At 45.6% G+C, this 59,563-nt stretch overlaps 1 protein-coding gene across 1 annotated transcript; it reads left to right on the top strand.

The window, feature by feature from the left end:
- The first annotated feature begins 10,456 nt into the window (after positions 1-10,456).
- On the top strand, positions 10,457-49,044 carry LOC142196624 (shootin-1-like). Its single transcript, XM_075266605.1, has 16 exons — positions 10,457-10,737; positions 16,878-16,921; positions 23,212-23,251; positions 24,794-24,900; positions 25,363-25,513; positions 27,211-27,308; positions 29,793-29,874; positions 30,162-30,256; positions 30,742-30,888; positions 31,113-31,266; positions 31,437-31,584; positions 31,777-31,841; positions 37,303-37,394; positions 37,804-37,866; positions 38,681-38,848; positions 48,632-49,044. The coding sequence occupies exons 1-15, from the start codon at positions 10,662-10,664 to the stop codon at positions 38,837-38,839; spliced, it is 1,521 nt and encodes a 506-aa protein (XP_075122706.1). The 5' UTR covers positions 10,457-10,661; the 3' UTR covers positions 38,840-38,848; positions 48,632-49,044.
- The last annotated feature ends 10,519 nt before the right edge of the window (positions 49,045-59,563 follow it).

Genomic DNA, 59,563 nt, shown 5'->3' on the forward strand with positions numbered 1-59,563 from the left:
ACACAGTATTATGTCCCATAGTGGCCCCTGCACACAGTATTATGTCCCATAGTGACCCCTGCACACAGTATTATGTCCCATAGTGGCCCCTACACACAGTATTATCCCCCATAGTGGCCCCTACACACAGTATTATGTCCCATAGTGGCCCCTGCACACAGTATTATGTCCCATAGTGGCCCCTGCACACAGTATTATACCCCATAGTGGCCCCTGCACACCGTATTATCCCCCATAGTGGCCCCTGCATACAGTATTATCCCCCATAGTGTCACCTGCACACAGTATTATCCCCCATAGTGGCCCCTGCACACAGTATTATCCCCCATAGTGTCACCTGCACACAGTATTATCCCCCATAGTGGCCCCTGCACACAGTATTATCCCCCATAGTGGCCCCTGCACACAGTATTATCCCCCATAGTGGCCCCTACACACAGTATTATGTCCCATAGTGGCCCCTGCACACAGTATTATGTCCCATAGTGGCCCCTACACACAGTATTATTCCCCATAGTGGCCCCTACACACAGTATTATGTCCCATAGTGGCCCCTGCACACAGTATTATGTCCCATAGTGGCCCCTGCACACAGTATTATACCCAATAGTGGCCCCTGCACACCGTATTATCCCCCATAGTGGCCCCTGCACACAGTATTATCCCCCATAGTGGCCCCTGCATACAGTATTATATCCCATAGTGGCCCCTGCACACAGTATTATCCCCCATAGTGGCCCCTGCACACAGTATTATCCCCCATAGTGGCCCCTGCACACAGTATTATATCCCATAGTGGCCCCTGCACACAGCATTATGTCCTATAGTAGCCCCTCCACACAGTATTATGTCCCACAGTGGCCCCTGCACACAGTATTATACCCCATAGTGGCCCCTGCACACAGTATTATCCCCCATAGTGGCCCCTGCACACAGTATTATCCCCCATAGTGGCCCCTGCACACAGTATTATCCCCCATAGTGGCCCCTGCACACAGTATTATACCCCATAGTGGCCCCTGCACACAGTATTATGTCCCATAGTGGCCCCTGCACACAGTATTATCCCCCATAGTGGCCCCTGCACACAGTATTATGTCCCATAGTGGCCCCTGCACACAGTATTATGTCCCATAGTGGTCCCTGCACACAGTATTATCCCCCATAGTGGCCCCTGCACACAGTATTATACCCCATAGTGGCCCCTGCACACAGTATTATGTCCCATAGTGGCCCCTGCACACAGTATTATCCCCCATAGTGGCCCCTGCACACAGTATTATGTCCCATAGTGGCCCCTGCACACAGTATTATACCCCATAGTGGCCCCTGCACACAGTATTATGTCCCATAGTGGCCCCTGCACACAGTATTATGTCTCTTAGTGGCCCCTGCACACAGTATTATCCCCCATAGTGGCCCCTGCACACAGTATTATGTCCCATAGTGGCCCCTGCACACAGTATTATCCCCCATAGTGGCCCCTGCACACAGTATTATGTCCCATAGTGGCCCCTGCACACAGTATTATACCCCATAGTGGCCCCTGCACACAGTATTATGTCCCATAGTGGCCCCTGCACACAGTATTATATCCCATAGTGGCCCCTGCACACAGTATTATCCCCCATAGTGGCCCCTGCACACAGTATTATCCCCCATAGTGACCCCTGCACACAGTATTATGCCCCATAGAGGCCTCTGCACACAGTATTATCCCCCATAGTGGCCCCTGCACACAGTATTATACCCCATAGTGGCCCCTGCACACAGTATTATGTCCCATAGTGGCCCCTGCACACAGTATTATCCCCCATAGTGGCCCCTGCACACAGTATTATGTCCCATAGTGGCCCCTGCACACAGTATTATGTCCCATAGTGGCCCCTGCACACAGTATTATGTCCCATAGTGGCCCCTGCACACAGTATTATGTCCCATAGTGGCCACTGCACACAGTATTATCCCCCATAGTGGCCCCTGCACACAGTATTATGTCCCATAGTGGCCCCTGCACACAGTATTATACCCCATAGTGGCCCCTGCACACAGTATTATGTCCCATAGTGGCCCCTGCACACAGTATTATGTCTCTTAGTGGCCCCTGCACACAGTATTATGTCCCATAGTGGCCCCTGCACACAGTATTATCCCCCATAGTGGCCCCTGCACACAGTATTATGTCCCATAGTGACCCCTGCACACAGTATTATGTCCCATAGTGGCCCCTGCACACAGTATTATGTCCCATAGTGACCCCTGCACACAGTATTATGTCCCATAGTGACCCCTGCACACAGTATTATCCCCCATAGTGTCCCCTGCACACAGTATTATCCCCCATAGTGGCCCCTGCACACAGTATTATGTCCCATAGTGGCCCCTGCACACAGTATTATGTCCCATAGTGGCCCCTGCACACAGTATTATACCCCATAGTGGCCCCTGCACACCGTATTATCCCCCATAGTGGCCCCTGCATACAGTATTATCCCCCATAGTGTCACCTGCACACAGTATTATCCCCCATAATGGCCCCTGCACACAGTATTATCCCCCATAGTGTCACCTGCACACAGTATTATCCCCCATAGTGGCCCCTGCACACAGTATTATGTCTCATAGTGGCCCCTACACACAGTATTATCCCCCATAGTGTCCCCTGCACACAGTATTATCCCCCATAGTGGCCCCTGCACACAGTATTATCCCCCATAGTGTCCCCTACACACAGTATTATGTCCCATAGTGGCCCCTGCACACAGTATTATGTCCCATAGTGGCCCCTACACACAGTATTATCCCCCATAGTGGCCCCTACACACAGTATTATGTCCCATAGTGGCCCCTGCACACAGTATTATGTCCCATAGTGGCCCCTGCACACAGTATTATACCCAATAGTGGCCCCTGCACACCGTATTATCCCCCATAGTGGCCCCTGCACACAGTATTATCCCCCATAGTGGCCCCTGCATACAGTATTATATCCCATAGTGGCCCCTGCACACAGTATTATCCCCCATAGTGGCCCCTGCACACAGTATTATCCCCCATAGTGGCCCCTGCACACAGTATTATATCCCATAGTGGCCCCTGCACACAGTATTATCCCCCATAGTGGCCCCTGCACACAGTATTATCCCCCATAGTGGCCCCTGCACACAGTATTATCCCCCATAGTGGCCCCTGCACACAGTATTATACCCCATAGTGGCCCCTGCACACAGTATTATGTCCCATAGTGGCCCCTGCACACAGTATTATGTCCCATAGTGGCCCCTGCACACAGTATTATGTCCCATAGTGGTCCCTGCACACAGTATTATCCCCCATAGTGGCCCCTGCACACAGTATTATACCCCATAGTGGCCCCTGCACACAGTATTATGTCCCATAGTGGCCCCTGCACACAGTATTATCCCCCATAGTGGCCCCTGCACACAGTATTATGTCCCATAGTGGCCCCTGCACACAGTATTATACCCCATAGTGGCCCCTGCACACAGTATTATGTCCCATAGTGGCCCCTGCACACAGTATTATACCCCATAGTGGCCCCTGCACACAGTATTATGTCCCATAGTGGCCCCTGCACACAGTATTATGTCCCATAGTGGCCCCTGCACACAGTATTATGTCCCATAGTGGCCCCTGCACACAGTATTATGTCCCATAGTGGCCCCTGCACACAGTATTATCCCCCATAGTGGCCCCTGCACACAGTATTATGTCCCATAGTGGCCCCTGCACACAGTATTATACCCCATAGTGGCCCCTGCACACAGTATTATCCCCCATAGTGGCCCCTGCACACAGTATTATATCCCATAGTGGCCCCTGCACACAGTATTATCCCCCATAGTGGCCCCTGCACACAGTATTATCCCCCATAGTGACCCCTGCACACAGTATTATGCCCCATAGAGGCCTCTGCACACAGTATTATCCCCCATAGTGGCCCCTGCACACAGTATTATACCCCATAGTGGCCCCTGCACACAGTATTATGTCCCATAGTGGCCCCTGCACACAGTATTATCCCCCATAGTGGCCCCTGCACACAGTATTATGTCCCATAGTGGCCCCTGCACACAGTATTATGTCCCATAGTGGTCCCTGCACACAGTATTATTACCCATAGTGCCCCTGCACACAGTATTATGTCCCATAGTGGCCCCTGCACACAGTATTATCCCCCATAGTGGCCCCTGCACACAGTATTATGTCCCATAGTGGCCCCTGCACACAGTATTATGTCCCATAGTGGCCCCTGCACACAGTATTATTCCCCATAGTGGCCCCTGCACACAGTATTATGTCCCATAGTGGCCCCTGCACACAGTATTATGTCCCATAGTGGCCCCTGCACACAGTATTATCCCCCATAGTGGCCCCTGCACACAGTATTATGTCCCATAGTGGCCCCTGCACACAGTATTATTCCCCATAGTGGCCCCTGCACACAGTATTATGTCCCATAGTGTCCCCTGCACACAGTATTATGTCCCATAGTGGCCCCTGCACACAGTATTATGTCCCATAGTGGCCCCTGCACACAGTATTATACCCCATAGTGGCCCCTGCACACAGTATTATGTCCCATAGTGGCCCCTGCACACAGTATTATGTCTCTTAGTGGCCCCTGCACACAGTATTATGTCCCATAGTGGCCCCTGCACACAGTATTATGTCCCATAGTGGCCCCTGCACACAGTATTATGTCCCATAGTGACCCCTGCACACAGTATTATGCCCCATAGTGGCCCCTGCACACAGTATTATGTCCCATAGTGGCCCCTGCACACAGTATTATACCCCATAGTGGCCCCTGCACACAGTATTATGTCCCATAGTGGCCCCTGCACACAGTATTATGCCCCATAGTGGCCCCTGCACACAGTATTATGTCCCATAGTGGCCCCTGCACACAGTATTATGTCCCATAGTGGCCCCTGCACACAGTATTATGCCCCATAGTGGCCCCTGCACACAGTATTATGTCCCATAGTGGCCCCTGCACACAGTATTATGCCCCATAGTGGCCCCTGCACACAGTATTATGTCCCATAGTGGCCCCTGCACACAGATACCAACATGAAAAACCCTGTTACTTACCTAATCCTGGCTCCGCTGCACTCCCTGCTGATGGCGGCCATCTTCAATGACATCCGGGACGTGACCCAGGGGGCCTGCCTCGCACACATAAGGACGCAGACCCTGGTCATGTGACTTAAGGGACGTCACAGAAGTAGGCCCGCAGCCTGCCTCTAGAGGTAAGTAACACAGTTTTTATGTTCCCTTACCTGTCCTAGGCCTCTGATCATTATACTCGGGGGTATGAAAAGACCCCCTGAGTATAATAATAGTGTTTGTGGGGCCTGCGGTGTCACTTGCCCTGCCAGGATCGGTAAGTAAAGTAAGTAAGTAAAGTAATGGCCTATTTAAAAAAAACAAAAACACAGCAGTATCGGCTATCGCCGGGCCCCTAATGTCCCGGGCCCTGTGGCAGCTGTTACCCCTGCTACCCCGGTAGTTACAACCCTGTAAAAGACCTTTTACCACCTCTGTAAGTCTAACTCTTTGCATCATTTAATAGACTCTGCTCCGATTCTAACACAGTTGGATTTTTCTCTCTAGCCCCCACCGATATTGGGCACTAAGTGCTGATAGTTTTGGTGCCTGATATGCTATTTAGTCTCTCTATTGTCAGGTGGGCAGTGTCAGGCAGGAATTGGCAAGGGGTGGGATTCTTAGCTCTGACACTGTCTGTGTCGGGTTAGTGCTCGGGTCACGTCCCTTGCCTGCTCCTGCCTGACTCCACCCACCTGACATTACAGACTCTAAGTTGCAGTTCAGGCACCAAAACTAGCAGCACTTATTGCTCAGGAATGGTGGTGGTGGTGGTGGGTGGCTAGAGAGAATATTTCAACTATGCTGGAGTCACGCCAGAGGAACAGTTGAAGGGACTGGAGTGTGACTATTTAATTTGATGCCGCTCTTAGCTTTAGAAAAAATGTTATTGATCTTTCTATGATTTTTGGGGTATGTATAAGGGTGGCAAATATTCCTAAAGTGTCCGTACACATTATGTTAAAGTCATGAGTAGGGTTGAGCAATCGGGATGGGGAAAGATCGGATCCCCATTGGTGATTGAGCAAATTTCCCGATCGGGATCGGCTGGAAAATGATCGAAAACCAGATTTTAAAAATGATCCTGAAATCTCAAGATTGGCTCAACCCTAGTCATGAGAACCCGACAACTTGGTGAGACCAGCCAGCATTTTCATGTATATGGAGGTCTTATGACCCCACCCCCATGACTACATGTCAAAGAAAAGAGCGATTGAGGAATTTGGATTTTAATGTTCTCTCTCCTTTATTCCTGAAATTTTTTATTTAGCCCCCACCATTCCTGAGCAATCGGTGCTGTTAGTTTCATCACCCAATATACTATTTAGGCGATTTGAGATGATATATTCCAGCCCAGGACCTCCCACATGACAGTAGGGAGCCTAATTTTGCATATTGGGTGATGAAACTAACAGTGATTGCTCAGGGGGGGCTAGAGAAAAAAATTCAGTGGAGGGACAACTATTGAAGGATGCAAAGACCACCATTACAAATACATACATGGTAGCTAGGTGGCACTCTTGCAGATTTTGCACTGGGGCCCTGGAGATCTTGGTATCTTGCACACCTCATGTTGGCCACAAGCTTTCTGTTCTTGATTTTCTCAGGTCTATTTTCTGTATTCCTCTTGGTCGCACTTTCCTCTTAGCTCATCTCTCATTTCTTCTTTTGCTTCTATTACACCTTGAGAAGTTATTTATAGGATCAGATATACGGTATAAACACGACATTAGTATCCACCAAGACAAGAACAGAACCTATTCCATTATTAGAACATGAGTTATTATTGGAGGAGACATCTAGTGCCTTGCTGACTTGCAGTTGGTTGGTTAGATGCTGTTTGCCCAGTAAACATTGTTTCTGAGAGAACTGGAGATTCCAGCTGAGAAGGGATGTAATAAAATTGCAGAACAAGCAACTCCTTATAGGCAATTGCTATTTAACCACTTTCCAAATGTGCAGCCGATAGCCAGTCAATAGGTCTAAGGATACCCCGACTACACTGATTTTGCGGTTCAGGAACCAGGTTTGATCCCCAGAACAAGTTTCCAGATAACAGGTGCACTTGCTGGCCAAGAGCTGGACCAGAAACCTTATTGCAGGCGAGAGAGTAATACACAAGCCGGGGTCAAAGGCTAACAGAATGTGGGAATAGACAAAGTGAAGAGCAGAAGTCCAGACCATGGTTAAGTCCAAGAGGTCACAGATGAAGCCAACAACAGAGGGGGTAGTCAGAAAAGCAAGACAAAATCAGAAGTCCAGGAGTTATCCAGAAAACAGAGAACAAAGAGTCTAGAAAATTAATGTAATCACAGGCACTTCAGCATGGTAAGTGTCAGGTTAATACACCCAACCTCAGCCCTTGACTGGATGCTGAAGTACAACCCTGCTTGGCTTGACATCTCAAACCTCTGAGGGTAAGTTCATACGGGGTTTTTGGGTTCGGAACCTGAGGCGGAGGCCAGCTCAGGTCCCGGACCAAAAACCAGGTAGTGCACACTGCACCGGCATCCAGTCACACACTCGGCTCCGGATTAGGCCCAATGAATGGGCCTAGTCCCGCGGAGGGAATGTCTTCAGGTCGAATAGCGAGGAATGAGCATATCGCTTGAAAAAAAGACTTGAGCAGCTCCCATTGATTTCAATGCATAGGGCCACAGCAGTTTAGTTGCTTTCCCAGTTTGCAGCTTTCCCAGTTTGCCCAGTACTGTACTGTGAGCTTTTATGACCGCCCCATAGTAAATGTTTTCCCATGATACAATGTTCATGTTTTTGTTGATATCATAAAAACCACATGACAACTCTGTTATCTGCTGGCGTTACTACAACAGTGCCTTCATGACCTTCGCCTATTATTATATAGCTGTCATCTTCAATGGATTATCACCTATAACCCTATCCCGCAGACAGCCCGCAATCTACCGCAATATATTATAGCCAAAAAGGAGGAAATGTGTCCAAGGGTAATAAAACAAACAGTAAAATCATTAAAAATACACTCAAAAGTCATAAAAAGCAGCTAACAAAAACGGAAAATAGAGATAACAAATCGTTCAGAGCTTTCTGGAGAACTACATAAATGTATCCATAGTCGGTGCAGAGGTCGGAGCCCATCGTGGTGTTCTCGAGGGCCGGAATGGTCCAATGCTGCATATGAAGGCAACTGCATTAGGAATGGTGGTGGCCAAGTTCTGTGACCCAAGTTCAACATTTACCATAGGTCATCTATATCAGATTGGTGGGAGTCCGGCTACCGGAACCCCCCGATCAGCAGGAAGAAGAGCAAGAAGTGCTTATGGAAGGCTACCAGCCCTTCTATTGACCGATCGCCCGAGTTTCAGAAGTTGGACTCCAACCAATCTAATAGTGGTGCCCTATCCTAAGTCAAACTCCCACTATCTGAAACTGATGACCCATCCTACAGGGCTGCCTGCAATCAGAAAAATATTTTACCCAAATTTGCAGCAAATTCTAAATGAATAACATACATGGGAATTTCCTCCAGATTTCTCTCTTTACACTGATAAGATACACTAAAAACGCAGTGAAAATTTGCAAAATAAATCAATCTATGTGGCTGCAGATTCTAAACTTTGCTCTTCACGTTAAATTCTGCAGCTTGTACGTGAGATTTGTTTATATGTGTATGATGTGGATTGTTCATCGGCCAATCCAAATGGAAAAACTCTAGCTAATATGCAATGTGTGGCAAGGGGAAGCTCAGATGCCTCAGGACCTGCTGAAGGACCTATGGATTCATCAGTGTTGGACAATGTCCACCAGTCTGTGAGTAGAGCCTGAGAAACACAAGAGTAGGTTTTCATCTAAAGAAATAAAAAGAACATTTCAGATTGGCTATGCATCCAATGGTCATGCTCTGAGGGTGACCCTATAAAGAAAATCACCCAATGGGTCAGAATGATCGCACTTCTCCAGATACAACTCGTATGAAGTTGTATGTATGGTGCTGTTCCAGGGACCCTTCAATTGGCTGATCAGTGGGGTTCAAGGACTCAAACTTCCACCAATCTAATATTGGTGACCTATCCCAAAGACGTTGTGGTGAGGTGTGCGGTGTGGACATAAGTAGTAGCTCGGACCTGATGTTTGACCATTGTTGAAGGACCCCTGGATTCATCAGCAGAGGACAAAGTCCACCTGTCCAGAAGTAAAGGCTGAAACACACAAGAGTAGTTCTTCATCTAGAGGAATAAAAGGAAAATCTTACACTAGCAGATACGAACCCAATAGTGAAGTTCCGAGGGTGAACCTGTACACTGGTCATATAAGAAAACCACCCAATGGGTCAGAACTATCACACGTCTCCAGAAAGCAATGATAAGAAGTTGTATGTTTGGTGCTAATCCACGGGCTCTTCAAATGGCTGATTGGTGGTTGAGGTTCTGGCAATTGATCTGATAATAATTTCAAGGACATGATGATGAGGTGAGAGATGTGGACATGAGGAGAAGCTCAGACCTGGTGCCTCACCATTGTTGAAGGACCCATGGATTCATCAGTAGAGGACAAAGTCCACCTGTCCATACTTAACGGCAGAATCACACAGGAGCAGATCTTCAGCTAGAGAAATAAAAGAAAAACACAAGAAGATATGAATCCAATAGTGAAGTTCCAAGGCTGAACCTGTACGTTGGTCATCTAGGAAAACCACCCAATGGGTCAGAATGATTGTTCTTCTCCAGAAACACCCGATAAGTTGTATGTATAGTGCTTTTCTACGGGACCTTCAGTTGCACCGATGGGTGAGCTTCTGGCAATCGATCTCCCACCAATGTGATATGGATGACCTATTCCAAGGACATGATGATGAGGTGAGAGATGTGGACATGAGGAGAAGCTCAGACTTGCTGCCTCACCATTGTTGAAGGACCCATGGACTCATCAGTGGAGAACAAAGTCCACCTGTCCATAGATCTTTACACACGGGAGTAGGTCTTCATCTAGAGAAGTAAAAGGAAAACACTAGAAGATATGAACCCAATAGTGATGTTCTGAAGGTGACCTCAGGAACCTGGTCATACAGGAAAACCACCCAGTGGGTCAAAACCCACTACCCCAGAGATGACTGATATGAAGTTGTAAGAAGCTCCATAACTAGTCGGATACTCACGTGTCCAATATTATATTGTATGACCAGTGAAATATGGACTAATAGGAACATCTGGAGAGGACAATACTTCTCCGTAGCCTTGTAGTCTAAGTGAGATATGTGAAGGAAATGACCTGAAAGTGATATAAATGAGAGGTGTGATCCTGCACAATCTTATCATACATTACATATTACGAGGCCAGCAGACGTGAGCCAGGCCCGGGTCATAAAGAGCTTCTAGAAGGAGTCAGATCTCCTCGTCCTCGCTGTCCTTCCTGCAGCTGTGTCTACATTAGGAGAAGTGACAAGGGTCGCCACATGGAGGATATGGGAGTGAAGTTTCAATTCCCTAATATTGCAATCATAAAGTAAAGCTCAGTTCCTTCCTCTCTGTGGATTATGTTCCTGTAAAGAGAAGATGGCGGAGGCCGAGGTGGAGCAGGACACTGACATTCATGTCTCCTGTATAGAAGAGGAGCTTCTCCAGCTCACAGGTGAGGACACCGTCCTGGGGGAAACCTCTGAGATGTCCTCACTGGGGAGGTAAAGGTTACACAGTCACCAGATGGGGAGCTGTATACCTGTATAGGAATACTATATATGTGTAGGATAAGTAACATATAGTAATATCTGTATAACTAATATTTGCATAACAATATACAACTATATATACTAAGGTGAATAGTAGTATGTGCATAATAGTAACAATGTATACAACATATACTATTAACTGAATGTATACAACATATATAAGAATATACACAGTGGGGAATCCAGCTGTGTATAGTAGCGTGTGTGTAATAACAATGTATATAATAATATATATACAGTAGGGTATGTGTAGTGATATATGCACAGCTATGTACAATAAGATGTATAATAGCAAAGTATATATATATATATATATATATATATATATATATATATATATATATAGTGATATATGTATAATGTATGTACAGCTGTGTATAGTAGCGTGTGTGTAATAACAATGTATATAATAATATAAATATAGTAGGGTATGTGTAGTGATATATGCACAGCTACGTACAATAAGATGTTTAATAACAAAGTATATAGCATATATAATGGGGTATATAGTGATATATGTATAATGTATGTACAGCTGTGTATAGTAACATGTGTATAACATATATACGTATTGTCACGGGATGGTTAGAGTCTATACTATAGGCAATGTGTAATATATATTTGGTGTGGAATGTATTCTCTAACCTGTTATATACATCAATGTGTAGTTGGCTGATTAGGGTCTAGTGTGTTAGCACATTGTATGCAAATACCTCTAACTAGTGAGGACAATGGGTGGAGATAATCTGATCAGTGTCTCCAAGAAGATGTTGGACTGTGCATTGTTCATAGTAGACAGGGAGTCTGCTCTCCTTGGTATAGGTGAGGGGGGAAGGATCTGTGACTCAGCCCTTCCCACCCCCAGGTATAGGAAGTAACAGTTTAGTATATAGATATAGCTAGCAGTTAGTATGTGTTAGCCGGCCTGTGCACAGCTCTGCAGAGAGCCAGAATTTAGTTACAGGACCAAGGAACCAAAGCTATCATTGGATTGTGACTTCTGTGGACTTATTGTTATTACGGTTGATGTGACCGCCACCGGCTACTAACTTTGTGGATTACAATAAATTGCTGTTGTCTCCCGACCTCTTGCGTCCCTGTTGATTCAAAAGACCATCCGGAGGAAGACGTATACCTTTGCTCCGTGACAACTGGTTGGCAGCGGTGGGATCAACAGCGGACAGCGAGATGGACTACAGCAGCCCAGCGATTAATGGAGCCACAACCTCAGAATACAGGAACTGGACTATGGCAAGTCTACAAGTAAGAGCCCGGGAACTAAACCTGAGTTACCAGGGAAGAACGAAAGAGCAACTGATCGAGGCACTGGAGGAGATGACCCTGCAAAGCGACCATGAGGAGGGCTGCCCCCAGGAGACAGTAGAGATACAGGAGTGGCAGGTACAGACCCAAAAGAGCAGATGGGTTGTTTTGTATGAGGAGGAATTGGCAGTGCTGGGGCTAGGAGCAACTGCAGAGCAAAGGAGTAGAGCGTTACAGAGGGCTCAGGAAACGGAGAAGGAGGAACAGAGAATGGCGCATGAAAAGGAAAGAATGGCGCATGAAATGCGAATGGCTGAGATAACTATGAGGAATTATAATCAAACGTCGACCCCCAGCCCAACAGTGAGAGAACCACCATATGTCTCCCATAAACACTTCAAGACCTTTGATGAAGCGGCTGGGGATGTTGATGGATATTTTCAGGACTTCGAACACCAGTGCCGCCTGATGGAAGTCCCAGAGAAGGATTGGGTCCGGTATCTGGTGGGGCACCTACGAGATGGGGCTGCGGAAGCTCTCAGAGCCATGGACCCTAGTGATCAGCGGGACTATGAGGCCATTAAAAGAGCGGTGCAGAAGTATTATACAGTCACTCCAGAGACCTACCGAGTTCAGTTCCGCTCTTTGTCTTACAATGGGGGAAGCTCCTTCCACATGTTCGCCCACAAGTTGAAGCAAGCATGCAAGCGCTGGCTAGAAGGAGAGGAGGCTGTCACAGTCGATAAGATCCTCCAAGTCATACTTAAGGAACAGTTCTTTTCCCAGTGCCCCGCTGAGATCCGTGAGTGGGTGCTGGAACGGAACCCAGCCACAGTGGAGCAAGCTGCTTCCCTTGCAGATGAGGGCCTGACCATCAAGCCGCAGTGGAAGAGGTTGTTTGCAGAGGAGCGGAAAACTACCACAGTCCGCCAGACACCCTTCAGCCAGCCACCCACCTTTCGTGTCCGGCCTCAGGATTACAATTCCCCCTCTACCCCTGCCCCAGCCCATCGGCCTCCAGCTATGAACAACCCTGTCCCTAGACAACGACCCACTGGAAGAATGCTAGAGCGCAGATGTTTTGGTTGCGGGCGGCCTGGACATTTGCAAGCTAGTTGCCCTGCTAACATGGGGGCACGGGCCACCGTGGCATCCCGGCCTATTCACTACCTGGGAACCACCCCTAGGACAGAAAGTTTGGCCCCATTTCCAGATGACTCCATGAATGACCCATCTGTTCCACCTCCAGGGGTCTATGGGATTCAGCCTTCCGCCACACATCCCGCAAACCTTCAGAGGAAGCACTTGCAGGAGGTCCTACTGGATGGCCGAACAGTTGTTGGATTCCGGGACTCGGGAGCTTTCCTAACGGTAGCGGACCCCCGAGTTGTGCGACCCGAGGCCCTAGAGGAGGGCCCTGGCCTTTCTATCGAGTTGGCAGGAGGTACTCGGAAACGTATTCCTAAAGCTACCGTGGAACTCGACTATGGTTATGGACCAAAACGATGCACAATTGGTGTGATGAGCGGGCTGCCGGCCGATGTTCTGTTAGGCAACGATGTTGGAAATCTACAGTGCCACTTTGTGGGAGCAGTGACCCGAAGCCAAGCTCAGGGAGAAGCCAACATGGATCCACCGGATTTTCTGCCAGATGCCAGCCCTTCAACTCTACAACTTTACCATTCAGTACCGCCGAGGGAACCAACACCAGAACGCAGATGGGTTATCCCGGCAGGAGGACATATGAGCTATAGAGACTGATGTGCATTCCCCAATATACCTGTGTAGGCCAATTGTGTCATGCACATGTTTTGAGAGGGGGAGGGGTTGTCACGGGATGGTTAGAGTCTATACTATAGGCAATGTGTAATATATATTTGGTGTGGAATGTATTCTCTAACCTGTTATATACATCAATGTGTAGTTGGCTGATTAGGGTCTAGTGTGTTAGCACATTGTATGCAAATACCTCTAACTAGTGAGGACAATGGGTGGAGATAATCTGATCAGTGTCTCCAAGAAGATGTTGGACTGTGCATTGTTCATAGTAGACAGGGAGTCTGCTCTCCTTGGTATAGGTGAGGGGGGAAGGATCTGTGACTCAGCCCTTCCCACCCCCAGGTATAGGAAGTAACAGTTTAGTATATAGATATAGCTAGCAGTTAGTATGTGTTAGCCGGCCTGTGCACAGCTCTGCAGAGAGCCAGAATTTAGTTACAGGACCAAGGAACCAAAGCTATCATTGGATTGTGACTTCTGTGGACTTATTGTTATTACGGTTGATGTGACCGCCGCCGGCTACTAACTTTGTGGATTACAATAAATTGCTGTTGTCTCCCGACCTCTTGCGTCCCTGTTGATTCAAAAGACCATCCGGAGGAAGACGTATACCTTTGCTCCGTGACACGTATAATGTATGTACACCTCTATATACTGTCTGCAGTACGGGGTATATCAGCACACAGTATGTATAACTATTTAGGTGTACAGAAGTAGCAAAGTCTAACTTGACACTGATAACTTTCTTCTGCTGCACCTTATCGGAGAACATAACAAAAGCCATTGAAAGAGTGAAGATAACGTTCTCTGCCAGTGTACATATTACAAGGAGGGGAGGGGGCTGGAAAAAATCTGGTGGCGGTGTGCGAGGAAGGAAAACAAGGAGGAGGCAATATACAAAGTGCTGGTTCTGCTTGGAGAAGCTGTGTCATTTCCAATTTGACTGATTTGGATAAAAAGTTACATTTGGCTTTGAATCGGAAGAATTGTATGTCACACCTTCCAAAGTCACAGACATAGGGCACAGCAACATGGCTCTAGGAGTATGGGGAGATGGATGGTAGCAAATATCGGGGCAAATACTTACACACAGATTTGTACTGTAGATACAAATACTGTTCCATCATGTAAACTCTATTGAAATGAAATGTGTTTGATACATTGTCACATGGACAAAGGGACTGAAAGGAGTTGGCATATCAGCAGCCACCAGGAGGAGTGAAATTGACTTGAGAAATTGTGACTTGGACAAAGAGGGCGAATTCTCATCTTTTATTTCCGCTACAGCTTACAGCCTTACAGCATTGGCCAAAAGTATTGGCCCCCTGCAATTCTGTCAGATAATCCTCGGTGTCCCCAGATAATGATTACAAGCACAAACTCTTTGGTAATATCTTCATTTATTTTGCTTGCAATGAAAAAACACAAAAGAGAATGAAAAAAAAGTCACATCATTGATCATTTTACACAAACTTCCAAAAATGGGCTGGGCAGAAGTATTGGCGCCCTCAGCCTAATACTTGGTAGCACAACCTTTAGACACAATAACTGCGCACAACCGCTTCCGCTAACCAGCAATGAGTTTCTTACAAGGCTCTGCTGGAATCTTAGACCCTTCTTCTTTGGCAAACTGCGTCCCCCCTGAGATGTGAAGGGGCCTTCTCCAGGTCTTTGGAGATGGACTTGTAGCCTGGAGATTGCTCATGCTTCCTCACAATTTTGCTTCTCAAGTCCTCAGACAGTTCTTTGGTCTTCTTTCTTTTCTCCATGCTCAATGTGGTCACACAAGGACACAGGACAGAGGTGGAGTCAACTTTAATCCATTTCAACTGGCTGCAAGTGTGATTTAGTTATTGCCACCACCTGTTAGGTGCCTCAGGTAAGTAACAGGTGCTGTTAATTACACAAATTTGAGAAGCATCGCATGATTTTTCAAACAGTGCCAATACTTTTGTCCACCCCCTTTTTATGTTTGCTGTGGAATTATATCCAATTTGGCTTTTTCACAATTCTTATTGTGGTTTTCCATTGAAGAGAAATTAAATGAAGATAATACCAAAGAATTTGTGCTTGCAATCATTTTCTGGAAGAACACGAGTATTATCTGACAGAATTGCAGGGGTGCCAATACTTTTGGCCAACACTGTAGATATTACTGGCAGATAAAATGGCACAGGAGTTTCCTTTAAAATTATCATCTGGATAAAGCCTCTGAAAGGAGGTGTACAGCAAGCGCCACTATGTATCCAGGCATCCACAAGGAGAATCTAATTTAAAGTTGGATTTATTTGACAAATTGTCAATTAGACAAAGCGACCGAAAGGAGGTATATAGCCCCCAGGTCTGACAGTGCAGGAAACGACCAAGAGAATTTAAATTAAATTTACATTTATTTGGCAAGTTAATATTTGGACAAAGTGATTGAAAGGAGCCCCCACCATAGCCCCCAACCTTGATAGTGCAGGCAGGGACCAGGAGAATTCAATTACTTTATAAATTATCATTTGGACAAAGGACTATTGTATGGAAACTATAAATTCAGGCAGCTGACCGAAAGATTTCAATAAATTTTAAATTAACATTTACAGGGATGTTACAGTATCAGTAAATTTCAATGAAAATTTGTACGAAAAAATGGCGTCCCTCAGGCAGTGAAAAAGTCATTGGCACACAAGCAGCAGAAATGTCATTTTGAAATTAAAATTTTGGGGAAAAAAAAGTCACTTGGACATAGATTGTAATAAGCAACCACTTTTGTCTAAATTGCTGGAACAAATGTCTTCTTTCCATTAGTTTCTCCAACCAATTTGGAACTTGGGGTTAGGCTGTCGAGTTGACTATAGACAACTTATTATGAGAATGGGTGAGAGAAGTCTACACGGAGAACCTGTCACCCTTGGGATGCCCCATTACATTCAGGCACCTGTAGAAGGAAGGCGTGGGGTAATGGTCTACTCTACCCAACTGGTAATTGTTGGTCTGTTCTTTCTCTATCTTCCAGATCTCCAGTTATCCAGCAGCTCTGAATCAGACATCATCAGCGAGGTAATCGCCTGAAATACAAGGGCTCCACCATTACGAAATTTACAGTCATCCATCTCCTATGGAGAGGCGGGGTTATCTATAGAGAAATAGTGACATCAGTGTGAGGAGGTGGGGTTATCTATAGAGAAATAGTGACATCAGTATGAGGAGGTGGGGTTATCTATAGAGAAATAGTGACATCAGTATGAGGAGGTGGGGTTATCTATAGAGAAGTAGTGACATCAGTATGAGGAAATGGGGTTATCTATAGAGAAGTAGTGACATCAGTGTGAGGAGGTGGGGTTATCTATAGAGAAGTAGTGACATCAGTATGAGGAGGTGGGGTTATCTATAGAGAAGTAGTGACATCAGTATGAGGAGGTGGGGTTATCTATAGAGAAGTAGTGACATCAGTATGAGGAGGTGGGGTTATCTATAGAGAAGTAGTGACATCAGTATGAGGAGGTGGGGTTATCTATAGAGAAGTAGTGACATCAGTATGAGGAGGTGGGGTTATCTATAGAGAAGTAGTGACATCAGTATGAGGAGGTGGGGTTATCTATAGAGAAGTAGTGACATCAGTATGAGGAGGTGGGGTTATCTATAGAGAAGTAGTGACATCAGTATGAGGAGGTGGGGTTATCTATAGAGAAGTAGTGACATCAGTATGAGGAGGTGGGGTTATCTATAGAGAAGTAGTGACATCAGTGTGAGGAGGTGGGGTTATCTATAGAGAAATAGTGACATCAGTGTGAGGAGGTGGGGTTATCTATAGAGAAATAGTGACATCAGTATGAGGAGGTGGGGTTATCTATAGAGAAGTAGTGACATCAGTATGAGGAGGTGGGGTTATCTATAGAGAAATAGTGACATCAGTGTGAGGAGGTGGGGTTATCTATAGAGAAATAGTGACATCAGTGTGAGGAGGTGGGGTTATCTATAGAGAAATAGTGACATCAGTATGAGGAGGTGGGGTTATCTATAGAGAAGTAGTGACATCAGTATGAGGAGGTGGGGTTATCTATAGAGAAGTAGTGACATCAGTATGAGGAGGCGGGGTTATCTATAGAGAAATAGTGACATCAGTATGAGGAGGCGGGGTTATCTATAGAGAAATAGTGACATCAGTATGAGGAGGTGGGGTTATCTATAGAGAAATAGTGACATCAGTATGAGGAGGCGGGGTTATCTATAGAGAAATAGTGACATCAGTATGAGGAGGCGGGGTTATCTATAGAGAAGTAGTGACATCAGTATGAGGAGGCGGGGTTATGTGGGAGAGCTGGTAATATCATTAGGAGGAGGTGAGGTTATGTAGAAAGGTTTGGTGACCTCAATATGAGGAAGTTGAGTTTTCTGGACAGAGCTACTCATTGGTTTGAGGAGATGGAGATAGCAGGGAGAACTAATGATATCCATATCAGGAGGTGGAGTTATTTGGAGGTTTCGTCATCTAGAGGTGGGGTTATCTACAAAGAACTGGTGACATCAGTATGAGGAGGTGGGATTATCTGAAGAGGACTGGTGACATCAGTGGGAGGTATCAGGGCGAATTGATGACTGTGGTATAAAGTAGTGTGGTTACCTGGAGAGGGTGGTGACATTAGGATGAGAAGGTGGGGTTATCTGTAAAAGTAATTTATACCACAGTATAGGGGAGTTTTATATACAGGGGCCGGTGACATCAGGGTGAGGGGCAGGGTTATCAGCGAGGACCGGTGACATCAGTGTGAGGGGGCAGGGTTATCAGAGAGGACCAGTGACATCAGGGTGAGGGGGCAGGGTTATCAGAGAGGGCCGGTGACATCAGGGTGAGGGGGCAGGGTTATCAGCGAGGACCGGTGACATCAGGGTGAGGGGGCAGGGTTATCAGAGGGGACCGGTGACATCAGTGTGAGGGGGCAGGGTTATCAGAGAGGGCCGGTGACATCAGGGTGAGGGGGCAGGGATATCAGGGAGGACCGGTGACATCAGGGTCAGGGGGCAGGGTTATCAGAGAGGACCGGTGACATCAGGGTGAGGGGGCAGGGTTATCAGAGAGGACCGGTGACATCAGGGTGAGGGGGCAGGGTTATCAGAGAGGGCCGGTGACATCAGGGTGAGGGGGCAGGGTTATCAGAGAGGACCGGTGACATCAGGGTGAGGGGGCAGGGTTATCAGAGAGGACCGGTGACATCAGGGTGAGGGGGCAGGGTTATCAGAGAGGACCGGTGACATCAGGGTGAGGGGGCAGGGTTATCAGAGAGGGCCAGTGACATCAGGGTGAGGGGCAGGGTTATCAGAGAGGACCGGTGACATCAGTGTGAGGGGGCAGGGTTATCAGAGAGGACCGGTGACATCAGGGTGAGGGGGCAGGGTTATCAGCGAGGACCGGTGACATCAGTGTGAGGGGGCAGGGTTATCAGAGAGGACCAGTGACATCAGGGTGAGGGGGCAGGGTTATCAGAGAGGACCAGTGACATCAGGGTGAGGGGGCAGGGTTATCAGAGGGGACCGGTGACATCAGGGTCAGGGGGCAGGGTTATCAGAGAGGACCGGTGACATCAGGGTCAGGGGGCAGGGTTATCAGAGAGGACCGGTGACATCAGGGTCAGGGGGCAGGGTTATCAGAGAGGACCGGTGACATCAGGGTCAGGGGGCAGGGTTATCAGAGAGGACCAGTGACATCAGGGTGAGGGGGCAGGGTTATCAGAGAGGACCGGTGACATCAGGGTCAGGGGGCAGGGTTATCAGAGAGGACCGGTGACATCAGTGTGAGGGGGCAGGGTTATCAGAGAGGACCAGTGACATCAGTGTGAGGGGGCAGGGTTATCAGAGAGGACCGGTGACATCAGTGTGAGGGGGCAGGGTTATCAGAGAGGACCGGTGACATCAGGGTGAGGGGGCAGGGTTATCAGAGAGGACCGGTGACATCAGGGTGAGGGGGCAGGGTTATCAGCGAGGACCGGTGACATCAGTGTGAGGGGGCAGGGTTATCAGAGGGGACCGGTGACATCAGGGTCAGGGGGCAGGGTTATCAGAGAGGACCGGTGACATCAGTGTGAGGGGGCAGGGTTATCAGAGAGGACCAGTGACATCAGTGTGAGGGGGCAGGGTTATCAGAGAGGACCGGTGACATCAGTGTGAGGGGGCAGGGTTATCAGAGAGGACCGGTGACATCAGGGTGAGGGGGCAGGGTTATCAGAGGGGACCGGTGACATCAGGGTGAGGGGGCAGGGTTATCAGAGAGGACCAGTGACATCAGGGTGAGGGGGCAGGGTTATCAGAGAGGGCCGGTGACATCAGGGTGAGGGGGCAGGGTTATCAGAGAGGACCAGTGACAACAGGGTGAGGGGGCAGGGTTATCAGAGAGGACCGGTGACATCAGAGTGAGGGGGCAGGGTTATCAGAGAGGGCCGGTGACATCAGTGTGAGGGGGCAGGGTTATCAGAGAGGACCAGTGACATCAGGGTGAGGGGGCAGGGTTATCAGAGAGGACCGGTGACATCAGTGTGAGGGGGCAGGGTTATCAGAGGGGACCGGTGACATCAGGGTGAGGGGGCAGGGTTATCAGAGAGGGCCGGTGACATCAGTGTGAGGGGGCAGGGTTATCAGAGAGGACCAGTGACATCAGGGTGAGGGGGCAGGGTTATCAGAGAGGACCAGTGACATCAGGGTGAGGGGGCAGGGTTATCAGAGAGGGCCGGTGACATCAGGGTGAGGGGGCAGGGTTATCAGAGAGGACCAGTGACAACAGGGTGAGGGGGCAGGGTTATCAGAGAGGACCGGTGACATCAGAGTGAGGGGGCAGGGTTATCAGAGAGGGCCGGTGACATCAGGGTGAGGGGGCAGGGTTATCAGAGAGGGCCGGTGACATCAGTGTGAGGGGGCAGGGTTATCAGAGAGGGCCGGTGACATCAGGGTGAGGGGGCAGGGTTATCAGAGAGGGCCGGTGACATCAGTGTGAGGGGGCAGGGTTATCAGAGGGGACCGGTGACATCAGTGTGAGGGGGCAGGGTTATCAGAGAGGACCGGTGACATCAGGGTCAGGGGGCAGGGTTATCAGAGAGGACCGGTGACATCAGGGTCAGGGGGCAGGGTTATCAGAGAGGACCGGTGACATCAGGGTGAGGGGGCAGGGTTATCAGAGAGGACCGGTGACATCAGGGTGAGGGGGCAGGGTTATCAGAGAGGGCCAGTGACATCAGGGTGAGGGGCAGGGTTATCAGCGAGGACCGGTGACATCAGTGTGAGGGGGCAGGGTTATCAGAGAGGACCGGTGACATCAGGGTCAGGGGGCAGGGTTATCAGAGAGGACCAGTGACATCAGGGTGAGGGGGCAGGGTTATCAGAGAGGACCGGTGACATCAGGGTGAGGGGGCAGGGTTATCAGCGAGGACCGGTGACATCAGTGTGAGGGGGCAGGGTTATCAGAGGGGACCGGTGACATCAGGGTCAGGGGGCAGGGTTATCAGAGAGGACCGGTGACATCAGGGTGAGGGGGCAGGGTTATCAGAGAGGACCAGTGACATCAGTGTGAGGGGGCAGGGTTATCAGAGAGGACCGGTGACATCAGTGTGAGGGGGCAGGGTTATCAGAGAGGACCGGTGACATCAGGGTGAGGGGGCAGGGTTATCAGAGAGGACCGGTGACATCAGGGTGAGGGGGCAGGGTTATCAGCGAGGACCGGTGACATCAGTGTGAGGGGGCAGGGTTATCAGAGAGGACCGGTGACATCAGTGTGAGGGGGCAGGGTTATCAGAGAGGACCGGTGACATCAGGGTGAGGGGGCAGGGTTATCAGAGGGGACCGGTGACATCAGGGTGAGGGGGCAGGGTTATCAGAGAGGGCCAGTGACATCAGTGTGAGGGGGCAGGGTTATCAGAGAGGACCAGTGACATCAGGGTGAGGGGGCAGGGTTATCAGAGAGGACCAGTGACATCAGGGTGAGGGGGCAGGGTTATCAGAGAGGACCAGTGACATCAGGGTGAGGGGGCAGGGTTATCAGAGAGGGCCGGTGACATCAGGGTGAGGGGGCAGGGTTATCAGAGAGGACCAGTGACAACAGGGTGAGGGGGCAGGGTTATCAGAGAGGACCGGTGACATCAGAGTGAGGGGGCAGGGTTATCAGAGAGGGCCGGTGACATCAGTGTGAGGGGGCAGGGTTATCAGAGAGGACCAGTGACATCAGGGTGAGGGGGCAGGGTTATCAGAGAGGACCGGTGACATCAGTGTGAGGGGGCAGGGTTATCAGAGGGGACCGGTGACATCAGGGTGAGGGGGCAGGGTTATCAGAGAGGGCCGGTGACATCAGTGTGAGGGGGCAGGGTTATCAGAGAGGACCAGTGACAACAGGGTGAGGGGGCAGGGTTATCAGAGAGGACCGGTGACATCAGAGTGAGGGGGCAGGGTTATCAGAGAGGGCCGGTGACATCAGGGTGAGGGGGCAGGGTTATCAGAGAGGGCCGGTGACATCAGTGTGAGGGGGCAGGGTTATCAGAGAGGACCGGTGACATCAGGGTGAGGGGGCAGGGTTATCAGAGAGGGCCGGTGACATCAGTGTGAGGGGGCAGGGTTATCAGAGGGGACCGGTGACATCAGTGTGAGGGGGCAGGGTTATCAGAGAGGACCGGTGACATCAGGGTCAGGGGGCAGGGTTATCAGAGAGGACCGGTGACATCAGGGTCAGGGGGCAGGGTTATCAGAGAGGACCGGTGACATCAGTGTGAGGGGGCAGGGTTATCAGAGAGGACCGGTGACATCAGGGTCAGGGGGCAGGGTTATCAGAGAGGACCGGTGACATCAGTGTGAGGGGGCAGGGTTATCAGAGAGGACCGGTGACATCAGTGTGAGGGGGCAGGGTTATCAGAGAGGACCGGTGACATCAGGGTCAGGGGGCAGGGTTATCAGAGAGGACCGGTGACATCAGGGTCAGGGGGCAGGGTTATCAGAGAGGACCGGTGACATCAGTGTGAGGGGGCAGGGTTATCAGAGAGGACCGGTGACATCAGGGTCAGGGGGCAGGGTTATCAGAGAGGACCGGTGACATCATTGTGAGGGGGCAGGGTTATCAGAGAGGGCCGGTGACATCAGGGTGAGGGGGCAGGGTTATCAGAGAGGACCAGTGACAACAGAACACAGGGGAAATGGTTTGAGCAGGACTAGTACTGCCTGAATGTGGTAGCAATGTTACCCAAGGAGCGCTAGTATCATCAGTATTTGGATATTTGCTAATATAAAATCTTTTTGTTGACACTGATCCCCTACAAATTCTATGATACGCTTCTATTCCATAATTTTAGAAGTTGAATCTGTATTTTCTCCATTCTCAGGATGAAGACAGCCAGAGACAGCTCCAGGAATATGCTCTATGTAGGTGTAGGCCAGAACCTTACAGTGATATCTCAATATGGATACTGGTGGAGCTGGTGTCCAGAAGTGACTTTGTAAACTCCAGAAACTATCTTGATTTGCACAAATAAATATGTGAGGATCTGCTCATAAGTGAAGCTCATTCGGCTTCTATCTGGCCAAGGTGTTAGAGAACTACCATGGTCGAGTCTCTTTTGGATAATTATATCTCAATCTCTGTAATGACATTGATTAATAGGACTAGTATACTGCTGATGATGGCAAGTTATGTGGCATGTACTATATGGTACCTGAGTGGGCTATTGTTCCCCTGGAACTTACCATTGGCTGCTGATCTGGATGGTCCCCAATAACTAGAAGGTAGAGGTCGGCATCTCCCTCTGAGGAGCTTATAAGAACGAGGGACTCCGAATCCTAGGACTTCCAGTGATGGTCAATAACTCTACATAGATCTGGAGGACAGCAGTTGGTGTGGGTTGACCATGGGGGCATTGGCTAAGAAGACATAACAGTGGTTATTGTTCTGACAGTGGTGGGTCTAGAATGACCATGGGGGCATTGGCTAATAAGACTACCATGAATGCCTAATGGATATTGTTCCGACAGTGGTGGTCCAGGGGTGACCATGGGGCATTGGCCAAGAAGACGTAACAGTGGTAGACCTGGTATGATCATGGGATCAATGGCCGAGAAGACTACTGCTACAGTCTAATGGATATTGTTCTGACAGTGGTGGGCCAGGGGTGAACATGGGGGCACTGGCCAAGAAGACGTAACAGTGGTAGACCTGGTATGATCATGGCATCAATGGCCAAGAAGACTACTGCTATAGTCTAATGGATATTGTTCTGACAGTGGTGGGTCTGGGGTCACCTTGGTGGCATTGGCCAAGAAGACGTAACAGTGGTAGACCTGGTATGATCATGGCATCAATGGCCAAGAAGACTACTGCTATAGTCTAATGGATATTGTTCTGACAGTGGTGGGTCTGGGGTCACCTTGGTGGCATTGGCCAAGAAGACGTAACAGTGGTAGACCTAGTATGATCATGGGATCAATGGCCGAGAAGACTACTGCTACAGTCTAATGGATATTGTTCTGACAGTGGTGGGTCTGGGGTGACCTTGGGGGCATTGGCTAATAAGACTACCATTAATGCCTAATGGATATTATTCTGGCAGTGGTGGGTCTAGGATAACCATGAGAACAATGGCCAAGAAGACTACAGCTACAGCCTAATGGATATTGTTCCGGTCTACAGGACTGTAGGGTTGGGTTCAGTCACTGATATTGGGTTGACGGCTGGTTTTGGATGATACATTCTTTTATGCAATGAGTGGCAATTGAGTCTCCTTTATTGGAGGCACCAGGGGTGTAGTATCACACGGATAGGAGACATCGTGCAGAACTATTTTTCTCACTATGGTTTTCAGTATTTGCGATATATTTGTAGATAATGTGATTAAGTCCCTAATATTATTATATTCATTATATTATATATGCAGATTTTTTTTTATGGCCAATGACATTTTTTATTCACAGTAACACAGAAGCTTCTGGACGAATTTACAGAACTGGAAGCCAAGTATGAGACCGAACTGACAAGCAAGCACCAGGATGGAGAACATGCGATACAGGACGTCCAAAATGTGAGCGACCAGAACTACAACACAAATAGTCAAATAACCAAATCTACCAGAACAAAGAGAATCCACACCCGCAGTGTCCTAATGTCACACCACGCCAAGAGCTGAGGATCCTGAACAGAGGACCCCCCTCTATTAATTCAGAATTCCCTAATAGGGTGTAAGAGAATGTAGGTTTTGTAGCCCCTCAAAGTCCTACTTGCCAACATCCTGGAATCTCTGGAAGGGGTGACCTCCAACTGGGCCAGTGACCCTCTCGGTTTCCAAAATCTCTACTGCATCTTTCTATCACAAGTGTAGAGGTTAATACTGAATATCGCCTTATGGGCCAAGTCATCAATTCTGCAAATTGTTGCTTAATATTCATGCGTCTCACTATGTTTGTTGTCATGTTTACAGTATAATGCTCAAAATGGCAAAAAAATACTTGCAAAAAGTATCCATGAGTTCTCTTTGGGGTTTCAGGTTCAGGAAGACAACAGTGAGACTGACACTCAAGTTATTGCTCCGTTGCCTTGTGAGCAGCCACAAGATGTCCAACCTATTGTTACAGATGACCAAGACATTGCCAAGGAGGACACAGATTCTCTTCATGAGGACCAGGAACTAAGTAAAGGTAAAGAGCGAGAAATTAGAGATCGATGGATCCCTGGTGTCACTGGGCTCCTGGGAAAGGATCAGCCACGTGATAAATCAGGTCATGTAATGTAAGACAAAGATGATCTACTGGTTGCTGGTCAAGGGGGCTCTTTAAAGTAGGGGGAGGAACCCGAACAAGGTGGAAGCCATAGAAGCTGCTGTAGGGCCTATCAGCTGAGGAGCGAATCTCTTAAAGAGGACGTTTGACCACTTCCACTACAACACTTTGCATTCTTAAATAGGACCCAATCCACTCATTCTAGAACCCTTGGAAATTTCTCTAGCCCCCAATATTCCAATTGATGCTGTTAGTTTCAGCACTCAATATACAAATTAAACTCTCTACCCTCAGGTGGGTGGTCCTGAGCGGGAAGCGAGAAACATGGACCACCCACCTGACAATAGAGAGCCTAACTGTGCTGAAACTAACACAAATAATTGCTCAGGAATGGTGGGGCTAGAGAAAAAAATTCCAGATGTGCCAGAATCAGTACAGCGGAGCAAGGCTACAAAAAGTTGGAGTAGGTCACTTTGGTGAAAGGTCCTCTGTAAGGAAGCCACATGGGAGTGGAGTAGTTAGTAGCCACCATGAGAAGAGGGGTGATCGAGGAGAACAGGATGGATAATGGACAGAAGTCTCATGAGGGGAATAAAGATATGGAAGATATAGTGAAGAACATGAGGACAGATTATGACCTTTCCATTTCCTGAATCTCTTCATGGTGGAAGGACCCAATGGTTCCATATAGGGGTGCACTGAAGCTGGTACAACCCACTGTCTGTATGTCATAGATTTGGTTTTTGTTGGACTACTCAATGGCTTAGTCCACTCTCGGTCTTGAGTCAATTTCATCCTGGACTTTCTGGTGCCCAACCTTTGATAACGGTCTAGTTTGGTGACCCTAAGCCTCCGATGCTTTTATGTCAGGTCAATACATTGACAGCAATTCCTCGGCATTTGTTTGATGTTACAAAACTGGTGGATCATCTGTAATGAGACTGTATGAGACTTGCATACAGTGAACCGTGCTGCAAACTGTAATAGCTAGTGTAGGTAATGCAACGCCGTCCCATTGAGGACTCCAACACACTCCATAATAGCCAATGGGCTACCTTGGAATCCATTGTTGGCCGCCACTAGATGGATCCATTTTATTGTTTTATCTGATCTTCTGGACCTACAATGGACCAATTAACAACGTTGATGTGAGCGCCCTTACTATCTATAATGTATACGTGTTTGCCTTGTAATCTCCAAAGATATTGTCCGTTCTACAACGCCTGAAACCTCTGGAAGATTTCCAACTTTGCCACTCCTTAGACGATGTTATGTGGAAAATGTAGAATGAAGCTGATATGGCTAAAGACACCGGGCGGACCTGTTGTTCTTGTTTTATAGCTTTCTTTTTCTTGCTAAATACATTGCTTTATATTCTTGTACAAGTTCTCCTATATCAAAAATATACAATCAAAAATTATGGAAACAGAAAATGCAACGATGAGGGGTCTTGTCTTTATGGCTGATCGGTGGAGGTCCATGGACACATTTCAGATGGAGAATCGAGTGGTGGGCCAGACACTGATCAGACTTTTATGATATGGTCTATGGCCTGCAGCCCCCTTTACTCATCGGTTATATACAGGGTAATAGTAGAAGTCTTTTTGTCTTTCTAGATTTGAAGGAAAAAATCCAAAAATTAACAGAAGAAAATGGACAAATCGCGTCTGAACTGCAAGAGCTAAGAACACAGACAACAAGGTTACAAATGGAGGTAAAGTGATCGGGAATGTAGATAGTGAGTCCTATATATGATAGTGTGACGATATATAGGACAATATGTGGGCGCTATATAAGTAAGAGAAATAAATTCTGTTCAAACCCAAAGTGAGCCCGCTCTATACACAACGGCTTCAGGGAATGGGAGATCCGGGAACATAAACCCATACTTGCCAACTCTCACTTTCTGGGAGGCTTCCTAGATAAGGGGTTACCCCACTGATTCTTGGAACATCTGGAGAATACCCGTACGTCTAGGTGGCTCTCTATTCATTTCTTATTGACCTGAGTGCGGTATGTGTCAGTCAAGTCACGGAGACTATCATGCTTGTGTGTAGGGGGATGTATGCGGCACTCAGGATTTAATATCTATAGGATACCTCAGTAGGGTCCCAACCCAGATACAAGCAATAAACAATCCATACATTGCAGAAGAAATAATGTAACGTTTTGGCCGATCGGTCCTTCCTCAGACTCTGCATAATACAATCAGAATTGACAACAAAGCACTAGAAGTAAGTGCAGATAATGTTATATATACAATGTGATCAGAGATAAACAACCAAATTCTGGGCACAAAATGAAATGTTACATGCCCCATGGTCTCACTGAAAGAGGTATGGCCACCATGACTTTCTGACAACTGCCAGCAAATGATGGCAAGAATAGATACTGTTGATTCTAACCTATCTATCTGCAGGGCTGGGGTGATATACTGGTTCTGGTGACAGTAACCTATCTATCTGCAGGGCTGGGGTGATATGCTGGTTCTGGTGACAGTAACCTATCTATCTGCAGGGCTGGGGTGATATGCTGGGTCTGGTGACAGTAACCTATCTATCTGCAGGGCTGGGGTGATATGCTGGTTCTGGTGACAGTAACCTATCTATCTGCAGGGCTGGGGTGATATGCTGGGTCTGGTGACAGTAACCTATCTATCTGCAGGACTGGGGCGATATGCTGGTTCTGGGGACAGTAACCTATCTATCTGCAGGGCTGGGGTGATATGCTGGTTCTGGTGACAGTAACCTATCTATCTGCAGGGCTGGGGTGATATGCTGGTTCTGGTGACAGTAACCTATCTATCTGCAGGGCTGGGGTGATATGCTGGGTCAGGTGACAGTAACCTATCTATCTACAGGACTGGGGTGATATGCTGGTTCTGGTGACAGTAACCTATCTATCTGCAGGGCTGGGGTGATATGCTGGTTCTGGTGACAGTAACCTATCTATCTGCAGGACTGGGGTGATATGCTGGTTCTGGTGACAGTAACCTATCTATCTGCAGGGCTGGGGTGATATGCTGGTTCTGGTGACAGTAACCTATCTATCTGCAGGGCTGGGGTGATATGCTGGTTCTGGTGATACTAACCTATCTATCTGCAGGGCTGGGGTGATATACTGGTTCTGGTGACACTAACCTATCTATCTGCAGGGCTGGGGTGATATACTGGTTCTGATGACACTAACCTATCTATCTGCAGGGCTGGGGTGATATACTGGTTCTGATGACACTAACCTATCTATCTGCAGGGCTGGGGTGATATACTGGTTCTGGTGACAGTAACCTATCTATCTGCAGGGCTGGGGTGATATGCTGGGTCTGGTGACAGTAACCTATCTATCTGCAGGGCTGGGGTGATATGCTGGTTCTGGTGACAGTAACCTATCTATCTGCAGGGCTGGGGTGATATGCTGGGTCTGGTGACAGTAACCTATCTATCTGCAGGGCTGGGGTGATATGCTGGTTCTGGTGACACTAACCTATCTATCTGCAGGGCTGGGGTGATATACTGGTTCTGGTGACACTAACCTATCTATCTGCAGGGCTGGGGGGATATCCTGGGTCTGGTGACAGTAACCTATCTATCTGCAGGGCTGGGGTGATACGCTGGGTCTGGTGACAGTAACCTATCTATCTGCAGGGCTGGGGTGATATCCTGGGTCTGGTGACAGTAACCTATCTATCTGCAGGGCTGGGGTGATATGCTGGTTCTGGTGACAGTAACCTATCTATCTGCAGGGCTGGGGTGATATGCTGGTTCTGGTGACAGTAACCTATCTATCTGCAGGGCTGGGGTGATATGCTGGTTCTGGTGACAGTAACCTATCTATCTGCAGGGCTGGGGTGATATGCTGGTTCTGGTGACAGTAACCTATCTATCTGCAGGGCTGGGGGGATATGCTGGTTCTGGTGACAGTAACCTATCTATCTGCAGGGCTGGGGTGATATGCTGGTTCTGGTGACAGTAACCTATCTATCTGCAGGGCTGGGGTGATACGCTGGGTCTGGTGACAGTAACCTATCTATCTGCAGGGCTGGGGTGATATGCTGGTTCTGGTGACAGTAACCTATCTATCTGCAGGGCTGGGGGGATATGCTGGTTCTGGTGACAGTAACCTATCTATCTGCAGGACTGGGTTATATGCTGGTACTGGTGACACACTCCCTTTAAGTAATTTTTTTATTTCTTTTCAGCTTGAAATTGAGAGGCAGGAAAAAGAAGCGATATCGGCAAAACTTGAAAAAAGTCAAAATAAGTTTTTAAAGCTGAACAGAGGTAAGTCTCCTCCACAATGACACTGCAGTACCTTCCTGTACACTCCGATTTTGGTGGTCCTTTGTGCTTACAGTGATGCTCCGCCCATAGTGACCCAATAAGAAGTCCTTATTACCCCATAGTGTCGGCCGTAGTGACGCTATTGGACAATGTGTTCTCCATCACTTTGGGCGCCACAGCCCAGTAAACACTTCTGGACTGATGGAGACCATTGAAGGGCCACCGCCTGACCAGGAGCACGCCAGTACAACATCTCTTAGTAAGCAACTTTTTGTTTTTTGGTTCAGTGTCACTTGCTGTCACCCGGGAATATGCCGAAACCTTGGACCAGCTAGAAGAGGAGCAGAACTTAAGATTCGAGGCAGAAAGCTATGCAAGCAAGGTACAGTGATGTGTTAGATAAATCTTATATAGTCATAGCGTATGGGTGGGGTCTGATCTGTAGGACTCTCCGAAAAAAGGGGCACTGGTAGTCTGTGAAGGTTCCCGTGTAAGGAAAGTCGTACGACCACCATGGCTGCCCCTCACTGCTCATGGATGTGATGGATGCAGACGGAGTCCGCTAAGTCTGTCTCCATTCCCGTTGACTCTAATATAAACAAGATGGCGGACACTGTCTTCGATTGTCTATCTTCTGTCTTCTGTCATGTTTCTTTACTCTTCTACCGAAGAATTTGGGCCTTTTCTTTCCATCACACTTTAATAAGCATGATGGATGAAGACGGACACCCGGCTCTGTCTAGATCTGTCAATTAATGTCCATTCATCTTCTTGGTTCCTCCAAACCCAATATTTTTGGGGCTTTCCACCCATGAACCATGGAAGAGACCCAGGAGTATGATACGTAGTATCCACTCTGTTCTTCAGGTCCTAAAAGAGAAGAAGGCCATTTCCCGGCAGAGCATGATCCTAATGCAGAACGTACAGCCCAATGACATGCTGATGAAAGCCTTGGATGATGTCCGCTCCCTGACCACCACTCTGGAAGACACCAAACAAGAACTGAAGACTCAGGTGACCACATGTCCTTGTGAGCTCATATACATGCCAATTAAGTCCTCGTAGGTTGACCTTCCCGGTCATTCTCTAACATCCTACAGTGTATCTAAGCAATGTCAGCCTGAGGTTCCTTGGACCCCACAGATTTCACATTACAAATCCTAGGAAAGACCACAGTACCCTCAAATTTGGGTATTTGGAAGAACATGATCTTCTGGTGACCATCTTTATTTTTACAGATTAAGTCCTTAGAGTTGCAGTTATTGGAAAGACCAACACAAGAGGATCTTCTCACCGTCCAGGAAAACGTGAACGTAGTAAACACGGAAAAAAGTCAACTAGAGGAAGAACTGAAGGTGATGAAGGAGAAGTGCACACTGCTAGAAGAAAAAGGTATGGGGACGTGTGGTCTTCTAATCTGATCTTCATAAAGCTCGACCTAGTCCCACCAGTGTCCAAGATAAAGATGTTCCTCACAAATCTCCACACCCCATGGCTACGCCGCACTCACAAGTGACCATGTACATCAGACCTGTCTCACATAGTCATGTATTTTCTTGCAGTTAAATCCCTGGAAGAAGAACTGCACACAAAGAGGACATCAGAAGACGTATCTGTGGTGGCACCACCTGTCGTATCACTACCTCCTCCACCGCCTCCACCTCCACCACCACCTCCACCACCATGTCCCATTTTCAAGACTTCTGAAGAGTGAGCCTCTAATATGCTGATATTGGGAGTGGTCAGTGGGGTCTCATATAGTCTAGAGACCTCTGGGGTATTATATAGGCTCCACATGAGGTGTATACATCTTCTGTGTGAAGCCCTCACATTTGCCATCTTGAATATTACAGAACATGAGTGTGGTGGGGCCTCATTGCTGGTCTGTTCTTTTTTTTCCAGCCCCTTGGCATTAATTAAGCAGAGACGAGGCCTACGTGAGTCAGAGGAGTCGCCAGTGACAGCAGGTAAGTCAGGATTGTTTCAGAGGATTGGACATGGTGGTCAGTAAGTGAGGCAGGGTGTCACATGGAATGTGCAGTGTGTGATGTCAGGGGTCTGTGTAGTGTGTGATGTCAGGGGGTCTATGCAGTGCAGTGTCAGGGGTCTGTGCAGTGTGTGATGTTAGGGGGTCTGTGCAGGGTGTGATGTCAGGGGGTCTATGCAGTGCAGTGTCAGGGGTCTGTGCAGTGTGATGGTCAGGGGGTCTATGCAGTGTGATGTCAGGGGTCTGTGCAGTGTGTGATGTCAGGGGTTCTGTGCAGGGTGTGATGTTAGGGGGTCTGTGCAGGGTGTGATGTCAGGGGGTCTATGCAGTGCAGTGTCAGGGGTCTGTGCAGTGTGATGGTCAGGGGGTCTATGCAGTGTGATGTCAGGGGTCTGTGCAGTGTGTGATGTCAGGGGTTCTGTGCAGGGTGTGATGTCAGGGGTTCTGTGCAGGGTGTGATGTCATGGGGTCTGTGCAGGGTGTGATGTCAGGGGTCTGTGCAGTGTGTGTTGTCAGGGGGTCTGTGCAGTGTGTGATGTCAGGGGTTCTGTGCAGGGTGTGATGTTAGGGGGTCTGTGCAGGGTGTGATGTCATGGGGTCTGTGCAGGGTGTGATGTCAGGGGGTCTGTGCAGTGTGTGATGTCAGGGGGTCTGTGTAGTGTGATGTCGGGGGTCAGTGTGTGATGTCAGGGGGTCTGTACAGTGTGTGATGTCAGGGGTTCTGTGCAGGGTGTGATGTCAGGGGGTCTGTGCAGTGTGTGATGTCAGGGGGTCTGTACAGTGTGTGATGTCAGGGGTTCTGTGCAGGGTGTGATGTTAGGGGGTCTGTGCAGGGTGTGATGTCATGGGGTCTGTACAGTGTGTGATGTCAGGGGGTCTGTGCAGTGTGTGATGTCAGGGGGTCTGTGTAGTGTGATGTCGGGGGTCAGTGTGTGATGTCAGGGGGTCTGTACAGTGTGTGATGTCAGGGGGTCTGTGCAGTGTGTGATGTCAGGGGTCTGTGCAGTGTGTGATGTCAGGGGGTCTGTGCAGTATGTGATGTCAGGGGTTCTGTATAGTGTGTCATGTCAGGGGTCTGTGCAGTGTGTGATGTCAGGGGTCTGTGCAGTGTGTGATGTCAGGGGTCTGTGCAGGGTGTGATGTCAGGGGGTCTGTGCAGTGTGTGATGTCAGGGGTCTGTGCAGTGTGTGATGTCAGGGGGTCTGTGCAGTGTGTGATGTCAGGGGTCTGTGCAGTGTGTGTTGTCAGGGGGTCTGTGCAGTGTGTGATGTCAGGGGTTCTGTGCAGGGTGTGATGTTAGGGGGTCTGTGCAGGGTGTGATGTCATGGGGTCTGTGCAGGGTGTGATGTCAGGGGGTCTGTGCAGTGTGTGATGTCAGGGGGTCTGTGTAGTGTGATGTCGGGGGTCAGTGTGTGATGTCAGGGGGTCTGTACAGTGTGTGATGTCAGGGGTTCTGTGCAGGGTGTGATGTCAGGGGGTCTGTGCAGTGTGATGTCAGGGGTCTGTACAGTGTGTGATGTCAGGGGTTCTGTGCAGGGTGTGATGTTAGGGGGTCTGTGCAGGGTGTGATGTCATGGGGTCTGTACAGTGTGTGATGTCAGGGGGTCTGTGCAGTGTGTGATGTCAGGGGTCTGTGCAGTGTGTGATGTCAGGGGGTCTGTGCAGTATGTGATGTCAGGGGTTCTGTATAGTGTGTCATGTCAGGGGTCTGTGCAGTGTGTGATGTCAGGGGTCTGTGCAGTGTGTGATGTCAGGGGTCTGTGCAGGGTGTGATGTCAGGGGGTCTGTGCAGTGTGTGATGTCAGGGGTCTGTGCAGTGTGTGATGTCAGGGGGTCTGTGCAGTGTGTGATGTCAGGGGGTCTGTGCAGTGCGGTGTCAGGGGGTCTGTGCAGTGTGTGATGTCAGGGGGTCTGTACAGTGTGTGATGTCAGGGGTTCTGTGCAGGGTGTGATGTTAGGGGGTCTGTGCAGGGTGTGATGTCATGGGGTCTGTACAGTGTGTGATGTCAGGGGTTCTGTGCAGGGTGTGATGTCAGGGGGTCTGTGCAGTGTGTGATGTCAGGGGGTCTGTACAGTGTGTGATGTCAGGGGTTCTGTGCAGGGTGTGATGTTAGGGGGTCTGTGCAGGGTGTGATGTCATGGGGTCTGTACAGTGTGTGATGTCAGGGGGTCTGTGCAGTGTGTGATGTCAGGGGGTCTGTGTAGTGTGATGTCGGGGGTCAGTGTGTGATGTCAGGGGGTCTGTACAGTGTGTGATGTCAGGGGGTCTGTGCAGTGTGTGATGTCAGGGGGTCTGTGCAGTGTGTGATGTCAGGGGTCTGTGCAGTGTGTGTTGTCAGGGGGTCTGTGCAGTGTGTGATGTCAGGGGTCTGTGCAGTGTGTGATGTCAGGGGTCTGTGCAGTGTGTGATGTCAGGGGTCTGTGCAGGGTGTGATGTCAGGGGGTCTGTGCAGTGTGTGTTGTCAGGGGGTCTGTGCAGTGTGTGATGTCAGGGGTCTGTGCAGTGTGTGATGTCAGGGGTTCTGTGCAGGGTGTGATGTTAGGGGGTCTGTGCAGGGTGTGATGTTAGGGGGTCTGTGCAGTGTGTGATGTCAGGGGTTCTGTGCAGGGTGTGATGTTAGGGGGTCTGTGCAGTGTGTGATGTCAGGGGTCTGTGCAGTGTGTGATGTCAGGGGTTCTGTGCAGTGTGTGATGTCAGGGGTCTGTGCAGTGTGTGATGTCAGGGGGTCTGTGCAGTGTGTGATGTCAGGGGTCTGTGCAGTGTGTGTTGTCAGGGGGTCTGTGCAGTGTGTGATGTCAGGGGTCTGTGCAGTGTGTGATGTCAGGGGTTCTGTGCAGGGTGTGATGTTAGGGGGTCTGTGCAGGGTGTGATGTCATGGGGTCTGTGCAGGGTGTGATGTCAGGGGGTCTGTGCAGTGTGTGATGTCAGGGGGTCTGTGTAGTGTGATGTCGGGGGTCAGTGTGTGATGTCAGGGGGTCTGTACAGTGTGTGATGTCAGGGGTTCTGTGCAGGGTGTGATGTCAGGGGGTCTGTGCAGTGTGTGATGTCAGGGGGTCTGTGTAGTGTGATGTCGGGGGTCAGTGTGTGATGTCAGGGGGTCTGTACAGTGTGTGATGTCAGGGGTTCTGTGCAGGGTGTGATGTCAGGGGGTCTGTGCAGTGTGATGTCAGGGGTCTGTACAGTGTGTGATGTCAGGGGTTCTGTGCAGGGTGTGATGTTAGGGGGTCTGTGCAGGGTGTGATGTCATGGGGTCTGTACAGTGTGTGATGTCAGGGGGTCTGTGCAGTGTGTGATGTCAGGGGTCTGTGCAGTGTGTGATGTCAGGGGGTCTGTGCAGTATGTGATGTCAGGGGTTCTGTATAGTGTGTCATGTCAGGGGTCTGTGCAGTGTGTGATGTCAGGGGTCTGTGCAGTGTGTGCTGTCAGGGGTCTGTGCAGGGTGTGATGTCAGGGGGTCTGTGCAGTGTGTGATGTCAGGGGTCTGTGCAGTGTGTGATGTCAGGGGGTCTGTGCAGTGTGTGATGTCAGGGGGTCTGTGCAGTGCGGTGTCAGGGGGTCTGTGCAGTGTGTGATGTCAGGGGGTCTGTACAGTGTGTGATGTCAGGGGTTCTGTGCAGGGTGTGATGTTAGGGGGTCTGTGCAGGGTGTGATGTCATGGGGTCTGTACAGTGTGTGATGTCAGGGGTTCTGTGCAGGGTGTGATGTCAGGGGGTCTGTGCAGTGTGTGATGTCAGGGGGTCTGTACAGTGTGTGATGTCAGGGGTTCTGTGCAGGGTGTGATGTTAGGGGGTCTGTGCAGGGTGTGATGTCATGGGGTCTGTACAGTGTGTGATGTCAGGGGGTCTGTGCAGTGTGTGATGTCAGGGGGTCTGTGTAGTGTGATGTCGGGGGTCAGTGTGTGATGTCAGGGGGTCTGTACAGTGTGTGATGTCAGGGGGTCTGTGCAGTGTGTGAGGTCAGGGGTCTGTGCAGTGTGTGATGTCAGGGGGTCTGTGCAGTATGTGATGTCAGGGGTTCTGTATAGTGTGTCATGTCAGGGGTCTGTGCAGTGTGTGATGTCAGGGGTCTGTGCAGTGTGTGATGTCAGGGGTCTGTGCAGGGTGTGATGTCAGGGGGTCTGTGCAGTGTGTGATGTCAGGGGTCTGTGCAGTGTGTGATGTCAGGGGGTCTGTGCAGTGTGTGATGTCAGGGGTCTGTGCAGTGTGTGTTGTCAGGGGGTCTGTGCAGTGTGTGATGTCAGGGGTTCTGTGCAGGGTGTGATGTTAGGGGGTCTGTGCAGGGTGTGATGTCATGGGGTCTGTGCAGGGTGTGATGTCAGGGGGTCTGTGCAGTGTGTGATGTCAGGGGGTCTGTGTAGTGTGATGTCGGGGGTCAGTGTGTGATGTCAGGGGGTCTGTACAGTGTGTGATGTCAGTGGTTCTGTGCAGGGTGTGATGTCAGGGGGTCTGTGCAGTGTGATGTCAGGGGTCTGTACAGTGTGTGATGTCAGGGGTTCTGTGCAGGGTGTGATGTTAGGGGGTCTGTGCAGGGTGTGATGTCATGGGGTCTGTACAGTGTGTGATGTCAGGGGGTCTGTGCAGTGTGTGATGTCAGGGGTCTGTGCAGTGTGTGATGTCAGGGGGTCTGTGCAGTATGTGATGTCAGGGGTTCTGTATAGTGTGTCATGTCAGGGGTCTGTGCAGTGTGTGATGTCAGGGGTCTGTGCAGTGTGTGATGTCAGGGGTCTGTGCAGGGTGTGATGTCAGGGGGTCTGTGCAGTGTGTGATGTCAGGGGTCTGTGCAGTGTGTGATGTCAGGGGGTCTGTGCAGTGTGTGATGTCAGGGGGTCTGTGCAGTGTGTGATGTCAGGGGGTCTGTGCAGTGCGGTGTCAGGGGGTCTGTGCAGTGTGTGATGTTAGAGAGTCTGTGCAGTGTGATGTCATGGGGTCTGTGCAGTATGTGATGTCAGGGGGTCTGTGCAGTGTGTGATGTCAGGGGTCTGTGCAGTGTGTGATGTCAGGGGTCTGTGCAGTGTGTGATGTCAGGGGTCTGTGCAATGTGTGATGTCAGGGGTCTGTGCAGTGTGTGATGTCAGGGGTCTGTACAGTGTGTGATGTCAGGGGTCTGTGCAGTGTGTGATGTCAGGGGTCTGTGCAGTGTGTGATGTCAGGGGTCTGTACAGTGTGTGATGTCAGGGGGTCTGTGCAGGGTGTGATGTCAGGGGTCTGTGCAGTGTGTGATGTCAGGGGGTCTGTGCAGTGCGGTGTCAGGGGTCTGTGCAGTGTGTGATGTCAGGGGGTCTGTGCAGGGTGTGATGTCAGGGGTCTGTGCAGTGTGTGATGTCAGGGGGTCTGTGCAGTGCGGTGTCAGGGGTCTGTGCAGTGTGTGATGTCAGGGGGTCTGTGCAGGGTGTATAAGGAGCCATCCTCTATGTCACTAATATGAAGTCTTTGTGTCTCAGGTGACTCTAATATCAGAGCGGATGCAGTGAGAGAAATGATGGAGAGAATTAGGAGCGGAGTGATACTGCGGCCGGCGCGGAGTGACAGGAAGGTTCATGCGCAGCTTTGTCTCCTCTCCTGTAATCGCTATAATTAGTGTCATGGATGATGGGTAATAGTGCGGCCTAGTGCGCCAGACAATGGCCTCTTCTGCGGTAAACATGGCGACAATCCTGCTGGCAGATACAGTATTCTTATATAGGGTGGTCAGTCATCTTATCGAGAGCAGTCAGTCTATAAGGCTGAATTCACATGACGGATCTTTCATGCAGATTCCAGTGCATTTTTGTGCTGCAAACCATGGGAAAGCTGTCCGCCATTGGTAGCAAGGCGCAATCCGGGTCACTGTTCAAATGCTGCAGATTTCATTTCCAGAAAGGGTTTCCTCAAGGGTTCATCTGTGCACTAGATTACAGATTTTTTTTTTTACAATTTTTTAATTTTTTTTATGCTTTCACCAGGATCAGACAGCGAGGACCGAAAAACGTAAGAGCGTGATCAGCGAGCTCCAAGGAATCCTGATGGTGAGAATATTGTGATGGGGAGATTTTATCTAATTGTATCTATGGGATCTAATGATCACAGACACGAGACCCCAAGGAGGCCTTGTTTTTTAAAAAAAATAAATTTTTAAATTATAAAATTAAAAAACAAAAAATTTAAACCCCCCTCCATTACCCAGAATACACATAAAAATAATAAAAATCGACACAGTAAACATCACCGGAATCCAAAAATATTCATCCCATTCGCCACGAACGGCGTAGCAGGAAAGTAAATCTAAATGACCAAATCGCTGATTTTCTATTTTTCACCAAAAATTTTGAAATTTTTTTTTTTATAGCAACTAACTTTCCTCAACACGGTGGCAATGAAGACTAAATCTAGCCCCACAAAAAAACAAACATAAATGGACAAGTTTCAGATGTCACATGGAGAAATTTTTGAAATTTTTCTTTTTTTTTTTTTTTTGCTATTTTCAAACTTTCAAACTTTTTTTTTCCATGAAATCACCGAAAATTGCAATTTTTTTTCCAAATGAATATGTCTTTTTTTCTGCCTCCCTGACATTAGAACATTAAAGGGTGCCGTTAAGAACTAAATTAAAAAATAAGCCCTCCTACAACTCAGAAAATGGCTGGGTCCTTAAGGGTTAAAAATTTAACAAGTCTTTTGGCAGTCTCTGTACAAGAAAACCCAAGTCTGTCTCTGCCGGGAGCTGGTGTAGATTTCAGCTAGAATTTACCCCATTAACAGCAAATCAGCAGAATTCTGAATACAGCTCTGGAAGTAGATGGAGCGCGGAGTGTTTATATCTGCAGCCTGCTCTTTCTATAGAACACCATGAAGAAGCCGGCAAGGAAAGCAAGCCGCCGCCGCATAAGCTGCAAAAACAAGGGAAATGACGAGCTGCTGTCAGTGCTGCAGAGACGGCGACGAATAGTGGATATACCGCAAAAGACTGATGGCGATAGCAATACAGTGCAAAGAGACTGACGGACAAAAGTAAGATAATGACAGTATTATGGGCAGTATTATAGTAGTTATATTCTTGTACATAGGAGGTAGTATTATAGTAGTTATATTCTTGTACATAGGAGGTAGTATTATAGTAGTTATATTCTTGTACATAGGAGGTAGTATTATAGTAGTTATATTCTTGTACATAGGAGTAGTATTATAGTAGTTATATTCTTGTACATAGGAGGTAGTATTATAGTAGTTATATTCTTGTACATAGGAGGTAGTATTATAGTAGTTATATTCTTGTATATAGGAGGTAGTATTATAGTAGTTATATTCTTGTACATAGGAGTAGTATTATAGTAGTTATATTCTTGTACATAGGAGCAGTATTATAGTAGTTATATTCTTGTACATAGGAGTAGTATTAAAGTAGTTATATTCTTGTACATAGGAGCAGTATTATAGTAGTTATATTCTTGTACATAGGAGTAGTATTATAGTAGTTATATTCTTGTATATAGGAGCAGTATTATAGTAGTTATATTCTTGTACATAGGAGCAGTATTATAGTAGTTATATTCTTGTACATAGGAGGTAGTATTATAGTAGTTATATTCTTGTATATAGGAGTAGTATTATAGTAGTTATATTCTTGTACATAGGAGTAGTATTATAGTAGTTATATTCTTGTACATAGGAGGTAGTATTATAGTAGTTATATTCTTGTACATAGGAGTAGTATTATAGTAGTTATATTCTTGTACATAGGAGTAGTATTATAGTAGTTATATTCTTGTACATAGGAGGTAGTATTATAGTAGTTATATTCTTGTACATAGGAGGTAGTATTATAGTAGTTATATTCTTGTACATAGGAGGTAGTATTATAGTAGTTATATTCTTGTACATAGGAGGTAGTATTATAGTAGTTATATTCTTGTATATAGGAGGTAGTATTATAGTAGTTATATTCTTGTACATAGGAGTAGTATTATAGTAGTTATATTCTTGTACATAGGAGCAGTATTATAGTAGTTATATTCTTGTACATAGGAGTAGTATTAAAGTAGTTATATTCTTGTACATAGGAGCAGTATTATAGTAGTTATATTCTTGTACATAGGAGTAGTATTATAGTAGTTATATTCTTGTATATAGGAGCAGTATTATAGTAGTTATATTCTTGTACATAGGAGCAGTATTATAGTAGTTATATTCTTGTACATAGGAGGTAGTATTATAGTAGTTATATTCTTGTATATAGGAGTAGTATTATAGTAGTTATATTCTTGTACATAGGAGTAGTATTATAGTAGTTATATTCTTGTACATAGGAGGTAGTATTATAGTAGTTATATTCTTGTACATAGGAGTAGTATTATAGTAGTTATATTCTTGTACATAGGAGTAGTATTATAGTAGTTATATTCTTGTACATAGGAGGTAGTATTATAGTAGTTATATTCTTGTACATAGGAGGTAGTATTATAGTAGTTATATTCTTGTACATAGGAGGTAGTATTATAGTAGTTATATTCTTGTACATAGGAGGTAGTATTATAGTAGTTATATTCTTGTATATAGGAGGTAGTATTATAGTAGTTATATTCTTGTACATAGGAGTAGTATTATAGTAGTTATATTCTTGTACATAGGAGCAGTATTATAGTAGTTATATTCTTGTACATAGGAGTAGTATTAAAGTAGTTATATTCTTGTACATAGGAGCAGTATTATAGTAGTTATATTCTTGTACATAGGAGTAGTATTATAGTAGTTATATTCTTGTATATAGGAGCAGTATTATAGTAGTTATATTCTTGTACATAGGAGCAGTATTATAGTAGTTATATTCTTGTACATAGGAGCAGTATTATAGTAGTTATATTCTTGTATATAGGAGCAGTATTATAGTAGTTATATTCTTGTACATAGGAGCAGTATTATAGTAGTTATATTCTTGTATATAGGAGCAGTATTATAGTAGTTATATTCTTGTACATAGGAGTAGTATTATGTAGTTATATTCTTGTACATAGGAGGTAGTATTATAGTAGTTATATTCTTGTACATAGGAGCAGTATTATAGTAGTTATATTCTTGTACATAGGAGGTAGTATTATAGTAGTTACATTCTTGTACATAGGAGGTAGTATTATAGTAGTTATATTCTTGTACATAGGAGTAGTATTATAGTAGTTATATTCTTGTACATAGGAGGTAGTATTATAGTAGTTATATTCTTGTACATAAGAGCAGTATTATAGTAGTTATATTCTTGTACATAGGAGGTAGTATTATAGTAGTTATATTCTTGTACATAGGAGCAGTATTATAGTAGTTATATTCTTGTACATAGGAGGTAGTATTATAGTAGTTATATTCTTGTACATAGGAGATAGTATTATAGTAGTTATATTCTTGTATATAGGAGGTAGTATTATAGTAGTTATATTCTTGTACATAAGAGCAGTATTATAGTAGTTATATTCTTGTATATAGGAGTAGTATTATAGTAGTTATATTCTTGTACATAGGAGTAGTATTATAGTAGTTATATTCTTGTATATAGGAGGTAGTATTATAGTAGTTATATTCTTGTACATAGGAGTAGTATTATAGTAGTTATATTCTTGTATATAGGAGGTAGTATTATAGTAGTTATATTCTTGTACATAGGAGTAGTATTATAGTAGTTATATTCTTGTACATAGGAGGTACTATTATAGTAGTTATATTCTTGTACATAGCAGTAGTATTATAGTAGTTATATTCTTGTACATAGGAGTAGTATTATAGTAGTTATATTCTTGTACATAGGAGCAGTATTATAGTAGTTATATTCTTGTACATAGGAGCAGTATTATAGTAGTTATATTCTTGTACATAGGAGCAGTATTATAGTAGTTATATTCTTGTACATAGGAGTAGTATTATAGTAGTTATATTCTTGTACATAGGAGTAGTATTATAGTAGTTATATTCTTGTACATAGGAGGTAGTATTATAGTATTTATATTCTTGTACATAGGAGGTAGTATTATAGTAGTTATATTCTTGTACATAGGAGGTAGTATTATAGTAGTTATATTCTTGTACATAGGAGGTAGTATTATAGTAGTTATATTCTTGTACATAGGAGTAGTATTATAGTAGTTATATTCTTGTACATAGGAGGTAGTATTATAGCAGTTATATTCTTGTACATAGGAGTAGTATTATAGTAGTTATATTCTTGTACATAGGAGTAGTATTATAGTAGTTATATTCTTGTACATAGGAGTAGTATTATAGTAGATATATTCTTGTATATAGGAGCAGTATTATAGTAGTTATATTCTTGTACATAGGAGCAGTATTATAGTAGTTATATTCTTGTACATAGGAGTAGTATTATAGTAGTTATATTCTTGTACATAGGAGGTAGTATTATAGTAGTTACATTCTTGTACATAGGAGGTAGTATTATAGTAGTTATATTCTTGTACATAGGAGCAGTATTATAGTAGTTATATTCTTGTACATAGGAGGTAGTATTATAGTAGTTACATTCTTGTACATAGGAGGTAGTATTATAGTAGTTATATTCTTGTACATAGGAGTAGTATTATAGTAGTTATATTCTTGTACATAGGAGGTAGTATTATAGTAGTTATATTCTTGTACATAGGAGTAGTAATATAGTAGTTATATTCTTGTACATAGGAGTAGTATTATAGTAGTTATATTCTTGTACATAGGAGGTAGTATTATAGTAGTTACATTCTTGTACATAGGAGGTAGTATTATAGTAGTTATATTCTTGTACATAGGAGCAGTATTATAGTAGTTATATTCTTGTACATAGGAGGTAGTATTATAGTAGTTATATTCTTGTACATAGGAGTAGTATTATAGTAGTTATATTCTTGTACATAGGAGCAGTATTATAGTAGTTATATTCTTGTACATAGGAGCAGTATTATAGTAGTTATATTCTTGTACATAGGAGGTAGTATTATAGTAGTTACATTCTTGTACATAGGAGGTAGTATTATAGTAGTTATATTCTTGTACATAGGAGCAGTATTATAGTAGTTATATTCTTGTACATAGGAGGTAGTATTATAGTAGTTATATTCTTGTACATAGGAGCAGTATTATAGTAGTTATATTCTTGTACATAGGAGCAGTATTATAGTACTTATATTCTTGTACATAGGAGTAGTATTATAGTACTTATATTCTTGTACATAGGAGTAGTATTATAGTAGTTATATTCTTGTACATAGGAGTAGTATTATAGTAGTTATATTCTTGTACATAGGAGCAGTATTATAGCAGTTATATTCTTGTACATAGGAGTAGTGTTATTGTAGTTATATTCTTGTACATAGGAGGTAGTATTATAGTAGTTATATTCTTGTACATACGAGTAGTATTATAGTAGTTATATTCTTGTACATAGGAGCAGTATTATAGTAGTTATATTCTTGTACATAGGAGGTAGTATTATAGTAGTTATATTCTTGTACATAGGAGGTAGTATTATAGTAGTTATATTCTTGTACATACGAGTAGTATTATAGTAGTTATATTCTTGTACATAGGAGCAGTATTATAGTAGTTATATTCTTGTACATAGGAGTAGTATTATAGTACTTATATTCTTCTACATAGGAGTAGTATTATAGTACTTATATTCTTGTACATAGGAGCAGTATTATAGTAGTTATATTCTTGTACATAGGAGCAGTATTATAGCAGTTATATTCTTGTACATAGGAGTAGTGTTATTGTAGTTATATTCTTGTACATAGGAGGTAGTATTATAGTAGTTATATTCTTGTACATAGGAGGTAGTATTATAGTAGTTATATTCTTGTACATAGGAGTAGTATTATAGTAGTTATATTCTTGTACATAGGAGCAGTATTATAGTAGTTATATTCTTGTACATAGGAGTAGTATTATAGTAGTTATATTCTTGTACATAGGAGCAGTATTATAGTAGTTATATTCTTGTACATAGGAGTAGTATTATAGTAGTTATATTCTTGTACATAGGAGCAGTATTATAGTAGTTATATTCTTGTACATAGGAGCAGTATTATAGTAGTTATATTCTTGTATATAGGAGCAGTATTATAGTAGTTATATTCTTGTACATAGGAGCAGTATTATAGTAGTTATATTCTTGTATATAGGAGCAGTATTATAGTAGTTATATTCTTGTACATAGGAGTAGTATTATGTAGTTATATTCTTGTACATAGGAGGTAGTATTATAGTAGTTATATTCTTGTACATAGGAGCAGTATTATAGTAGTTATATTCTTGTACATAGGAGGTAGTATTATAGTAGTTACATTCTTGTACATAGGAGGTAGTATTATAGTAGTTATATTCTTGTACATAGGAGTAGTATTATAGTAGTTATATTCTTGTACATAGGAGGTAGTATTATAGTAGTTATATTCTTGTACATAAGAGCAGTATTATAGTAGTTATATTCTTGTACATAGGAGGTAGTATTATAGTAGTTATATTCTTGTACATAGGAGCAGTATTATAGTAGTTATATTCTTGTACATAGGAGGTAGTATTATAGTAGTTATATTCTTGTACATAGGAGATAGTATTATAGTAGTTATATTCTTGTATATAGGAGGTAGTATTATAGTAGTTATATTCTTGTACATAAGAGCAGTATTATAGTAGTTATATTCTTGTATATAGGAGTAGTATTATAGTAGTTATATTCTTGTACATAGGAGTAGTATTATAGTAGTTATATTCTTGTATATAGGAGGTAGTATTATAGTAGTTATATTCTTGTACATAGGAGTAGTATTATAGTAGTTATATTCTTGTATATAGGAGGTAGTATTATAGTAGTTATATTCTTGTACATAGGAGTAGTATTATAGTAGATATATTCTTGTACATAGGAGGTACTATTATAGTAGTTATATTCTTGTACATAGCAGTAGTATTATAGTAGTTATATTCTTGTACATAGGAGTAGTATTATAGTAGTTATATTCTTGTACATAGGAGCAGTATTATAGTAGTTATATTCTTGTACATAGGAGCAGTATTATAGTAGTTATATTCTTGTACATAGGAGCAGTATTATAGTAGTTATATTCTTGTACATAGGAGTAGTATTATAGTAGTTATATTCTTGTACATAGGAGTAGTATTATAGTAGTTATATTCTTGTACATAGGAGGTAGTATTATAGTATTTATATTCTTGTACATAGGAGGTAGTATTATAGTAGTTATATTCTTGTACATAGGAGGTAGTATTATAGTAGTTATATTCTTGTACATAGGAGGTAGTATTATAGTAGTTATATTCTTGTACATAGGAGTAGTATTATAGTAGTTATATTCTTGTACATAGGAGTAGTATTATAGTAGTTATATTCTTGTACATAGGAGTAGTATTATAGTAGATATATTCTTGTATATAGGAGCAGTATTATAGTAGTTATATTCTTGTACATAGGAGCAGTATTATAGTAGTTATATTCTTGTACATAGGAGTAGTATTATAGTAGTTATATTCTTGTACATAGGAGGTAGTATTATAGTAGTTACATTCTTGTACATAGGAGGTAGTATTATAGTAGTTATATTCTTGTACATAGGAGCAGTATTATAGTAGTTATATTCTTGTACATAGGAGGTAGTATTATAGTAGTTACATTCTTGTACATAGGAGGTAGTATTATAGTAGTTATATTCTTGTACATAGGAGTAGTATTATAGTAGTTATATTCTTGTACATAGGAGGTAGTATTATAGTAGTTATATTCTTGTACATAGGAGTAGTATTATAGTAGTTATATTCTTGTACATAGGAGTAGTATTATAGTAGTTATATTCTTGTACATAGGAGGTAGTATTATAGTAGTTACATTCTTGTACATAGGAGGTAGTATTATAGTAGTTATATTCTTGTACATAGGAGCAGTATTATAGTAGTTATATTCTTGTACATAGGAGGTAGTATTATAGTAGTTATATTCTTGTACATAGGAGTAGTATTATAGTAGTTATATTCTTGTACATAGGAGCAGTATTATAGTAGTTATATTCTTGTACATAGGAGCAGTATTATAGTAGTTATATTCTTGTACATAGGAGTAGTATTATAGTAGTTATATTCTTGTACATAGGAGGTAGTATTATAGCAGTTATATTCTTGTACATAGGAGTAGTATTATAGTAGTTATATTCTTGTACATAGGAGGTAGTATTATAGTAGTTATATTCTTGTACATAGGAGTAGTATTATAGTAGTTATATTCTTGTACATAGGAGTAGTATTATAGTAGTTATATTCTTATACATAGGAGGTAGTATTATAGTAGTTACATTCTTGTACATAGGAGGTAGTATTATAGTAGTTATATTCTTGTACATAGGAGCAGTATTATAGTAGTTATATTCTTGTACATAGGAGCAGTATTATAGTAGTTATATTCTTGTACATAGGAGCAGTATTATAGTAGTTATATTCTTGTACATAGGAGTAGTATTATAGTAGTTATATTCTTGTACATAGGAGTAGTATTATAGTAGTTATATTCTTGTACATAGGAGGTAGTATTATAGTATTTATATTCTTGTACATAGGAGGTAGTATTATAGCAGTTATATTCTTGTACATAGGAGTAGTATTATAGTAGTTATATTCTTGTACATAGGAGTAGTATTATAGTAGTTATATTCTTGTACATAGGAGTAGTATTATAGTAGATATATTCTTGTATATAGGAGCAGTATTATAGTAGTTATATTCTTGTACATAGGAGCAGTATTATAGTAGTTATATTCTTGTACATAGGAGTAGTATTATAGTAGTTATATTCTTGTACATAGGAGGTAGTATTATAGTAGTTACATTCTTGTACATAGGAGGTAGTATTATAGTAGTTATATTCTTGTACATAGGAGCAGTATTATAGTAGTTATATTCTTGTACATAGGAGGTAGTATTATAGTAGTTACATTCTTGTACATAGGAGGTAGTATTATAGTAGTTATATTCTTGTACATAGGAGTAGTATTATAGTAGTTATATTCTTGTACATAGGAGGTAGTATTATAGTAGTTATATTCTTGTACATAGGAGTAGTATTATAGTAGTTATATTCTTGTACATAGGAGTAGTATTATAGTAGTTATATTCTTGTACATAGGAGGTAGTATTATAGTAGTTACATTCTTGTACATAGGAGGTAGTATTATAGTAGTTATATTCTTGTACATAGGAGCAGTATTATAGTAGTTATATTCTTGTACATAGGAGGTAGTATTATAGTAGTTATATTCTTGTACATAGGAGTAGTATTATAGTAGTTATATTCTTGTACATAGGAGCAGTATTATAGTAGTTATATTCTTGTACATAGGAGCAGTATTATAGTAGTTATATTCTTGTACATAGGAGGTAGTATTATAGTAGTTACATTCTTGTACATAGGAGGTAGTATTATAGTAGTTATATTCTTGTACATAGGAGCAGTATTATAGTAGTTATATTCTTGTACATAGGAGGTAGTATTATAGTAGTTATATTCTTGTACATAGGAGCAGTATTATAGTAGTTATATTCTTGTACATAGGAGCAGTATTATAGTACTTATATTCTTGTACATAGGAGTAGTATTATAGTACTTATATTCTTGTACATAGGAGTAGTATTATAGTAGTTATATTCTTGTACATAGGAGTAGTATTATAGTAGTTATATTCTTGTACATAGGAGCAGTATTATAGCAGTTATATTCTTGTACATAGGAGTAGTGTTATTGTAGTTATATTCTTGTACATAGGAGGTAGTATTATAGTAGTTATATTCTTGTACATAGGAGCAGTATTATAGCAGTTATATTCTTGTACATAGGAGTAGTATTATAGTAGTTATATTCTTGTACATAGGAGTAGTATTATAGTAGTTATATTCTTGTACATAGGAGCAGTATTATAGCAGTTATATTCTTGTACATAGGAGTAGTGTTATTGTAGTTATATTCTTGTACATAGGAGCAGTATTATAGTAGTTATATTCTTGTACATAGGAGCAGTATTATAGTAGTTATATTCTTGTACATAGGAGCAGTATTATAGTACTTATATTCTTGTACATAGGAGTAGTATTATAGTACTTATATTCTTGTACATAGGAGTAGTATTATAGTAGTTATATTCTTGTACATACGAGTAGTATTATAGTAGTTATATTCTTGTACATAGGAGCAGTATTATAGTAGTTATATTCTTGTACATAGGAGGTAGTATTATAGTAGTTATATTCTTGTACATAGGAGGTAGTATTATAGTAGTTATATTCTTGTACATACGAGTAGTATTATAGTAGTTATATTCTTGTACATAGGAGCAGTATTATAGTAGTTATATTCTTGTACATAGGAGTAGTATTATAGTACTTATATTCTTGTACATAGGAGTAGTATTATAGTACTTATATTCTTGTACATAGGAGCAGTATTATAGTAGTTATATTCTTGTACATAGGAGCAGTATTATAGCAGTTATATTCTTGTACATAGGAGTAGTGTTATTGTAGTTATATTCTTGTACATAGGAGGTAGTATTATAGTAGTTATATTCTTGTACATAGGAGTAGTATTATAGTAGTTATATTCTTGTACATAGGAGCAGTATTATAGTAGTTATATTCTTGTACATAGGAGTAGTATTATAGCAGTTATATTCTTGTATACAGGGGACAGTATGATAGGAGTTATGGGTATAGCACAGTTTTCCTTTGTTTTCTCATCTTACAATGTGTTTGTGGTTATAGATGAGTTGGAATTCTCATTGGTGACCCCTTTGTATAATAAGGAGAACACTCAGTTCTGGACCTACAGAAAAGCTACAAGAAGCAGCCGGAGATAAGACAAGTAACGTGTCAGTAACCTAAGACTATAATTATTGTGGTCGACCACAGAACTATGGAGAACTGTGACTGCAGTAACAACCACTGAATATCAGGACCTGGGGCTCCTAAACAAGATGAGACTCACCAGAAGACCAGAAGATCTGTCACACCATGATGGACTGCACTAGATAGGAGATGGCCTGAAGGAAAAGCTCTGAGCACAATTAGGGGCCCTCAGATTGTTATTGTGAAGGGGCCCCTGCTGTCTGTGTCCAGCATGAATGACAAGATGTTTTTTTACTATTTCTCTTGTAAGATGAATCCGGACCATACAATAAACCCTGTTATTACTATCAGTGGCTGTGATCTATATGGTGAAGGTGGAGGTGGTGTTGGAGGAGGATGAGGAACTTGTGTGCTGGCACAGACACATGGAGCTGTGTCTCGTCAGTACTGTCGGCGGGACATGCTGGTTGCGGGTCCACAATCTCTGCTATCCCCCCTATGGCGAATCCTCCTTGCTCTAGACATAGAGGTTGTCCCTAGTCATGGCCATGCCATACAAAGGGTGTGCCATGTCGCCATATGGGGTGCGGCTTCAAAGACTGGGGCGTGGCCACCAGAGGGTTTGGTCTCCCTATAGAAAAGTTGGTAAGTATGAGATATATTCCTATGGAGAACATCAATGCCTCTCTTTATGTAACCCATGAGATACTTTGCCTTGGCAGCAGCTGCCTGACATTGGTTTGTGAAATTAATTGTACTGTCCCCAAATCTCTTTCACTGGTGGTTTTATCTATAGATCTTTATACTATATTTATTAGTTGGGGTGCAACCACCAAGATCCCTATTGATCTCAAGAAGAGATTGGCACAGCATGGTACCAAGCAATCCTTTGGACCAGCAGAAGACAACCAAATTGGAAGTGTACTATGGTCTGCCTCCTAGGAGTTGGTGAAGGATAGGTGCCCAAATAAGTTGACCTGGTGGGCCCAAATAACCTCTTTCTGATACCGGGTAGAAGGACCAAACAGCCCATTCTGGGGGTGGCTGGCCCTATTCCTTTAAGATCAAGTCTAAATTTTAAGAACATGGCCTTGTTCACTGAAGCATTGGCTCAGACCAAAGTCTTGTCGTATGTTGCGTAGGATTTTCCAAAAGATCTGCAACTATTCCACCCTACTCCTCCGACAACTGGAAGGAGGCCATTTTGACTATTTAAAGCTTCAAACAGAATTTGGAGGGTAGACAGTTAAGCTCCAGCTCCGTATATTGGAAATTTTTGGGTGAAACGGAGATTCCGTCTCAGGTGTAATGATTAGAGATGAGCGAACAGTGTTCTATCGAACTCATGTTCGATCGGATATCAGGCTGTTCGGCATGTTCGAATTGAATCGAACACCGCGTGGTAAAGTGCGCCATTACTCGATTCCCCTCCCACCTTCCCTGGCGCCTTTTTTGCTCCAATAACAGCGCAGGGTAGGTGGGACAGGAACTACGACACCGGTGACGTTGAAAAAAGTAGGAAAAACCCATTGGCTAGGGCTTAGATTCTGGGTAGGCAGGGACAGGCTAGGATAGGAAGGAGAAGACAACCAACAGCTCTTATAAGAGCTAAATTCCAGGGAGAAGCTTGTCAGTGTAACGTGGCACTGACGGGCTCAATCGCCGCAACCCAGCTTTCCGCGGATCCTGAATGGAATACACTGACAGTGTATTCCCGTATACCCGATATATACCCCGATACCCGTTCCAACGGTGTGCCCCCCCACCTTCACCCCAGAAATACCCTGCAAGTCCCCTAGCAATAGAATTGGGGCTATATACACCCACTATTTTTGCTACTGCCATATAGTGCCATTGTCTCACTGGGAATTCAAAGAATATATTGGGCTTACATATAACTTCAATTCCAGGGAGAAGCTTGTCAGTGTAACGTGGCACTGACGGGCTCAATCGCCGCAACCCAGCTTTCCCAGGATCCTGAATGGAACACACTGACAGTGTATTCCCGTATACCCCATATATACACCCCAAATCCCCGTTCCAACGGTGTGCCCCCCCACCTTCACCTCAGAAATACCCTGCAAGTCCCCTAGCAATAGAATTGGGGCTATATACACCCACTATTTTTGCTACTGGTATATAGTGCCATTGTCTGATTGGGAATTCAAAGAATATATTGGGGTTATAAATACCCTCATTTCTTGCTACTGCCATATAGTGCCATTGTCTGACTGGGAATTCAAAGAATATATTGGGGTTACGTGCACCCACAATTTTTGCTACTGGTATATAGTGCCATTGTCTGACTGGGAATTCAAAGAATATATGGGGGTTACGTGCACCCACAATTTTTGCTACTGGTAGATAGTGCCATTGTCTCACTGGGAATTCCACAAATAATTTGGGGATTCATTCACCCTACATCTCAGGCTCTTGCCATATTCACCCAGGTTGTCAGTGCTGCACCAGCTCGTTCCCAGACAGCTCGGCCCGAAAAACACGTTACCTATATAGAGGATTTGGACAATGAAGACAACATGTTCTAAATCTAATGTCTGCACCTTCTCCAGAATTAAAATAAAGGCAGCGTTTAACTTTCAAATAGCACTGCACAAAGGAAGAGCTTATCAGCTTGTCTCATGACATGCTACTGAAAAGTGTCATTTGTGTATCTTAATGTAAATATAGTTGTATAAGCTTTTTGGGTTTTAGGCACTGCCAAGTTATTTATTACCACCCGCTCCCTTATAATGATGATGACGCCAAAGTCACTGTGCGTGTTCAGAGCTCACAGCTTTGGTTGACATTTGTCTTGCTCTCTGTCGGTACCAGCTGTCTTTTTGGATACCGTAAAGTTATGTTGACTTTATTAACAGCTATAGAAGCTTTAGCCAGGTTGTGACGGTGTGTAACCCTAACAACACTAAGTGGGATACACATTAATAGTCAGTCTATGTACGCTAAACGTATCACTGAAGTAATTTTTTTTCCCTCTCCCCTAATATAAGAAAGGAACAGACATTAGACCTAGACCAGGGTTCGAGGCTTGTAAAAATCCAGTATTATTTGTTCTTCATGATGTGAAATATGTGTTGAAAAGCAACCCAACATGAAGTCAGCCATGTGTGCCAGTGTGTTACTTGGCATGCCTTTGCTGGCCCCAACTGTAAGGGTCACTCTCCATTTCCTCCATTTTCCACTCCCCTTCACACCATTTGTGGTGAAGCAATGGGATGCACTGAAGTGCACCCTCTAGCCTCGTGTGGGACAGGGACATCAGATGCCACTCCAACCCCCTCGTCTTCCTCCGCCAGCCAACGGTGCGAAGATGAGAGGAGTGTGCTCTGAATGTTTTCTGCCTAGCAGAGGTTAGTTCTCACTTACGAAAATGGCCCCACTTTGACCTGTATATCAGGAACAATGGTGTAGGTTTCAAAGAAACATGGCACCAACAAGTTGGAAAACGTGGGCCATGCGTGGACCGTGTTTGAGTCTGGCAAGCTCCAGATCTGCTACCAGGTTCCAGCCATTATCACAGGCGCAAAAATGCCAGGCCCCAGGTGTAGCAGGGAAAAAAAAATGCCATCTCAGCCAGGATGGCATCCCTGACCTCGGAGGCACTGTGCTGTCTGTCCCCCAAGCTGATGAGCTTCAGCACCGCCTGCTGACGTCTCCCCACGCCAGTGTTTTAGCGTTTGCCGCTAGTAGCTGTGGTGGAGGTTGCAGCGTCGTAGGGTTTCAGTCTACTCCTGCCATGGCCTGGGAGAGGAGATAGGCCACCCCAGTTTGCACCCGGGGAACAGACTCCACCACATTCACCCTGCCTGTCATTAAAGATAAGCACTGCAGCATCCCTGACCACAGGCGCTTGTCCATGTGTCGGTGGTCAAGTGGACCTTGCAGCAAAGCGCAGAGCTCTGGGCCCGACTGATGTTATGGGACACATGCAGGTGCAAGGCAGGGACAGCACACCAAGAGAAGTAGTAACGGCTAGGCCCAGCATAGGGAGGTGCCCCAGCTGCCATCTGCTGACGGAAGGCCTGGGTCTCCAGAAGCCTAAACGCCAACATCTCCAGGGCCAGCAGTTTATCGATGAGGCTGTTACAGGCTTGGGCATGGGGGTGGGTTGTATTGTACTTCTGCCTGCAATGAAAAGCTTGGGAAATGTGGAGTGGCTGGGAAGAGGCGCATGATGGTGCAGGCCAAAAGGGTGCATGAGGGTGAACTCCCCAATGTGTCAGAGATAGATGTGTAGGTGTCCTTGCATCATATACTTGCACCATATTTGGCTTTGGAAGTTAATTTTGTGCCAAAAAGTGGTTAAGACAGCGATCCCTCAGCTACTCCCGTTACACTGTCTAGTGAAATTACCATCTTTGGAAGTGGACCACCACTTGTAAGATCCCAAAGGAAGCAGGCAAGAGATGTGCAGTTCAGAAAAAAAGATGAGAAAATAAGTGTAGGCTGTAGAGCACAGAGGGATCGGAGAGGACAGAGCTGGTGCCGGCCAGGTACTCCCACAACATGCGACTATACTTGTCCCTCCTGGTGACACTAGGCCCCTGAGTGGCAGTAATTTGTCCAGGGGGGCCATTAACGTGTTCCAGACCTAGGAATAAGTCTTCCAACAGGGTAGAGTTTTGCATGCCTTTGCTTCTACCCACTGTTTTTGCTGCTTAGCTTCCCTCCACATCTACACTGCTTTCACCCCTAAACATCACCCCAGTTTATGCCTTTGTTTCTACCCTTTTTTTTTTGTTGAATTAGCTTCCCTCCACATCTACACTGCTTTAGCCCCTAAACATCACCCCAGTTTATGCCTTTGCTTCTACCCTGTTTTTTTTGTTGAATTAGCTTCCCTCCACATCTACACTGCTTTAGCCCCTAAACATCACCCCAGTTTATGCCTCTGCTTCTACCCAGCTTTTTTGTTGATTTAGCTTCCCTCCACATCTACACTGCTTTAGCCCCTAGACATCACCCCTGTCCATGTGGGGTCGGTGGCCTCATCATCCACCAACTCCTCTTCCAATTGCGCACTGCCCCCTTACTGCAAACCGCACATGACCACAGCTTGCCTTGATGGCAACTGTGTCTCATGATCCCCACTTAGGTCCAGACAAGTCGGTGGCGGGTCCAAAACCCCAAAATTGGAAGGAAATGGCAGATGCTGCAGTATTTCTAACACCTGTTCCTGGTGCTCGGGCCTGGTCTGTGTTGTACCCTGCACCCTGCTTAACGCAGCTGCCATATCCGGAGTTGTGATGAGCGCATGCTAATGTTTCGTGTCCAGTGCAATGGATGGGATGGGATTTCACATAAGTCTGCCACCCATGGCCACTCATGGTTGAGCAACTGAGGGAGTTGACTTTGACGAACCCGAGGGTTTTGGAGTTGGAACTACATCAAAGGTCTGTGCTGCTCACACACTCTGCTCAACACATGATATGTTTAGTGCCAGCAGTGTGGAGACGTCGCACAACAGCCGTTGTTCCAGCAGGTACAGGCGTTGTAGGAGTGCATAGAGGCTAGCAGCGGCAACTATAGACTTTAAAAACTATCCGCACAAGCGCCACACTTTCACCAGTAGCTCAGGAACATTGGGGTACCTTTTTCAAAAGATTAGCAGCAATGAGTTAAAAACGTGGCCCAGGCATGGAATATGTTGCAGGCTGCCAAGCTACAGAGCCGATCCCAGGTTACGGCCATTATCACACATGACAACATGCCTGGGCCCAGGTGCAGTGGCAAAAACTACATTGCCGTCTCATCGAGGATGGCATGACTCACTTTGTAGGCAGTGTGCTGTCTGGCCCCCAAGCTGATGAGCTTCAGCACGGCCCGCTGACGTCTCCCCACACCAGTGTTGCAGCGTTTCCAGCTCGTAGCTGGGGTCAATTTAACAGCGGAGGAGGGTGGTGTTTCAGCCCTCCTCCCAGGAATGTTGTGTGGGGAGACAAGTCAGGCCACCACATTTTGCGACCCGGTCCACGCCTCAACTACAATCAACCACTGTGCCCAAATTGAAAGGTAGCGTCCCTGTCCGCATGCACTTGTCCATTCGTAACTGGTCACATGGAACTTTAGGGCTAAGCGCTGAATTTAGGGACCGCCTCATGTTTGGGGGAAAGTGCTGGTGTGGACGGCACAGTGCGGTGGCGCAGTAGACACTCTGCCCAAAAAGGGCAGAGTGTCCCCCAGCCGGGACTCCAACATCTCCTGGGCCAGATTTTTTGAGATGAGGCCGTTGAAGCCTTGGGCATGCGGGTGGGTTGCGCTGTACTTTAGCATGAAATGAAAGGCTTGGGAGATGGGGAGTTGCTGGGAAGAGGCGCATGATGGCGCGGGCAAAAGGAGAAATGGCAGGAAAAGGTGAGGATGAGGGTGAACTCCCCAAAGTGTCAGAGGCAGATGTGGAGGTGTCCTGGCTCCTGGTCTGGACTGCAGCGCCAGCCCTGTCAACAGTGGAAGAGGCAGTGGCCGCCAGGCCAAACGACGATTATCCTGCGCTTGCTCTCACCCACTGAGCCCAGGGCTTGCCTTCCAAATGATGGCACCCGCAAGAGGTGGTGAGATTCCTCTCCGCAGATCTCCAAACCATCTTGGACTTGCAAATTGCACTAAATTTGTCATGTAACTGACATGTATATGATGAGTCTATCCATTGTCTGTTCATTTTGGTGAAAGTCAGCCTGTCAGCTGACAGACAGCTGTGCTTGTCAGTGATGATGTCACCGGCTGCTTGTACCCCCAGTTTTTGCTGCTTAGCTTGCCTCCACATCCACACTGCTTTTGCCCCTACACATCACCCCTATCCATGCCTGTGCCTCTAGCCATAAGTCTGCCACCCATGGAAACTCATGGTGCAGAAAGTGAGGGAGCTGACTCTGAGGAACCCTTGGGTTTTGTAGCTGGTACTCCATCAAAGGTCTCTGCTGCTCACACACCCTGCTGAACATACGGTATCTAGGGTTAGAGCGTGTGGTGACCTCGCACAACAGTAGGTGCTTCAGGCAGATGTAGGCCTTGCTGGAGTGTATTGCGGCTAGCTCCAGGTACTGTAGACTTGGGAAAGTGGGTGTCCAAGTGCCGTACTTTCACCCTTAGCTCAGCTAATTTGGGGTATGTTTTTAAAAATCATTGCACCACTACATTGAACATGTGGGCCAGGCATGGAACGTGTTGGAGGCTGGCAAGCTCCAGAGCCCTCCAACAAGACAAAAAAGCCTGGCCCCTGGGGCAGCGGGGATAAACAAATTGCCATCTCATCCAGGATGGCATCCCTGACCTCAGAGGCAGTGTGCTGTCCGTCTCCCAAGCTGATGAGCTTCAGCCCAGCCTGCTGACGTCTCCCCACACCAGTGTTGCAGCGTTTTCAGCTCGTAGCTGGGGTCAATCTAACAGCGGAGGAGGAGGAGGGTGATGTTTCAGCCCTCCTCCCAGGAATGTTTTGTGGGGAAACAAGTCAGGAAAATTCTTGAAACGGGAGAGTTTTGCATCTTTGCCCTTGCTGCCTATGGACATCCCTTTGCCTCTAGCCACCATTTTCCCTGCTTTGCTTGCCTCCACATCCACACTGCTTTTGCCCCTAGACATCACCCCAGTCCATGCCTTAGCTTGTACCCCCAGTTTTTCCTGCTTAGCTTGCCTCCACATCCATACTGCTTTTGCCCCTAGACATCACCCCAGTCCATGCCTTAGCTTGTACCCCCAGTTTTTCCTGCTTAGCTTGCCTCCACATCCACACTGCTTTTGCCCCTAGACATCACCCCAGTCCATGCCTTAGCTTGTACCCCCAGTTTTTCCTGCTTAGCTTGCCTCCACATCCACACTGCTTTTGCCCCTAGACATCACCCCAGTCCATGCCTTAGCTTGTACCCCCAGTTTTTCCTGCTTAGCTTGCCTCCACATCCACACTGCTTTTGCCCCTAGACATCACCCCAGTCCATGCCTTAGCTTGTACCCCCAGTTTTTCCTGCTTAGCTTGCCTCCACATCCACACTGCTTTTGCCCCTAGACATCACCCCAGTCCATGCCTTAGCTTGTACCCCCAGTTTTTCCTGCTTAGCTTGCCTCCACATCCACACTGCTTTTGCCCCTAGACATCACCCCAGTCCATGCCTTAGCTTGTACCCCCAGTTTTTCCTGCTTAGCTTGCCTCCACATCCACACTGCTTTTGCCCCTAGACATCACCCCAGTCCATGCCTTAGCTTGTACCCCCAGTTTTTCCTGCTTAGCTTGCCTCCACATCCACACTGCTTTTGCCCCTAGACATCATCCCTATCCATGCCTCTGCCCCTAGCCATAACTCTGCCACCCCTGGAAACTCATGGTGCAGAAACTTTGGGAGCTGACTTTGAGGAACCCTTGGGTTTTGTAGATGGAACTCCATCAAAGGTCTGTGCAGCTCACACACCCTGCTCAAGATATGGTATTGTAGGGTTTCAGCGTGTGTGAATGACGGACAACAGCCTGTGTTTGGACAGATGTAGGCCTTGCTAGAGTGTTTTTAGGCTAGCAGCGACTCCTGTGCACTTGCAAAAGTGGGCGCACAAGCGACGCATTTTCAACAGTAGCTTCGGTACATTTGGGTATGTTTTTAAAAAACTTTGCACCACTAGGTTAGACGTGGGCCAAACATGGAACGTGTTGGAGGCTGGCAAGCTCCAGAGCCGCTACCAGGTTCCAGCCATTATCACAGGCGTAAAAATGCCAGGCCCCAGGTGTAGCAGGGAAAAAAAAATGCCATCTCAGCCAGGATGGCATCCCTGACCTCGGAGGCACTGTGCTGTCTGTCCCCCAAGCTGATGAGCTTCAGCACCGCCTGCTGACGTCTCCCCACACCAGTGTTTTAGCGTTTGCCGCTAGTAGCTGGGGTGGAGGTTGCAGCGTAGTAGGGTTTCAGTCTACTCCTGCCATGAATTTTGGCCTGGGAGAGGAGATAGGCCACCCCAGTTTGCACCCGGGGAACAGACTCCACCACATTCACCCTGCCTGTCATTAAAGATAAGCACTGCAGCATCCCTGACCACAGGCGCTTGTCCAAGTGTCGGTGGTCAAGTGGACCTTGCAGCAAAGCGCGGAACTAAGGGCCCACCTGATGTTGAGTGACACGTGCTGGTGCAAGGCGGGGACGCCACACCGGGAGAAGTTGAGACGGCTAGGGACGGCATAGTGAGGTGCCACAGTTGCCATCAGGTCCGGGAAGGCGGGAGTTTCAACAAGCCGGAACGCCAACCTCTCCTGGGCCAGCAGTTTAGCGATGTTGGCGTTCTAGGCTTGCGTGGGTGGGTGGTTAGCGGTGTATTTCTGCCGGCGCTCCAATGTCTGAGAGATGGTGGGTTGTTGTAAAGAAGCGCCTGATGGTGCCTTTGATGGTGCAGGAGAAGGAGATAAGACAGGAACAGGGGAGGATGAGGGAGAAGTCAACAAAGTGGCGGAGGCAGATGAAGTGATGTCCTGGCTCGTCCTCTGGAGTGCATCACCAGCACTGTGAGCAGAGGCAGTGGCATGAACGGCGGGCGACGTTTGTCCTGCCGTTGCTGCCTGCCACTGATTCCATTGTTTGGATTCCAAATGACGGTGCATTGAAGTGGTGGACAGGTTGCTCTTCTCAGGGCCCCTACTCGATTTCGAGAGGCAAATTGTGTAGACACTATATCTGTCCTCGGCGCATTCCTTGAAAAAACTCTACACCTTCAAGAAACGTGCCCTCGATGGGGGAGTTTTTCTGGGCTGGGTACAAAAGGGAACATCTTCGGACATTCCGGGTCTGGCCTGGCTTCGGCAAAGCAGCTGACCTCTGCCTCTGGACATGTCTCTGCCTCTAGCTACCCTTTTTGGTGCTGCACCTGCCTCAACATCCACACTACTTTCCCAGCTTGACATCTGCCTTGTCCAGGTGGGGTCGGTGTCCTCGTCGTCCACCACCTCCTCTTCCAACTCCTGTCTCGCCTCCTCCTCCTGCACAATGCGCATGTCAACTGGCTGCCCTGACAGCAACTGCGTCTCATCGTCGTCGATGAGGGTGGGTTGCTGGTCATCCGCCACCAAATCGACCGGAGATGGAATGGAGGAGACTCTAGTGTTTGAGCATCTGGACACAGATACTCGTCTGTTAGGTCCGTGGAATCGCGAAATGGAGGGGCAGGTTGCGGTACAGTCAAAGGAAGGGAGAACAGCTCTGGGGAGCAGGGACAGTTGGGGTTATTGTTCTGAGAAGATTGGGAATTTTGGGTGGAAGGAGGACAAGACTGTTGGGTAAGAGGAGGTAGAGGCTGACTGGCTGGTGGACAATGTGCTTTAAGCGTTATCCGACAGCCATTGCAAGACCTGTTCCTGGTTCTCGGGCCTACTAATCTTTGTACCATTCAGCCTAGTTAATGTGGAACTTTTGTGCAAAGCGCAGAACTTAGGGCCCGCCTGATGTTAAGGGACACACGCTGGTACAAGGCTCAACTCACCCTAAGTGCCAAAAACACTGCTGGTGCAAGGCTCTACTCATGCCAAGGGCCTCAATCTCTGCTGGTAGCTCAGCTTAAGGTCCTGCAACTTTGTTTGGAAGGGCTCATGTTAAGGGCTAGAAAAGTGAATTTTGGAAGGTCTTACCACATCACACACACACACACACACACACACACACACACTCAAAATGACAGTTAAGGGTGAGGGCTTTTGGATTTCCCATTGCCTATTCCATTTGTGGTTGTCATGGGGAACGTGATTTAAAGGGGTGGTTGTTACTGTTTGTTGAGCTTAAATTGGGGTTTGTGTCCATCCATTTGGGGAGTAAAGAAGGTTTCCAGGTATTTTCCCACTTTGATAGAGGTTTTTTTGAATGTGTAAAG

The sequence above is a fragment of the Leptodactylus fuscus genome, chromosome 1, assembly GCF_031893055.1.
Source record: "Leptodactylus fuscus isolate aLepFus1 chromosome 1, aLepFus1.hap2, whole genome shotgun sequence".
Classification (NCBI taxonomy): domain Eukaryota; kingdom Metazoa; phylum Chordata; class Amphibia; order Anura; family Leptodactylidae; genus Leptodactylus; species Leptodactylus fuscus.

Bases quoted from the DNA above. Each gene is read 5' to 3' on its own strand.
- LOC142196624 (XM_075266605.1), top strand. From the start codon at position 10,662: ATGGCGGAGGCCGAGGTGGAGCAGGACACTGACATTCATGTCTCCTGT. The intron at 10,738-16,877 runs GTGAGGACACCG...TCTATCTTCCAG, and splicing joins GGAGCTTCTCCAGCTCACAG to ATCTCCAGTTATCCAGCAGC. The intron at 23,252-24,793 runs GTAGGTGTAGGC...TTTTATTCACAG, and splicing joins GCTCCAGGAATATGCTCTAT to TAACACAGAAGCTTCTGGAC.